At 41.0% G+C, this 62,319-nt stretch overlaps 2 protein-coding genes across 6 annotated transcripts; both read right to left on the bottom strand.

Annotated features, from left to right (window-relative positions):
* Window positions 1-11,628: 11,628 nt before the first annotated feature.
* On the bottom strand, window positions 11,629-31,837 carry LOC119650995 (ubiquitin thioesterase trabid). Of its 5 annotated transcripts, none has more exons than XM_038054275.1 (10): window positions 31,696-31,837; window positions 30,122-30,644; window positions 20,911-21,472; window positions 20,477-20,702; window positions 20,303-20,407; window positions 13,231-13,849; window positions 12,920-13,164; window positions 12,644-12,855; window positions 12,426-12,574; window positions 11,629-12,324 (listed from the first exon to the last, which is right to left on the bottom strand). In XM_038054275.1, exons 2-10 carry the CDS (start codon window positions 30,253-30,255, stop codon window positions 12,246-12,248), a joined length of 2,331 nt encoding a protein of 776 aa, XP_037910203.1. In that variant the 5' UTR covers window positions 30,256-30,644; window positions 31,696-31,837; the 3' UTR covers window positions 11,629-12,245. The 5 variants fall into 5 exon arrangements, with proteins under 5 accessions (XP_037910203.1, XP_037910205.1, XP_037910202.1 ...); XM_038054277.1 differs by having other exon boundaries at window positions 31,597-31,729; XM_038054274.1 differs by lacking the exon at window positions 31,696-31,837 and adding an exon at window positions 30,990-31,517.
* Window positions 31,838-39,099: 7,262 nt separating this feature from the next.
* On the bottom strand, window positions 39,100-48,924 carry LOC119652506. The gene is made up of 5 exons (XM_038056694.1): window positions 48,614-48,924; window positions 48,196-48,385; window positions 48,050-48,137; window positions 39,909-40,381; window positions 39,100-39,669 (listed from the first exon to the last, which is right to left on the bottom strand). Exons 2-4 carry the CDS (start codon window positions 48,322-48,324, stop codon window positions 39,924-39,926), a joined length of 675 nt encoding a protein of 224 aa, XP_037912622.1. The 5' UTR covers window positions 48,325-48,385; window positions 48,614-48,924; the 3' UTR covers window positions 39,100-39,669; window positions 39,909-39,923.
* Between the last annotated feature and the right edge of the window lie 13,395 nt (window positions 48,925-62,319).

Genomic DNA, 62,319 nt, shown 5'->3' with positions numbered 1-62,319 from the left:
GGCTTGAGCCGAAGATGGGCAACTCCCGAAATTTGTATTTGGGGTTGGACTTGAGGCTCTGAAGTGCTGCGTCATCCACTTGCGCCTTGGCAATAGCCGAGAAATCGAGTGAGGCGGGGATGTTAACTTCGGAGACACGAGACAAAGCGTCAGCAACAATGTTGTCCTTCCCGGACACGTGCTGGATGTCCGACGTAAACTGGCTTATGAAGCTCAGGTGTCGAAGCTGACGAGGGGACGCTTTGTCGGGCTTCTGTTTCAAAGCGAACGTGAGAGGCTTATGGTCCGTGAACACTGTGAACGGCCTGCCTTCTAGGGAGAAACGGAAGTATTTGATGGACAGGTATGCGGCGAGCAGTTCGCGATCGTAGGTGCTGTAGTTCCGTTGAGCGGGATTCAACTGCTTCGAGAAGAAGCTCAACGGCTGCCAAACTTGGTCCACCTTTTGGTGAAGGGCAGCACCTACTGCGATGTCAGAGGCATCAACAAAAACGGCTAGGGGTGCATCTTGCAGAGGGAATGCCAAGAGCGTAGCGTCAGCCAGTTGTTGACGAGATTTGTCAAACGCGCAGATAGCCTCTTCAGACCACACGATCTCTCGTGTGTCCTTAGTTTTGGGGCCAGACAAGTACGCGTTCAAAATGGACTGGAGATGGGCGGCCTTGGGCAGGAAACGACGGTAGAAGTTCAGCATGCCCAAGAACCTCCTCAACTCCCTCACTGTCTTTGGACGCGGGAAGCTTGATATCGCTTGCACCTTGTCTGGGTCGGGCTGTATTCCTTCAGGGGAAATGAAATGGCCGAGGAATCTCACCTGTTGTTGAAGGAATTTGCATTTCTCAACGTTTAGGACTAAACCGGCCTCAAGGAGACGTTGAAAAATGCACTCGAGATGGGCTAAGTGCTCAGACTCAGTGGAAGAAGCGACCAAAACATCATCCAAATATACGAAACAGAATTCGAGGTTTCGCAGGACTGAGTGAATGAACCTTTGAAAGGTTTGCGCCGCGTTGCACAATCCGAAAGTCATCCGGGTGAACTCGAAGAGTCCAAAGGGTGTGCATATTGCCGTCTTTGGAATGTCTTCAGGAGCTACTGGAATTTGGTGATAAGCCTTGGTTAAGTCCAAGGTCGAAAAGATGCGGCAATTCGCGAGGTGATGCGCAAAGTCATGGATGAGTGGAATTGGATATCGGTCAGGAACAGTCTGTGCATTTAGTCTTCTGTAATCCCCACATGGGCGCCATTCGCCGTTTGGCTTAGGGACCATATGCAGTGGGGAAGACCAACAGCTGTTTGAGGGCCTGCAGATACCCTGTTGAACGAGTTGTTCAAACTCTTTCCGTGCAATTGCCAGTTTCTGAGATGGTAGAGGACGCACCTTCGAGAAGATCGGGGAACCAGTAGTGATAATGTGGTGCTGCACATTGTGCTTCACTGGTTTGGAGAGACCACAGTTGGTAGTAATCTGGCTGAACTTTTGGAGAAGTGCCCGAACACGAGAGTCGGTAATGTCTTCTAAAAGAACGGAAAGATTATTGCCTGGGTGAGATACCATATGTCCCGACGTATTAAGGTTGGTCGTGGAATCTATAAGAGACTTGTTTTGCAAGTCCACCAGCAATCCATAGTGACACAGGAAGTCTGCGCCTAGTATGGGGAAGCTGACATCCGCCAGGATGAAACGCCACGAAAACGTCCTACGCAAGCCAAGACTCACGTCCACTTGCCTATACCCGTACGTGTTTATGCGGGAGGAATTTGCTGCCGCAAGTTTGAGCGGTTGAGGGAAAAGTTGATGATGCTGGGGTACGGGAAGGACCGAAACCTCCGCACCCGTGTCGACGAGGTAGTTACGCCTGCTGAGAGGGTCGAAAATAGTTAGGCGACGTGGCGCTGCGTTCTGGGTGGCCGCCGCCAAGACCCCCCGCGGACCTAGTTTTTTGCGGTAGGAGAGAATCTACACGGTAGCGTACATCTTGTCGCTTTATCCCCGAATCTGCGGTGGTACCAGCAAATCCCTGGGTCCGTGGACTGTCTTGACGACCTGCTACCTGATCGCCCTTTTCGGATGGCAGACCGCGAGCGTGCTCGCGATCTGGCGCCCGAACGCTGAGCGTCCAACGTCGCCCTCATCTCGGCCATACTGGCTGTTAATGCAGCAATCTCGCGCCTCAATTCACCCACCTCATCCGACGGTGGTTGAACGGCCGCCAAGGTTGGGCGTACGTACACCTCCTGAACCTGGTCGGCCGTCGCTGCCAGTTCCTCCAAGGAACCGGAGACGCAAGCGAGGATCGCCTGGGTGCCCTCCGGGAGCCGACGCAGCCAGAGCGACTTGATCAGGTCTTCGCCGATCTTACTCCCACCCAATTGCCTCATTTCACGAAGCAATTGGCTGGGAGTTCGATCACCTAAGGTTAAACCTGCCAGCAAGTGGTCTAATTTTGCCGACTCGCTTGCCGACAGGCGCCTGATCAACTCGCTCTTGAGCTGCACATACGATGTCGACTTCACCACGTCGGACACCAGAAGTATGGACTCTTCGTCCAGGCCGACCACCGCGTAGTTGAAGCGGGTCGCGTCCGATGTGATGCCGGACATTTGGAACTGTGCTTCCAGATGCACGAACCACAGTTCGGGGTTCCGCCGCCAAAACGGAGGAACGCGTACGGCGAGGGCGGTCACTTGCGGGTTCGATGGGCCCGCCGCGTCCCTATTGTCAAAAGACATCTTGTTTCACGAAAAGTACGAGATTGAAATGCAAACGCGGTGAGTTTATTCTGAAACGCGGTGAACTTTACACCGACACGGCAGGCCGCACCCACAAATGCACGCACGAAACGAGAAAAAACGAAGCGGACGCTATCCAGCGCAGACCAAAAACACCACCAATGAGAATGGAGGACTCGCGATGCTAAACACCTGCACGCCGTCTCTTGCAGCGATTTCAATTTTTTTATTACTATTTTTTTTTTTTTTTTTTTAACTGAATAAATAAATAAATATTATATATAAATGAACAATAATTTCACTTAAGAATAACTCCTCGTTGTTTGTCGGCTGTAGCTGCGGCGTTGGCGGTGCTGGGGACGTCCGTTTGTTGCCGTTGTTGATTGTTGCGGCAATGATGACTAGTCCGGTGCGTGAAAGGTGTTGTGCAGGAGGGCGTGCGTACGGGAAGTCGCGTAAAAATCTACTTCTGGAGAGGGTCCGACGTGTGTCGCGCAGTACACTGTGTAGAGAAGGTTTTCTCGCGTTTTTTCTTGCCTCTGCTCCGACTCGGGATGCGGAGCTCGATGGACTTGGCGTCGAAAGAGCGGAAATTCCGAGAGCTAAGGATGCACTGATTGCGCCTAGCGGTAGCAGATAGCGATGCCTCCTAAGAACTTGAGAAGCAGCGAAAAGAGGTCCTTGCGTTACATTCTTCTTCCTTTGCCCGTGGTGATTAGCTGTCGGAATTGGATTGTGTCCGGGGCTGCGGTGCTCTTCGGGGTCACCAATTAAGTAATCCTTCAATTTTTGCTACTTCACTTGATAATACAATAGACTATCTATTCCTTTACTCCGCACTGATTAAGCACACAAGATACAGTCTTCAGTAGCAGCCATTCAACTCGATCTGCTAGTTGGAAAAACTTCCAATAATAACTTATTAATAATTCGGACTAAAAAGCCAATTCATAAACAATCTGAAATCACTTTAATATTATCTAAACTTTCTAATCTTTTTCAAGTCCAACTGAATAATTAAATTTTAGTGACAGGTCTCAAAAAACAAAATTACTCATCGCACACTTTTCTGAGATCTTCCACTCCATTGGCGTGCTACGCAAAGTGGATAGATCCGCACCATCTATTCGCTCGCACTCGCAACATTCGAAATAAATTTCGAATGCTGCGAATCCTGCCGCGCCACAAGAGAACAAACGGATGTCATCAGGTTAATCGAGGTGTTTAAAGAAAGAATTTATGGTCCATGGAAGTCCTTCACGTTCTCCAGACAAGGCAGTATGAAGAGCATCATCGATAACAAGAAGAAATAATATCTGTGACAAGATGCAAACTTGACGGACTCCGCTTTTGACCTCAACTTCATCTGAAATGTTACCTTAGTGCAGCACATAACATTTTGCGCAACCAAATATCAGAATGCCCCTCCTGCGTAGAGCACGCCAGATACTCTCCCCGTTCTTGCTACCAAAAGCCTCCTCTAGATCGATGAAGAACAGGTGAAGCGAAGATCTAAATTTCACGCACTGTCCCAAAATGAGGATGTTGATGTGGTCAATGCAAGAAGATCCGGAGCGAATATCAGCCGGTTCACTGTCGATCAAGTTTTCGAGATATTCCTTGATGCGTTCCAGGATTACTTTAGTTATTATTTTTGCGACGGCAGAGAGCATACGGAAACACCCAAAATGAACGAATGTCTTTTCGAAATCTTAACGATCATCCCGTTCTTCCACTCTTTGGGAAAAACCTCAGATTCCCAGTATTACCCAGTGGAAGTAGCAAATCTAGAGAACTTGGAGTAGCAGCGATGAATAGCTTCGCTTTGGGGGGACTGTCCAGTCTAGCGACATTATTCCGTTTGGTTATTTTAATGGCCGAGATAATTTCTATTTTATTTGGAGTTGCAGTTATCCGGCATATCTCCTCATTCCCCATTTGTGCATTAAAGGCGCCAAGTATTATTTTGTTGTCATTTGAATTGAAAAGTCTTTCCAGACTATCGTTTCCTGATAGCTTCCCACTTTTAAAAATTATGTACGACTTCCAATTCATTTCGTTTCCTGAAGTGCTAGCATTGTCTGCCTGTAGCTGCTGCCGTGTTCAGGCTCCTTCAGCAGCACAAGTTCTGTTAAGTGATCTAACGTTCTAGGATCCAAGAGCATATTCAGTTGTTGTTTCCGCAGTCGTTTCTATAATATTGACTCAGTACATAGCTGTTCATTCTGTTATAGTACATCGTGTTGAGTTTTTGAGAATTTTACGGGTTGTATGTCTATAGCGTCAAAATCCCAACCCAGAGGATCAGTTCAATTAATTGTTTCCGTTTTTTTTTTTTTCGCGCGAAAAAAATGCCTTTCACTTTTGTCCATTCGTATCTCCTAAGAATTCCCAGCATATATTATGCGGAGGATGAATAAAGGGTTTAGGAGGAGAGCTATATGACTTTACTTGCAGACGGTCTTTCTCGGAATTTACATTCGACCTCAAATTGGCCACAAATTTCACCTCGAAACCCTTTTTACCGTTGACCACTACGTACAGAATGTTATATCATATTTCATATATCAATGCAAACATAAGAAAACTGGAACACCGGCCTAATTTCTGTGCCAGACAATATTGTAGGAATTACAATAACCTTTTGAAGATGCTAAATTTCTTGAACGAACATTTGATAGTTCACTTTCTTCTCCCTGCCCCCGTTCAGTGTCCCTATTATACAGGATACCCCGTTTATGATGGTACAAAGTTTAATGGTGGATAGTACCATTTGTTTGAGAAATTCTAGTGTTTTGGCTCTTTAATTTTTCATTGTTCATATTTAAAACTACCATATTAAGTAAATTTGCTTCATATCAAATGAACATGCATGTTGGGAACATATGCCGGAAAGCTAGAAGAGCCATGATGATTTGCGAGTCCATAGCTATAGTAAGGCCAATGATTATGTACCTATGGGGCAATCTGGGCAGATAGAACTGAACTCAGCGCAACAGCAGAGAGTTACACAAACTTCAAAGACTGTATGTATATAACTGGAGACCGTTCTGGGATGGACTCCTCTTCACCTTTATATACAGATGTTGGCAAGGAGAACAATCTTCAGAATATCCGCGCAGCAGATGAACTGATTAGGAACGCCGCTATAGGGACCAGAACCCCTAAGGGATGAAGATGAGATAAAAAATGGTAAACATACGAAATTGATTTGAAAAATGAGAATCGTTTCTTTTTATTTAAATAATGGCCTTTACAATAGAGTAGGACTTCAGAAATCAAATGGAAGGCAAAAAACAATAAAACGCAACATAGCGGAGTTAGATTTCCGTACACTGTTTCACCACAGTTCATGAGCTATCATTAAAGCTGAAAAAATGTTTCTGATTCTTCGGTGGGGTAGTCTAAATGAATGATAAACCGAGAATGTAAATTTTCCCACTGAGTCAATAATTAAAAAACTGTACTGTGCAGTGCTGGACCGAACGGGATGATGGAAAATAACTTAAATTTTCTAGAGTAATTTTTTTTTCATTTGTCTTTGTGTCATTTTGTTCGGAAATATGCCTTCAGTTCACTGTTTTGTGGAATATAAGGTATCCATAGTTTCTTTTCCGCATTTTTTTTCGTATTCGATTCTCAATACGGCTGTGCTTCAGTTCCATTTTCATTAGACTTAATGGTGTGGAAGTGATAAGCATACAACAACAGCGCCAATATTCACAAACATTTATGCTACATGTTCTTGTTCTTAATTCTTTTTCATTCTATTCGTCTTGATTGATTTTCTATTTGCAACCTATTTGAGTGGGCATTTGCCCCATTAGTACGTAGCACATAATATATGCATATATTATATGAGATTATCCACTTTGACCTATTATAACTTTGTTAGTAATAGTGTGATTTCCATCAAACTTGGTAAGATTATGAGTAGGTCAGAAATGTACAGGAACTCGGGATTTTAGATAGACAGTATGTATTTCAGAAATAGGCAGCAAAAAAGCTGCAAATTTAAAAAGGAAACCTGCAGTTTTTCGTTTCACATTGACAAAGTCAAAGAATTTTTTAGTATCGTTGATATTTTTTCCTCATTAAGGGGGGAACCATATAAGAAAGCTTAGTTTCATGTAGTTTTTTGGGATTTCTTTTTTAGTGGAACGAATTAACTGGAATTCAGTCAAATTTTGACGTTATGTTAGTTGTATTTCGAACAACTTTTGCTTGAATAATTTAAGTAAAAAATAACAAGGCGGCATGAGTTTTTATAGGAGATAAAATAATCAGTTTATTTTAACCCAAAACTAATAAAAAGAATTGGCGGCGTTAAGAGTAGAATTCACACGCTTGTTTCTCGTGTTGCAACTGTAACTGTTTTTCTTCTGATCCCAAAAAAAAAAGAAATAATTGTTATTCGTTAACTGACCTCTTAAGGGGAAGGATATATCTATATATTTTGGTTTCTAAAATGCCTTAGTTGACTGTCTGGCCAGGGCTCTGCAAGTGTGTTCCATTTCTCTATTCAGGACACATGAATATTGATGGCGTGGAAAATTATCTTGTAGAAGGAAGATATGGGCTCATCAAAGGTAGGTAGCTCAACCTATAATGTCTACATAATTAAAAAGTTTACGCACGCTGTACATATATGCTCACCTTATGTGGTCATACAAGTTTTAGAATGCACGAAATTCACATAATATGTAAAAGTTTCACCTTCTATAACTTTGTTAATAGTATTCGGATTTTATTCAAAGTTATGCATTATATTATTCCTTATACCAATGCCAATCCTGTACTTCTAGGATGAACTTCTAAAATGTAGGAATATGCTATTAATAACTTTATTTAATCAAATATCGGAATGAGGTGTATTTTGAAGCCTAGATTCCGTGTAGATGTACCATTGTGATTTTCAGATTTTTCTGTTGGATAGGTTCTGAGAATGAGACCTCTTTCATTTTTTGGGTGCAAATTTTGAGCCTTCACTCTTTTGTGTTCCAGCCACACAAAACCTTAAAAAGGGTTGAGGAGTATTACTAATTATTCTCGTTCATTATGACGTCAGGGCTCAAAAAGCTGTAAATTTGTGCGAAATTTATTAGTTTGAACTGCTATAACTTTGGTTCTTATAGCCAGAATTCCACAAAACTTGACAATATGATGCGTGATACTCTCCCCTATGCTAACACTCGTAGGATAACTTAGGGGAGTTTTTCAGTCAATTTCAAAAGTTAGTAAGTTTATTGGGGCAGATATCGGAATGGGACATATTCTAAGGCCAGGATTTCATATACCATAAGTACATAACCCTGATTATTTGCGGATTTTTGGGTTGTGTAGTTTCCGAAAATGAGTCCTGCCTCACTTTAAGTGTTCACATTTTGTGATTTACGTTGAAACTAATATCAGTTTTGGAAAGTATTCATCGAGACGAAATTGATATCCCGTTCAAGGAAGCAGTGACGGAAGAAATAGTGTAACATACGTCACTATAAATAGCAACATCAGAACAGCGAGGGGGGGCACATAGAAGACACCAATATACAGTAGTGATAAAATAAAGCCGAGGAAAACCTTTTTTGCAAGCAGTGGTCCCCTTTTTAATTTGTTTTGGGTTTATTAGTATTAAATATCATCAGTATTTGCAGAACAATTGATGAAATAAATTTATTTGTAATAAAAACCATAGTTTTGAGAAAAATGCAGAAAATTGATACGGTAACTTTTAAAAGGGAAACGTATGTATGCTTATAAAAAAGACAAATCGTGCTATATATCTATTAAAATTAGGTGCAGTGAGTCATCAATAAGAAAATATTGGGAGAATTACTTAAAAACAGAGAGTGGATTTTCAAGGAAGACGAGTAAGTTTAAGGATAGGAATTTGTTGAAAATTAAATTGGTGCAAAAAAGAAGAAAATTTGGTTGGCAGATGATGAGGTTGGTGTAATTTCCTCTGATGAAAGCAGAATAACCTCAATTGGTCCAGATTTACCAGTCATGGTGCAACGTATAAGCAATGGACGATACCGTGATGAGTACAGAGTATCGTAAAGCATTCTACATACATACATTCTACATGGGGGAACAATTACAAACCGTGGTATTGAAGAAATTATGTTGCTGCAGGGCACTATGAATTAGGCAGCTTATGTAGAAACTATAAGAAGAACCTCTCGCCAGCAATACAGGCTTTGAGCACGCAAGAAAGTAGACGTTCAGGTTAATTCCCTACCGTACCATTGATCGAAATTGTTTAGAACAGCGTGGACATTTCCTTGCATTTGTAACAAACAAATTACTACGAATTAACTTTCTTACTTTGTACAAGTTAAAGTGTTCTATATTAAGATATTTCATGGATTGAGTCCCTATCATAGCATGAAAATCAATTCCATCGGGATTTTGGCTGTTAAAAAGCGAAATATACACCGTTATAAATACACTAATATTTACAAATTGAAGGAAATCAATAAATTTACTTGATACAATTCACTTTCGTCAGTATTATGAAAGTTTTAAAACGAGTGCGTAGAGATATTCGTAATGAAAATCCACTGTCTGACTTGCGCAATAAACTCCGTGATAAAATAATTTGCCGAAAATTTTCTTACTAATGCTTCATTGTCAATACTAATCACATTGACAGAACTTTGGCCCTTTAATACCAATAAATACTAAACAAATTAAAAAAGGTCCGTTAGGTAACACTTCTTACACTTCAGAAGAAGCTATTCGCAAAAAAAAATTGCTCGCCCTTTTTTTGACCACTACTATAGAGATAATTGTCTAACGGAACTTTGAGAAAGCTGTGTTCAAAAACACTGAAAAGAAAAGGAGTTATGCATGACGATAAGAAAACCTCCCCTCTCCTGATTACTCCGGTGTGGTCATTGTGGCCAGTTCTATAAAGGGTTCAATAGCAATTGAGGATTTCCTCGTTTTTGAAAGAGTCATTCAACCACGTTTCAGTGATAACGAGTATGTTAAAATGGCAAGGTCTAGCGTCAAGGAAGAGCTTGTTGATTTTGCCTATCATGTCGCTGCAGTTATGGTAGATAAATTTAGGTACATTGAAGCGTGATTTCTTGTTAAGAATAAAATTTGATCTGGTGAATGTGAATGAGTTATGAAAGAACGGTAGGCTGTATTGTGACTGGATATTGGATACCAGTCAACTTAGCTGTGAATGAAGGGTATTGGTCATGGGCGGATGCAATACTGAGTACACTGCCTTCTATAGTGTACCGTTTCTAACCTGAATGAAGTGCTCTAACACGCTTCAAGGTCCAAATTCAATTGGAAGTAGTTTCTCCATCGCTATAAGTCTATGAAAATAGATGGATTTAGCACCATGTTTGCCAATAAAGCACTTGTGGATGAATGGCATGAAATATACGACGTAAAGGAACTACAAGATCATTGGCTTAAGGGGGTCATCCCGTGTGTCGAATCCGCGGAATCTAATTTTTTTTGGCATCAATTGTATCTAGATATTTTGATATTTGGAGTCGTTAGGAAATTATACTGTTAAACACGTGATAAGTCACATGCCAGATTTATGTCCGATCGCCGTAATAAAGCGCGTATTTATCGGTCCGAATGAGGTTCGAATGACTTCCCTAAAAGGACAAGAATTGAACCCAAGGCTGTACATGTTTTTCTTGAAGAAACCTAAGATTTGTCGATTAGGTATAGCAGACTAATAGTCAGTTAAGATTTTATGGCTAAAAATCGCATTTGCTGCCACCATTGCCCAAAATCTATCAAACGAAATTCTTTGAAACTTTTACGACTCATTCAGAACATATTTCTACGGTCCGTAAACTAGGATAATTGCGATCCCATTCAGAAGAAACCGTGAAAAAACACCAAAATTCACAAAAAAAAGTTTAACACGGCTTCAAAAATTTAGTTTTTAATATTTTTTAATAATCCCAATTTGCGGATTTCTAAAAACAAGGCAAAAAAAACGGCCTTCACACGGGATGACCCCCTTAGCGCTATTGAAAAGGAGATCGAGTTCATGCCTCAAATGAGAAAAAAATACTAATCAGACTGAATCTGATATTGGGAGGCTACGACATCAAAATTGTAAACAACTTTGTTTATTTGAGATTTGATAACAATGGAAGCAGAAGCAGTATTACGGCGCATCAATGCAGCTAGCAAAGCTGTTCACTCTACCGCAAAGTGCAGGAAAACAGAAAAGAATAATTTTCACATCCACAAAACTGGCATCAGGCATGATGAGACGCACTGAAATTATGAGACTAAATCGGATACCTAAATGAACACGAATAAGATGAAGCACTCTTTGTGCTTCGTCCTCCTGCAAAACCGAGGAAGCATTCGGGGAATTTCATTGCGATCCGTCAGTGAAGGACACAATCAGAGAATCGAAACCATTGGATGGGATGTTGCGCAATAGATGATGTTGATGAGTTGCAAATGTAGTTGCTGCTCAACTTTGCTATGAGGTAGAGCTGTGTTCCAGTGAGGATCAAAATTCAATTCTAAGAAGTCTTTTGAACCCTACACAACCACGTTCATTAAAAAGATATTTCCCGGTTTTCACTTGTATTCCGTACAATCGGTGATATTTACCTCTTGCTAACTTAAGGTCCTATGGGTCCTACATAATTTTTGCAAACATCGAAGGTTATCATTATGGCTGCTGTTTTTATATTTGTTTGCAAAGTCGAGTTCCGTCTAATATCTAACAAAATTTAATGCGGGTAAAACAATATTTTTTTCTCATATTTATCACGTCAATTTGATTTATTATTTCAATATTTTGTTTCATTTCATTTTAATAATTTTAATATAATCATTTTATATTTTTTTTATTAACAGCTCATTAAACCGTTAGATATATCCTACAGAAATAAATTAACACTAGATATATATTAAATATATTTTTCATCCTTTTTGTTTTGCATTTTTTTGTACAAATAAGAACAAGAGTATCACAAACCTGAATTTGCCGTTATATTTACTTATAGTTTTATATAGGTTTTCTCTTATCTGTTTTAGTACAATTTATTTATCTCATTCTTTTGCTAAAATCGTTGAATTTGGGCGACAAAGGACATTGAAATGAAAAGGAAGCTGCTTCGTGAAGTTTTCAATTATTTCTTCTCTCTATCAACTGGATTTCTCTGTTCGTTCGTTTCTTTAATAAATATACAATGCTCAAAAAGAAACAGAGAAGTAACATAAAGAAAAACCGAAAAGAACTAACTACAGTGAATATCTTCATTGCATTTGATCCTATTTACGTACTTACTACCCATTAAAATTTTATATTTTGCTTTGCAACAAGTTTTCGTTATATTTTTACCGCGAATAGCACTATTCTCTTTTTTCTCTATTTTGAATTCAAGTAATAAAAATAGAATCGTATTAATATTTCATTTAAACTATATATTTTTAGCTTTTGGAGGAAAAAGAAAGTAACGTAATTTTGTTTCTTTTCATCATGATGATTTTTTTCTCCCGAAATGCTCTTATTCTTCGTCTGTGTCACCGTCACTCGAGTAACCGGTGAGCTGGGGGCGCCGTCCAAATGGTGCTGATATAACTTGTCTGCAGAGAGGGGCAAATCAACTCAACAGGCTCTCAATACTTTATTATTTCTAAAGGAATTCGTGCAATAATATCAACCTATCCTATGAAATTCTACTTACGCAATGCGTCTGTAGTGATTAAGCCATTCTTCTAGCATTTGCGCCACCAGAAGCGGTCGCTTGCGTAGCTTTTGCTGGGCCACAAGAATTCCACCTTCCGTCATACAAACATCGAGCCATTGCCGCATGATCGCTTCCTCTCTACCCATCTGAAAAACCGAACGATTCAATTTAAAGTGTTTTCCACTTCTAGCTTACACCAGTAAATATTTCCAAACCTCTGCTTGTGTTAAAAAATGAATAGGTAGCAATTTCATCTCACAATCCATGAGTGGTAAAAACGTAACGTCTTCGGTATCGTCTCGACTCGCTTCTATCCTAGAATATGGTTCTGTCGGCACCAAAGCACTGAAATGGCCGCGGGTGTAGCCTAGGGCTATAGGAGATTTTATACAAAAACTTTGTTCCCATAGTAACGGCAAATAAAGTCCTAGATTAGAGGGAATATTCACTTAGCCCAACTTCAATGACAAGCAACAGCGAATCGAACAAACCTTCAAATCTAGCATAACCGATATCCTCTCCTCGAAAGCTCTTAACATATTTCACTCCATACACAATAATTGGCCTACGTAATATGTGCGCCAAAGCGAATATGTGTAATTGCTCTAATGAGGAACCGGGTTGACTTGCCAGTGATAGCAAAGTGCTCCAATCTTCTTCCCACTGGGTTTCTTCTAGAGTGAAATGTAAAAGGGCAGCTTGAATCATTTCGTATTCCTTCCAACGGGAATAGAATCTGGAATCAAGGTGAATAAATTTTTTTAAATATCTAATCTTCACAAGTGGGCTACACTATACATACACATGTCCACATTGATGTAGGCTATCGGACAATGCTCGCCGGAGAGTATTGTCACGATCGAATACTCCCCAGGTGGCTTGCATTGCCGAATCCAACAGGCAATCGCCTGCACTGCGATTCCATAGCACCATTAAACGTGATCCCAATCTAGCGGTAATTTCTAGTGACCAATTTAAAGCTGGTGGTGGATTTTCCAGTTGTTTTTGTGCATCGCGATCCAACAACTCATCATATAATTGCTCCTGAATTGGTATCGGTAGTTCCTCTATTTCCGCCGGTAAAGCAAATGTAGCATGTTCGTGAATATAATGACAATTGAACGGTGATTTTCGAATACGTAATGAATTGGCAAAATGACGACGTATATCCGAGGCTAGATCTGGTGCAATATATGATGGGACACGCTTTATGCCTGGTCCCGAACCGGATATTTGAGCGAGGAGCATGGGTAGCATTTCATCACGGTGAAATCTTATAGCTAAATGTATGAGAGTGTGTCCAACATCGAATGCTGAATTCCTATTTAAAATTGCAATTTCGCTACTAGTAAGCGCTCGACCCGGATTACCGCCGCACGATAAATATGCTTCAACTGCACTGAAATTGTTTTCTACTACACCTGAAAAAGATTTTTTCAAAGATGAAAAGGATGTTTTCTAGTCTTACTCATGTTTAATTCAAAAATTATTTAGTTTTTTAGATAGGCGTACGGGACCATTATCTCATGACAGCTGGACTGGACAATCGAAAGTATAAACGGAAAACTCGCTTGTCTCTCAACACGAAAAATTGACGTGGCAGGGCAAAATCCTTCGGACCCTATGTCCGGCTTAATTATTTAACTCTAACTTAATACTATGAACTTATTCGATGGGTTCCACTGCTCTATTTTCAACAAAAACCAATCGAACGAAAGTTGAACCCTGCAATTTGGTGTCGATACTCATCAATCAAACACTGTTTTTTTTGTAATTCGATTCATTTTCCTTTCTAGGGATTTCACAGCCACACATAAGAAATATATCGAGTTTCTAATGCTGGAAACCTCTAAGTTAGCCTAATAATTAAGGGTTGAAATAGGATGACATCCAAATCTGTTGTCATATATATATGGTTGATCTTCATCCCAGTTAATAGACGAGGTGTTGAGGTAATGCACTCAAGGCGCCACGATGACACTAAACTAGTCAATAATTTCCACCCAAGACTATGTCTGCAAACTGAACATTGAAACGCATTGATATCTGCGTTCTCCTAAAGCCGCTGTGAGAACAAAAGCTGGAACAGGGGAGGTAAACACGACATAACTACCACAAACTTATTTTATCGAAAATATCTACATTTCAGATTGCTTATCTGTTATGACTCAACGAGTTTTTCAATGGTGATATTGAAGATGACTGGCAAGATAGCACAACTGTTCTAATATGGAAGAACAAGTTAATAAAGAATGAACGATTTTGTGAACTGCATGAATGATTTATGTAAGAAACTCCGCCATGTTATTTACATAACATGCTGTTCCCAAGGATAGATAAAGAAAGAGGATTTGAGACAACGTACTTTGTAGTATCCTAAGTAAAACAAAAATAAAAAGCTGAGATCAGGGAAAGAGATACATAAAGAAGTTGGGAGTTTCTCTCTTGGTGGCAGGCCCTGCGACAGGTCGACCAAGAAAACGCATCTAATATCGTTAAAAACAAAAATGATTGTGTTGAATTCATAGACTCGGATAAATGCTAGGGTGTTTACTTGTCGACGCGGCAAGACAGGCCCCGATCCTGTCGAGAAATCAGTATGGGTTCTGTATGACACATGGACGGTGTCAGAACATAAGGAAATTAATCCGAGGAAAACAAATACGTGTCTGCACAATAAATGTAAATAAATGGTACCTTCATTGGAAAAATGGAGGAATTCGCAAGAACCGTTACATAAAAGACATTGATATTTGCGCTTTATAAGAAACTCGTCGGTGCTGTGTCAAAAACTGCGATATAAAACGCGAACGCGGTGAAAATGGCTTTAAACTTTTCTATTTTAGTAGTCCACATACTCAATATGGTGTTTTTATTACGATCTCTGGGGGTTTCCGTGATGTCATTAAAGAAATTAAGCGATTTGATGAGCGGCTGGTGGGGCTGACCGATTCATTTCTTCTCCGCATGAGCACCATAGACAGATCGACCTGATGCCGAGAAAGATGCCTTTTGACAACTTCTCGATGACTATATCTTCATTGCAAACGATCTTAATAATTATTTAGGTGGAAAGGCAGATGTCAACATATACCATCCGAGAAAATGGTTTGGATCACGCAATGATGGTGGCGAGCGTATACTCGATTTTACAGACACTCACGAACTTATAGTTGTGAACACATCGTTTATCAAACGATTGACTCATCTCCCTATAATTTGTAGTAGAACAGTAAAAAGCGAATCGACTAAATACTCATAAGATGCCAACATTTTATCACTGACACTAAGTGCCAACAGCGTGAGGAATGTTTCGCAAAAAAGACTGAATAAATGGTCTTACTTATGAGATTACCAACCATTGTGAATGTCGAAGAATCCTGCAAATAAGTTAAAAATACTATCCACAAAGCGGTCTATGCAGCCCTCAGGTGGTGAACTAGATAAGCGATTCATCAACTGAGATACTTAGCTTTGTGATGGCGATGTCCAATTGAAGGTCTATGAAAAGAAACGCCTTTACCATAAATTGCTCGAGAATAAAATGATGGCCAATTGCCAAATTTACAAGAACCCCTATCGCTAGCCAATCAGAGCGAGCGCTGTTACCCACGTGGCCCATGACAAAGATCTTCACGATAAACTAGACATTTGGGATGGCAAGAGAGGCCACCAACGCACACAGGATATTGAACACATCTGTTACAAGTGCTCGATATATTTCGAACAGATTTCAGTGGAAGAATCCATCTGTGCCAGAAGAACTGATGTGCTGATTTAAATTGCTCTACCACGATCCGAAAAGTAAAGCTCAAGTATCGCAGGTATATGACAATCGCTTCGGGTCTCTGTTGATGCTTATCAAAGAAGCGCCCTCTTACCACCCTTCTCTGTTCTTGTTATAGACACTGTCACACGGGACATCCAATGTCCAGCGCCCTATACACTGCTTTATGTTGAAGATGCTTCCTGTCCTGCCCTGTCCAGGAATAAGCGATTTAGTGCCGCAGTTCACTGCTCTCAGTCAATGGAATGAACTACTGTCATTTAATTACTTCACGTTTTAATGAAACCTGGATGATATGGCGCTCCACATGTGAAAAAACGCCTTAACACGTTCTATGCCACTTGTAAATAAAACACCATCGGGAAGAGCCGTTTTTTCCTCCTAATATTTGTTGCCAAATTATGTTATATACCTACTACATAAGTTCTAAAGCGCATTCGATGTGATACTGAACGCATATGTACTTGTGCATATCCCTTACTTAGCATTTCTTCACCTTTCGCGGCTGTAAGTTGATGGGATACGACAAAAGGAGACGAGCGCCGTTTTCCGCTTGTGGAGATGAAGATACTCCTCTGGACCAGTAGCATAACTCAAATGAGAACATTTGTGATCGATATGGCGTTACACCAATCATTAAAAAGTTGTGAGGGAAATGCTTGCAATGGTAGAGTTACATTTTTCACCCGCTAGCTAAGATTGACATGAATATCCAAGATGATGGGAAATGACTTGTAGGCCGTGCGAGTGGAGGTTAAACTGCTAGACAGTGTTGCCGCTGATTTACTCAGCGATCGAACAGAACAAAAGCTAAAGAAGATTAGTCTGTGCACAATATCCCTGGCGAAGATTAATTGGTTTTTCATTGAAGAATAAAGTGCAGCAGAATTATACCATTCCCAGTAAACCATTCTTAGTTAAAATTTTGAATACTCATTCAAACAGAAACTATCCGTCATATACAGTCGTTTCCGACGATATGGCGAGAATCACTCCAGACGTATTCAGAACGCAAAGTACGCGGGGAACCAGAGCAGCCTTTTATTTACTTTAGAATCGAATCTCATCACAGTGACCGCATAGTGCAACTTTCGCTGATGGAAGCAAAGCATTATTGAAATGGAAATCCTGGGTTATTTGAATTATTGCGGATGCCAGGCAATTATCACGTAAATGAATTTTACGAATGTTATCAAAGAGGAGGTTCGAAGAGCCATAAACAGTTCGAAGAACTGGAGGGGATATAAAAAGTTCACCATTATACGCGGCCGGTTGGTAAATAGTATAAATCAGGTCATCAATCGGCCGCAGGAAGTTCCACCCTTTCTAACTACAGGACGCCGCACACACAAGGCCGATAACGTGCTTGCCAATTATTTTCAACTTCATTACGCCCATTATTGTTGGAAGGGTCAATGTTTCAATGTGCGAAGGACTACCGAATTGGATCGAGGGCTTACAAAGAGCAACTAATGATCAACAGAGCAGGTAAGTAAAGGTCAAAGGAATTTCTGTACTTTCTATGTCGATTATGCCAAGGTGTCCCGTATACCTGACTAGACTAATCGATGTCCTTTGTATTCCATTGACTTAGTTTCGAATGGGTGACAGTCACTACCTTGTTAGTATGTTTATCTGTGAGTAGCAACATATATACTTAGATGACATCAAGTTTTATGCTGGGACTGATGATCATCTTTGAAGTTGCGCATCGTTTATAGATTCAACTATGATGTTCGGACGGAATTTGGTTTAAGTTTTGTTTTGTTCATCATGGGCCTCATGCTGCTACCGCATTCAAGCAGACTTCTACAAGTACCCCGGAACCCATGTTCGAGTTAGTAATTTGAAAAATGCTGTACTGTCCGAATTCCTGCAAGAAACCAGGTGCTGAAATCGCACCTCTTGGGGAAGAAAAATAAGCACATTTAATGTGTTCGCTATTTCGTTACTTGCATATGCATTTGGAATATTTCCATGGGCCAAAACCGATCTGGAACGGATAAACCTGCCTCATGACTTTGCAGAATAGATGGGTGTGTGCTGGAAAGCTCTTAGCTGAGATGGAAGGATTAATGTGCGGTTCCAGTATATGGTGGTCGCGATCCATGCTTATAGAAAACTTATAAAGAAAGAGCGCATGGAGAACGATGAGTGTAGAATGTGTGGTTCGACGATAGAAACGCTACATCATCTCATTTCTGACTGTACTGTGATAGTGCAATACATGGATAGGCATAATGCTGTAAGATCTCATTGGGACCTTACATGAAAGAATGTACTGATCACGGAAACATGTCCGACTTACCAACTTGAACGATTCGTTATTTTTCCTTACTGCAGATATTGCGACCGGGAAATTTCAACTAATCGCCATATTCCGCACAAGCCTGACGTGCTTTTAGTTGACAAGACGAGTCGCTCTGCGATGTTGCTAACCCTTATGATAACAATATTGAGCAGAATTACACGAAGAAGAAAACGAATTTTGAGCCACTAGCTTGGGAAATCTTAGAAATTTGGCGACTCCAGAGGGCCGTTCGGGTTTCCATAATATTGTCAGTTGCAGGTATTGTACCTAAATTCCTCATGGTTTCCCTAAATTCAAGTCGTGCAAAAGTACAATATTCTGCAAACATATTTGGTATTGCGGGGCGTTCTTGGCGGATTCTCCCGAAATCTACCATCGGTCACCACTATCAGCATTAGCAACTGACAACTCGGAAATAAGATAAATCAAGGATGCATATAAAAAATGTGGATAAATAAATAGGAAAGACCATTAATAAAAAATGTATGAAAAAAAGGACAGACCGAGAGGGACCGATCTAGAGATTTCACGCTAAGACTTGCGAACTGTGCTGATAATCAATTGTTAACATTCAAAACCATGACGCAAGACTGAGCATATGAAAGCTGCCTTTGTGTACTTCTCAGGAATTGCTAAGATAGAATAAAAAATCGAAACTAAGTGATAGTATTCGGCTAAGAAAAAATACTTTTCTTGTGTAGGGAAATGATATCAATGACCCTTCACTTATCTGGAAAGGAGATTCTAACTGAAAATTATGCTAACGGAAGCAAAATGAAATATAATTGACAAGCCATCTGAACGACAACATGTTTGTCTAAACATTGACGATAAAAAATTCGACATTCGTATGAGGTTTAGAGAAAGAGTTGAACTGCATCGAAATACGAAGAAGCTCAAAGATTGATTAAATCGGAAATAAGATCGATAATTTTCATACTAATAAAAGAAGGGAGTGCCTAAACCTGCAATACTCTTAATGGTCGTATCATATCTAGGCGGCGGTAGGTGAGTTCTTTAGAACCTGGGGGTGCGAGCCAATTGTATTATGATTTGTGTGTTAAGAAATCGGTGGTTGTTGTTATCACTGCCCATAATAAATCACTAGGGCTGGAAGATCGATAAACTAGTATGCAAAAATTAATCAGATATAGGCATGAACATGGATCAGTTGTGGTTAATATGCTATATGTGAGAGCCAAGTATAATTTGCGGTTAAATTCTTTAATAATTTTATTTTTTCCTTCCAGCATTTCGATATGTCACTTCGGTCCCAGCAGGAGGTCGATTTATTTTTTAGAAGATAATCAATTGTACGCGATCTACGAAACGTAGTGATAAGTTCTTTCAGAAAGTTTCGACATTCAAATTTCATCATCTTTGTTAGGACTAATACATGGTAAAAGTCATCATTTTAGTAACTGCTTGTCAACATTTGAATATCTTGCCCCAAATATCTTTGTTAGGACTAATACATGGTAAAAGTCATCATTTTAGTAACTGCTTGTCAACATTTGAATATCTTGCCCCAAATAGTTTTACGTTGTCAACATCAATACAACACCTTAGGACCATTTCTGTGTATCTCGGCTGTAACAGTCAAGTTGATAATAAACACATGGACCATTTCTTTCAATGCTTCTCTCGTTGTATTTGAACTTCCACCCCAATAAAGTCTTTTAACAGAAAAGTACGTCTATATTAAATACAAGGTTCATTCTCTTCATCTTTTACCCATATTGACGATTCAATGAATAAAATATTTGTAGTTCTTACCTACGCATGCATTCAACCACTGCCAATCAACTTGCCTTCGTACTTGACGAATGCGTCGTTCCTGTCTTTCTTGAATGGAATCACAATTTGTAGTATCTGAAGAGCCTGAAAAGAAAACCAAATCATCGGTTCAATATACTTCTGAACTGACAAAGTTCGCAAACTTCCTCTTACCTAATTGATATCGATTAGTGCTGCTTCGTTTGTTATTAATATTATTATTATTGGACAGCGTATTGTTTGAAGTTACAGTAGTAGAGTTCTCCTCATTTAGATCTTTCTCTGGAAACAACTTTGTGTTGTTTGCACTACATCGATCTACTATATCGTTATTATGTTCTTTTAAATTACCGCACATCGAGCATTTGAGGCTCTTTGGCCAATTTTCATAAGTACATCTCTGCAAATAAAGACACATTAGCTTTCACGTAGAAATTGATACAACTTGAAGCACAAGAAATTTCAGATTGGAGTTGTTAACAATGCGTTCATTTACATTTCGTCGACACATCAATTAACATCTCCAACCTCGTGCGTTATCATGTGAAAGTACATTGCAAACACACCGTAAAATTTCAAATATCTCTTCATTTTCATGGTTAACTTACATTGCAAGCCCATTTATTAACAAAAGGCCGACTTTCGATGGGACTAATACGGTTACTAACAGCTCCCGTCAGGCATTTTGAGCTAGCTAAATTATTTACAGATCCAACCGGACTCAAACGACACGATTGTCCCTTTCCGGTTACCAATGCATTACCCGCTAAATCTGAATCTGATCCAGTCGTCACAATTGGACCGCCACCACCACCACCGCCACCATCACTTCCTAATTCGCCAATCGTTAAATTTTTCATTTGATCGCGAATAGTATTGCTCATTGTTGTATTATTAATTTGCGTAGTCGTTGCTGTGGTTGTAGCTCCAGTTGTTGATATTACCGTTTCCATATCACAATCGTCTTCAAATCGTTTCGTATAGCATTGCACACAACGTTTAGTGCGTGGCCAATTTAAATAAGTACATCGCGGGCATGGCCATTTTGCTTTCGATGCATCTTGATTTGATGGACCACCAGATGCATTTAAATTTGACTGCGAAAAAGTTAAGCTGGAGGCTTCTATGAGTGGATGACAATTATTCGATTTCGGTTGTGGTGGGCTTAATCTGAATAGAAGAAAAAAGTACACCTAAATTTAGTGAATGAATGATGTAATTTTCATTTATGTATTTCTAGTCACAATTGTTGCATTATCTAATAGCTCCTGATTAGAATGATTTGATTGATGATTATTGTTCTGCTAAATTTTACGCATATTGTTATTGTTTGCATATTGGCCGTCCACAATTTCGGGCAGAATTATTTCACGCAGACAATTTCTGCAGTATTTACTAAAATCATATCAATGTGAATCGTTCCCCAGGAGTGAAAGAAACGAAATTTCTCTAAGAATGGGAAGGAAAAAAGCATTGAAGGGAATACTTAGAAGGTACTACTTGCTGTTGTTGCAATCGTAATCATTTAACCAACCTTTAAATAGATAAAGGAACATCTCGGCAGTTTGATGGGCAAGAAGTAGTTTTCGCATTTGGACCCCCAATGCAAATGGCATCGCGCATATATGAAGCGCAGTAGAGTCTATAAGAGGGAAGTGGATGAGGCATTGACCGCAGCTAATAGAGGTCCTGGAGATGAAGCATCGACAAATGGTATTCACAACCACCTGAAGCGCGTTATTATTGGTAAGGACACAAACTAAGTTAGCACCAATCGCAAAAAAAATCGGAACAATTGGTTCGACGATAAATATGGGCTAGCAACGGAGCGGAATCTCTGCAATCTCAAAGAACGTGGGCACGTGCAGAAATCTATCACGAACTCCGTCGTATGGAGACTTTATAGGTCCGTGAACTCAAACGATGTGCAACTGCACCAGGTGCGGAAATTTTATCAACAGGCCATCAAGATGAATTCTTATACATCGTTCTCATTTGATTTCTGACCGTATGGGCATATTGGACGATGGGTTACGTACTTTGATGAACTGCTCAGAAAACCAAAATATTTGCGAGTTGGAGGTGATGGTCGCGGAAAATTATTGCATATTCGTTAAGTACATTATCTCAAGAATATTCTCGTCAAATCTCATAAGGTCCGAAATTATAGCTATTTGTAACGATACACCTCACTGGTCCAGCGTAGTTGCGCATAGACTTTTGAGCCTTCATCGCCGTATATACGGCTTCATTTGTAGCCGGAAGAGAATCTATAACGGCTTGCAGGCAGCATCAAATTGATGTTTTGGAGTACTTGAAACTTTAAACGCGATTATCTCAGAATTGTGTTTTTGTAAAAACGCCTTTGCGGTTAACATTTATATTTAAAATTTACGAAATACGAATTTTTAAAATTTAGATTTCGGATGAACCGGAAAGCAAAAAAAAAAAAGTGAAAATTAAATTGAATTGAACATCACCCACTGCGACTGTATATTACCCCTGAAGCCTGATTGGTTAAATATGGAGGCGACCAACTATAATAAGCGGTTCATCAAATCATGCTCAAGGTCAGGGGCAGCAAAACAATGCCTAACAACTGGCAACGAAACCATTCATCGACTTCAAGAGCGCTTATGATAGCATAGCCAGGGTGCACCTGTATACGACAATGTGAGAATTAGTTATCCCAACCAAATTGATAGAAGCAGCAGAATCACTATCAAGACCATTCGTCATCAATAACGGTCTAAGACAAGGGTATACCCTATCATGCATCTTTTGTAACCTGATCTTAGCAAAAAAAAAATCCACGATGCTGATGTAAATGCAAGAGGCAACCTCCTTTTCAAGTTCACCCAAACTACTGGCCCATGCAGAAGATATTCACATTATGGGAAGAATAACGCGAGATATACAATCTATCTTCATCCAGATCGACCAAGTTACTATCGGCGCGAGACCATGGACAGTACATTAATGAAGGCAAAACGAAATATATAGCACTGGTCAAATGAGAACAATAAAGATAGGAGACTAGAACTTTGAAGACGTTAATAATTTCTCATCTGGGGTCGAAACACCCCAAACAACCGATAACAGCTGCGACGACGAAATCCTCACGCGGAACAAAGCATTTATTGTACAAGACAATGATCTTGTCAGTTTTCATATATTTCTTTCAGGCTTGGAATTGGACAACAAAAATTGCAAATTCTTAGCCGCGTTCAGGAAAAGAACCTTTCAAGGAGTTTTTGCCCTCCTACAAAAGGATGGGCGATTTTGTAACGTATATAACTATAAAATTGGTGAGTAATATCACGAAAGTCTGATTGTAGATGAAATCTGGTGGGTGTTGCGGTAGGCGGGTTATTTAAACTGTATGGGTGAGGGTGATCCAAACTGGCAAGTTGATAAAGGGAATATGTATGGTAGAAAACGTAGACGTGGAAAATTCTGCCTCAGATGGAACGACAGCTTTTAGTGATATCGAATGGGTGCCCCTTGTCGCAAAAGCGGGATGTCTGGGGTTTCTTCTTAAGACAGGCCTAAGGCTGATAACGATGAAATCACAAATCCAACTCTGGAAATATCGCCAAACATCTGTCTTAGGGGACTAGAATTCCTGAAGATGCAGCTATCCGAAAAACCAGATATTATGATGCGGAGAGATCAAACACAGAAGGTACACCCTATCCATTGCCACTTTCGCCTTCCAATGAACATACCCCCCGGCACCTGGTCCATACACTGACGTAATCCTTCGTTCGAGATTGTCTCAGGTCAAAGTAACCGATGAACGGCGAAGAAGGGTGCTAACGAAAATGAGAAACCTTGCAGTAACAGTGGCAATCACCTTCAATGTGCTACCCCCACATAATAGCACATAGAGAACATTGGCGCGGAACAGCCTCACCTTAACCTTAATACGTCAATTGGCATCGAGTTCATTACTATCATCGACAAAAACAACGCTACCAATATAAGCATATTGATCGACGCCTTTTTGCAGCCGTGAATAATTTTTTTTTAGCAATTCACCTTTTCAGAGTTGCGAAATTTGTCATGTGGTTTTTACGTTTTTTCTCGTCTTAATCTAAGCGAAAATACCTTGTTTGATTCCGCCATTCCGGAGCCTGGGTCAACTTTACAGCTTGAAGCTCGTTCATTAAAAGTAATGTAAACAAGTCGGGAAACCGGAAGCTAGACGCTTCAGGTATGAAAGGTTTTGTGTATTTCTTTTGTAAAGAGATTTGGGTGTGCATTTGTCCCATTAGCATGTAGCACGTAAAATATGCATATATTATGTGAAAATAACCACTTTCAAGTGATATTGACATTCATAGTCTTGAATTTGCAGAGGAGCGCAGATTTGACCTATGATAGTATAACTTTGTTAGTAATAGTGCGATTATCACCAAATTTGGCAGGATCATGATTTATACTGGCCTATATTGCTGCAAAATTTTGTGATTCTAGGGTGAACTTAAGGTGGGTTTTCCTGTCAATTACTAAAAATTATAGTAATATACTATTATTAACTTTATTTGAACAGGTATCGATATGGAAGGTATTTCGGAGCCTAGGCACCATATAGTGGCAGCCCCCTGATTTTTTCCAGATTTTTCGGTTATGTAGTTCCTGAGAATGGGTTCGTTAAAAAAATGACCACTTTCAACCCCCCGCACTCCAAACCTTTTTAGCAAAAGTCAAAACTAATACCGGCTTCGAAAAGTACTAACCGAGACCTTTAATTTGATACCCCACATGACTATATTTGATGAAAAAAAATTTACACCCCTCTTTTGCATGTATGGGGACCCCCCCTTAAATTCGTCGTAAGAGGATGTAACTCACTATATGCATGAGCATTCACAGTTCCCACCTTTCTACCAAATTTGGTGTCAATCGCTATAACCATCTCCTAGAAAAATGCGTGTGACGGACAGACAGACAGACAGACAGACGGACAGACAGACAGTAAACCGATTTTAATAAGGTTTTGTTTTACAAACAAAACCTTAAAAAAGTGTCCGAATAGCTGAGTAGTCAGACTACAAGGCCGTCGTACGGAAGGTCGCGGTTCAAAATTCACTGGTGGCAGTGGAATTTGTATCGTGATTTCACGTCAGATACCAGTCCACACAGCTGTGAACGAGGACCTGAGTCAAATCAGGGTAATAATCTCGGGCAAGCGCAATGCTGACTATATTGCGTCCTATCGGGTACTGTAATCCGGTAGTGTACCCTTACGGTCTTGAATGAACACACACTTCAAGAACCTGATCCAAGTGGATTGTTACGCCAACGATTATTATTATTATTAAAGAAAGTGCCGTGTCAGCTCAGTGGCTAGAGCACTAGGCCGTCATACGGAAGGTCGCGGTTCAAATCTCACTGGTGGCAGTGGAATTTGAATCGTGATTTGACGTCGGATACCAGTCGACTCAGCTGTGAATGAGTACCTGAGTCAAATCAGGGTAATAATCTCGGGCGAGCGCAATGCTGACCACATTGCCTCCTAGTGTACCGTTACGGTCTTGAATGAAGTGCTCTAACACACTTCAAGGCCCTGATCCAATATGGATTGTTGCGCCAACGATTATTATTAAAGAAAGTGCACTCGCAATATTTAGCGAGGATTGAAGTTTGACTTGGATGTTGGAAATTCAGACCACTCTGATGCATGCTCGCACTTCTCGTTCCCCGTGTACTCTTCCCGTTGCTACTTTAAATCAGCCGATTTTACTGTCAATTGTCCTGAATCTGCATATGAGCTTCTCCAGGGTCATTTTTCGTTAATCTTTCTTTTTTTCTTGTTCTACACCTTCGTCCCACTCCTTTTCCAATGAAAATAATCCATAGCCAGTAAGTCTTCCTTATCTCTTCTAAATTTTTCCATTGTCGAATTTCTTATTGACATCCGATGTTAATGGCGGTCACCAATTTCAATAAGAGTTTCTTCGAGGGTATTTTTGCAGGGAAGCGGAATCATCCCTTTAAGCAAAAGGTTGATATCACACTGGCCAAAAACTACCGCCCAGTATCTATCCTTTCCTCAATCTCCAAGATTCTCGAAAAGTAAGCAAAACACTCCCTCACGATTCGTTTTGGACTCTTTATTGTGAAGGAACAGCATGGTTTTCAATCGAAGCATTCACTGTCACTAATTTGCTGAAGTTTTGTAACTTTGAACGATAGAAAATATAGAGCCTATAATGTCTTCTCTAAAGCCTTTGATTCCGTTGACCCTTCCCTATGTCCCTATGGTGAATGAAATAACAAAATTAACAATATAACGGTATTACAATTCCAATATGTGCATTCTATGCCGCGCAGTGCCATTTTAAGCGTCCTGTGGCGGAGCCAGCAACTTGTCGGACGCACACAAGCATCGAAAATTAAATAACACCTAATGGTTCATCGTTTTGCGTTTCACAGGAAACAGAAGAGTTGAATTTGTAAACTTGTTATATTCTCGTAGACATTGAATTTCAAAATTAGAACGTGAAAATGCGGGTTAACTAAAATGGTGACCCCGCCAAAAAAGCAAAACAATAAAATTCGTGAACGTTCGTCCATTCGAATTTCCACTACATAACTGGTGGACTACGTTTCCAAAATCAGTTGCGGCTCTCTCAATTCGAGACATTCATATTCGCCACTTACTAGCAAATAGAACTTCCAAAGAACCACACATCTCATGCGAGTACATCCTGAAAATTCAATGATTCACGAATTGAATCGATACATCCTAACAGAAGCAGCCTTTGGTGGTTTATGTATCAGTGGATAGCGCATTAGCTGATTTCTTAAGAGCTATTAACTCAGGAACTGGTATCCTGTTGGCCGTCACCATCATCTGTCGATACTTTGAAATTTTTGTGAAAAGAATCAAAAATCGGTGGTATGAGCACGTTATTGTTTTAAGAGCTCAGTACATATAGTGTCAGGAGAGAATCGAGTAGGAACTGGGCAGTCCAGTCTGCCGTCGGTCGTGATAATACGCCTTCAGTACAAAGTAAATGTACAAATAATTAAACAAATCACCAATCAGCGAATAAATTTCAATTTAAGTTCTATATAGAATGCTAGAATAAAGGCTGTGATTTTTGTGCGACAAACTTATAATTTAAATTAAGTAAAAAAGAAGAATAATAGAATTAATTTAATTACGTAACAGTCATATCGGTGGATTCTATTCAATTTTCGATGTTTTGTAAATAAGTAATTTCTTAGCACTATTTCAGGCTAATAATTTCAATTGAAAAAAGCTGGATATTAAAATGGCAAGGGAAAACCTCCTAGATGAAGTGGAAAAAGCCAAATCGTGGTTTTAAAAGAAACTGGACTCTCAAATTGTGAAATTTGTCAGCGTTATTCGTTGATCAGAATTCCTTTAAATTAGGTGACAACTCCGGCATTTCCACTTCAAATTTATAGGAAACATGAAGGTACCCCCGACAAATCAACATTTCCAAGTTAAGCACGTCAGAAATTGTGTCAAAATTATAACTTTTAACTCTTTATAAATGATCTCCCTTCCTTACTTACGTACGCTGTCTTCTATATACTGACGATCTAGAGCTATTTTCTGTCGATGATTCGTCTACCAAACAGAGGTGCTTCAATCAACAAGGATTGAGTCTCATAAGGCCCTCGGAGTACCGTTTTAAAGCAAGCTTTATTTTAACCTTTATTCTGTCGACATACCAAAGATGCTTCACTCCATGCAAGTCAGCAATAGATCACATTTTCTCTCTGCGGGAAGCGATGGACAAACTGCTGGAATATGGGCATCAGTTGCACCATCTTTTCATCGATAAAGTCGCCTATGACAGCATAGCCAGGGTAAAACTGTATACGGCCATGAGAGAATTCCGACGAAATCGATAAGACTGACTAGGGTGACTCTGACCAATGTGCGCGCCCCGATAAAAGCAGCAGGATCACTCTCGAGACCATTCAACATCTAAGACAAGGGGATGCTTTTCATGCGTCCTCTTTAACCTAGCCCTGAAGAAAGTGATTCGCAATTCAGATATCAATGCAAGAAGCACCATCCTCTTCAAGTTCACCCAACTACTGGCCTACGCTGACTATATTGATATTATGGGAAGCACAACCCCAGATGTATAGTCTACTACAGTTTACCTTCATCCAGATCGTGCAAGCGGCTCGAGATCTCGGGCTGCACATTAATGAAGGCAAAACGAAGTACATGGTGGCAACGTCAGCGACAAAAACCAAACAACGAACAACATCGAATCGCACTGGTCAAACGAAAACAATAAAGATAGGAGACTACAACTTTCAGACGGTTGAAAATGTCTCCTATCTAAAGTCGACAATCACAAACCATAACAATTATGAGAATAAAATCCGTGCAGGGTTTTTGGCTGCCAACAGAGCCGGCTGTTGTGAACTGTTCCGCTCGAAACGTCTCACCATAGGGTCAAAGCTCTTACTGTACAAGACAATGATCTTGCCAGTCCTTATGTATTCGTCGTGTGAACTCTAGGCCGCGTTCTAGAGAAGAATCCCCCGAAAGAATTTTTGGCCCCCTACATGTGGATGTCCGATTCCGTAACCCACATAACGACGAAATCCACGAGCGATACAACGACGGGTCACCTAATCCGTATGGATGAGGATGATCCAGCTCGGAAAGTCGATAAGGGCAATATCTATGGTAGAAAAAGAAGACGAGGCAGAACCTGCCTGAGATGGAGCGATGGCGTAGGTCAAGACCCCAGACAGCTTTTAGGAATAGCGAATCGGTGGACCTCGGCGCAAAAACGGGGTGTGGAGTTCCTACTAAGGCAGGTCAAGATATCCACTATCCCGTCACCATTTTTAATTCTTTTGTCCGCAATATTTGCGAATATGCCACAATGGTGATTGTCTTGCAATAGAGTCAATTCAAAAGAACTATCTTTTTATTCTGATGCTTGCATCCTGGTCAAGCTTTATAGCGGCCTGGTAGACGGTTCGGACGGATATCCACTGAGATATCTGACTGTCATCATATTATAACGTTCGCTCCCTTTATTTTTTTAAGGTGCCTTTCGCGATGTTACTTTTACTCTCCTGTATATAATCAGTTGCAACTGGGTCCTTTGTCTTCATCTTCTGCCTCATTTAAAAATAAGGTTATTGTTGCAATGTAAATTTTGTTTGTGGAGGAAGTTTCTCCGTTTATTGTATCATTTATTTGAAATAAAAAAACATGTACTTAGTATCAATCCCTTTCAATGCTCTGGGTGTGAACACTAGACAAGGTTAACCAAGTCCTGTGAGCGATTCAATCTCGTAAATAAACCTGTAATCTCTAAGTCGGAAATACAATGACCAGGAATCACAGTTTTTTCTTCCTTTTTCAATGTTATAAAGGTGTAAAGTCTGTTCTTTTTTAAGTGCCATATTATGCAGTTATACCGTCCGGGAGTTGCAATTTTACCGAGAATTAATTTCTATCAGTTTATTGTGGTTTGTCAATTTTTTATATCTGAAATTCCCCAAGCAATTATTTTGTTTTAAGTCAAAACCCATCCATTCTGATTAAAACGCTTCGTATTCCCTCGAAAATTACAGAATTCCGAGCGAAACGAAGATATGAAGAGCAAATCAGTAGAATCGTTGATTGTTCAAAGGAAGAAATGCAAAGTCAGTAAGTGCAATCTAAGCAAAACCTCAGTTAGAACTGACTTTTCTAGTTACCTTAAGGTACATTTTAACAAATCATCTCCCTCTTTGTTGATTTCATTCAAAGTGCCGTTAGCGTGACTTTTCATAGGTTAAGAAAGCATTCGAACTTACCGAAATATATCCTCATTTAAGAGCGGCTTCAATCCCTTGCACATCGTGCATTTTAACGAAGATTGAAAATTCTCGTAGGTGCAGTATTCACAAATCCATTTCTGACCTTCAAGTGATGACGGTTGCTCGCACATTGTTGTCCTTTGTGTCTTCGGCGCGAAATTCTGTTTGCACTAACCGCGAAGGAATGGCCCACACCTGGATTCGCCCACAGCAAGATCTTTGTGAGGATTTTTGAACTGATGCCGTTGCCAAATACTCTAGAGTCTGTTGTAACGGATTCGAGAATTCTTTTCACAGTTCCGCTCGCTGCTTGAAATACTCTTGTGCCTGTGTTGCTGCCCAGTCGGCTGAGTGAAGGAAAATGAAAATCTGGTTGGCTTGGTATGAACTGGCTGGTTGGCTGGATGTAAATATAAGTGGGTTATCCCTTCAGCTTGTCCGCAAACATCACAAAATATATGAAATTCACTTCCGGGCCGCTTCCCCCAGCTATAATTTATGCTTAATTCTTGACATTAACCTGTAAGAGATGAAGACAATTGAATTTTCGCTCACAGCCAGGATCACCCGGGCAACAGGATTCTGGGGGAAAGGGGTAGGAATGCATTCGAACCGTTCACAATGCTTCAGTCTCGCGGCCATGAGCGATTGCGAGGCATTTAGTGAAGGGAAATGAGCGAATTTTCAAAGAATTCATAAAGACACTAATAGCGACCGAACGGGTGGGAATTCCCTGGCTTTGTTGCTACTTCACTGACAAAACCGTGCAGGGCCTGCATGAAGGTCCATCTAGCACGGTCTGGGCAGGCAAGCGCCACACGCTCCGTCGTAAATTCGTAAGATTAGCAATCATATGCAACTCAACTTGATCCCGTTAAAATTAGGTCAACACAATTGAAACTCATTGGGGCCAATCCTTGGCGCAATCGGAACGAACGGGAACTGAAAAACAGCCTGGCAAAGCGTTTGTATCGAAATTCTCTAGGATATTTACATATAATCGTGGATTTATTTACTGTTTTTTGTTTAGAAAATAAAAATCGTGGTCGCGACTCGTTTCTAATGTCATTTTTTTCACTTGACTTGATTTCGACTTGCGACGACTGACATTTTCCCCGTGCAGCCACTGAATCCGACGATGGACGAGTGCGATCAACAAGCTTTCAGCAAACTGCGAACTATCTGGCCGAGACGCGACGTATTTCACAACGCGAATTGCACATAGATCCTTCGCGCGACGTATTGGCGGATCCCAGCAAATTGTCAATCAACTTCTGGCCAGGGTGAAAAAAGAAAACTTCTTTGGGAAATTTCTTCACTTTATTTTCTCTGTACATAACACGCACGCACACATGCCCACTCGCCCACCGTGACTGTACGCTACGCTGGCGCGCTGCGGCTGTGTGTGTGAATGCAAGTAGCAAAATTTCACAGTGACAACATAAACAAAAAATTCTCTCGTTCGCACTAACTTGGGACTCGGTCAAATCACTGCTGCCGTTCTGCTCTCGAATGGGGACAGGGAATTCAGTTATCACATGATGAAGAGGGAATTAGCAAAGTTCAATTACCGAAATTTACGTAGAAAATGAAAAACATTACGTCAATTTTTTGACAAGCGCGTAACCAGCGCAAAATTTCATCGCACGCACGAACAACACACTGAACACACACACGAATGTTCTGGCACTAAATGGACTAGATGTGCTGCATTCAATACGAATTTTTGTACTGGCTTCGTAAGCACAGCGCCTTGGTTGCCAATCTTATCGGAAGCTGTTGGATTCCAATGACTTCGGCAGTTTCAATTAGGCGGGATGTGACTTTCCCGCTTAATACCAGGATATGGGAGTCCTTTGTGCCGTTACGGCTCTTTTAAATTTGTGGAAATCTCGATGCTTCTTTTAAATTTCTATTTTCAGGCTGATAAAATGTTAATGTCAACAACGGCATATCTATGTATTGTCCGATTTATAATGCGCATTTTCTATTTCTCACGTGGCAAATATGTAGACATGGAATTCAATTCTGTCGACTTTATCCAGGCTTTTTATTTTTTAAATAAAAAATACTCTAGTTGATTTCATTGCCTAAAACGAGATATATTTTTTACTCGTAGAAAATACAAACAAGCAAAGTGGGAAATGTTGATACGAAATTGAATTATTAAAACGAAAAGTTTAAAACAAAAGATATGGAAGGGATGCGTTTCATGTTGGTCAACAGGTATGTGGGTAGGTCAGGAAAAGTGGTAGCTCTCTCTGAATCAGAATGGGTTCACGAGAGAGCAAATATTTTACCTTACAGTCAATGACTTCCTTGAGGCCGCCAATTAACGGGTTAGCTAGTGTCTGTTGCCTGCTTCTGAGTAGAGCTGGGGCATCGCAATGAATATGCAAAAGGGTCTCGGTTTTCTCACTGCAACTTTGATAGTTCGTATCATAGGGTATACCAAGTCCAGCGACATTATTCTATCAGTGACACTGTAACTTAGTTCTTCTAGAAAGCGGAAAAGAGAGGATCGGTAAAAGGAAACTGCAGCCGCAAAAGAGGGGACTACAGCTAAATCTTAGTTGTCAAAATCGTCTTTCTTGCATGTTGCAGGGAAAGCCGATGAAAGGCAAGGTGGTGATCTGAATGCAACTGGTCTAACTGGCATATAGGAGCGCGTCCATGTAGATCGGGGACGGTCAATCTGAAAAGGGGTTGCATCAACAAGTGTGGCAATATGCAGAAAAAGTGGATGCAAGGAAGTGGAACTTTTGGCAGAAAGTGGTAACAGCCTCGTAACCGTGATTAGACTTCTAACTCCCTTAAGGGGTTATTCTATTCTATTCTGTTTTAATATTCGAGTACGAGTAATTGTGTAAAATTTTTTGTTGATATTCACTTTAAATCTATAAGAAAATTTGGGAGTATGCGTTGAATCATGCCTTCACAGTAATATAATAAAAGCTTTTTCTAAAAACATGGTTTTTAAGTGCACGGGGAAGCACAGAAAAATATCTAATGAACCGATTGAACTCACTACACCAAAAATTAGATAAAAATATGAAATTTTGGACGCCCTTTTCCCAACAAAAATATTCATCCAAATTAGAAAATATTTTTATTGAATTGGTTATAGACCGTTGGAAAACCTGGTTACTACTCTACTTCTCACGCTACAATATCTGGTTACTGCGGCCGCCATTTTTTAATTTTTTTTATAGCCATAGAGTCAATAAAGAAGCATGTACAAATTTTTGTTTGCTTTCTTAGTTTCATTTTTATAATAGTTTTGAAATTACACCCTTTTTCATACTAAAGTAACCCTTTAAATGAACATTTTCTCCGCCAGCTGGTCTCACTGTAAAGAACTATATGTCCGGATGAGCATGACATCTGGGGCAGCTTTAAATGCATTACTCAATTTGCTGGATATATAAATTCAGAGCACTGCAAGGGGATCGGAAGGGTTGTTGGAAAAAGTGAATCCAATGCCATCTGATTCTCGGATCCCTGTACATCTATTTGGTAGAAGATATCAGGTTGTCCGTAAACGTAGAGAAAACTGGAAATGACCAGAAGAACGCGTTCAGAGATGTAGAAGCCGATTGAACTCTATTTCTAGATTTAACACGATGCAACTCCTCTGGACAACTGGCCACTCAGTGTAAAGGAAAATAAAGTCTCGGGTAATAATAATCATTGGCTCAAAAATCCAATTGGATCAAGGCCTTGTTGTGTGTTAGAGAACTTCATTCAAGACCGTAACGGTACACTACAGGATGACAGTTCCCTGTAGGAGGCAATGTGGTCAGCACTGCGCTCGCCTGAAATTATTACCCAAATTTGACTCAGGTACTTACTCACAGCTGAGTCGACTGGTATCCGACGTCAAATCACGATTCAAATTCTACTACCACCAGTGAGATTTGAACCGCGACCTTCCGTACGACAGCCTTATGATCTAACCACTCAGTTCAGTCTTGGATGCTTTAGCAACAGAGGGTCCAATTTCCCAGATGCCAGCGATTTGAGTGTCAGTAGTATTGATTAATGTTGTTCACAAACTGAGATCTAACTTCCTGCAATGATAAGTGGTAGAGTCTTAATTTTGTTGGACACACCAAACTTTTCCTGTTGTAACCAAAAAACATACTGTAAAATCTAGACTGTCGAAAAGCAGAAATACTTGGAGGAGTATTGTTGGCATTTTGACTTTGTCATAATCCTGTGATGGGGAACCTGTATTTTGTATGTCAGCGTGCCGCGTATGACGCATCAGACTTTAGATTTTTAGTGCTGATGTGCTAAAGCTGCAGTGGATGGAATCGCATTCACTAGTGGAAATCCTGCAATATAACAAATAACAAATTTTGCCGACCGCCCACAATGAAGCAGGCACTGTCGAAAACTAAGACATATAAATATTCCAGAATAATGCCACTAGCCACTTCCGCCATATTATTTCCACATGTTAGAGGAGGGCATGAGTCGCTTAGTGAAATTAAAATAAAATGTTGAGATCAAGCAGGGCACAATAGTTCTTTAAGGACGCGATGCTACTTAACAGAATAATGAGATCAGGCAAAAAGATAAATAAAGTAAAATCCACCATGTTAAATCGTACCTGATCTCTCTTAGTGAAAAGTCCCGCCACTGCAGACCTTATTTGATAGTCTTAGTTTTTCTCTGCATATTCCGCTTCTCTTAGGTGCTCCGTAGGTCGGTCATTGATTATTTTTTGGGTTATCCTACGTATATCATTCCACGTTTTGAACAAGTTATTTTGTAGATTATACTTTCTCCATGGAGTCAATTGTGGATTTTGTGTACTGTGCCGTCGTCGTACCCTCTAACCCACGCTGCTCTTGATGGGTGATTGGACTGCTCTAGTTCTCAGAATAGATACTATCAATTGTGTATTTTACTGGGTACGAAACTCTAAAGGTTCTCTAAAATCTCCCTCGGTTCATACGGCCTCCTGCGACGTCTGCAACCTCTTCCGAATGTCTAAGAGACTCTCAAAGGCAGTGATTACGTAGATTATTCGATTCATTTTCTCACCTTTGCCATTAGTCGAGATTTCCTTTATGACGTAGTTTAGGGAGCAGTGTTCTATCAAAAGCCCTATTAAGATTTTTTCATGCCACCTCATGCCACATAGGGTCCCTGTTGAGAGCAATTCATATTCCGCTATACGGCCGCACGAACCCTTTAAAGCTCACTTAAAGAGAGATGACTCAATGTCAAAAGCCAGCTCTGGTCCTACTATAAGCCAGAACCTCTGTGAACCAATTAGTTACTCTCTTTATTATCTGCAATGTTCGAGGGGCGGACGCCTATATCAAGACCATTTCGTTCTATGATACAATTTCACCAACTAGGCAACTCCACACCAATTGGTTCTCTATTTATTGCTGAAAACTTTTAGAGCAGTGTAGCGAAAAAATGCGATTGCGATGGTCATTACAAACAGCGCCCAAAGTGAGGCCAAATATTTCTAAGGTTTGTGACACAAAATTCGTTTGGTTCCAACAAACAAACCAGTGGAAGATAGCCCATTCCGGCTCACAATCTCATTTTGATGTGTCGCATAAAAATAAAATAGTTTCTCAACATTGTTGCCGACCAGGCTCCTCGTGCACTTTGCTTTATTTTCCAACTCTTAAGCCGGAACTATAACAAGCTTATGGGGCGTCCATATGAATTGAATACGACTGTCTATATGTGACGTAGATCGTGAAATGTTCCCCTACGATAGTTTCGTTAAAGTTCCCTTAAGCACAGAAAATTCGGTAACAACCGAATGCAACACAATAATAGGAAGTAAATACTTGACAAACGTTCGCCTGATTACAGACCCAGATCGCACATTTGTAACAAAACATTTTCCCCATAGCTCCCACATTAATAGCAATTATTCACAAGATAAATTGATTTTTTTATGTTTTTATGATTAAAACTATATGTTGAGAGATATAACAGGCTTTTACTGAAAACTTAAATGTTTAAGACATTGACATTGTTAACAAATTATTTTTATTCGTTTCTTGTTGTAGTCGCTTGCCCGCTATATTAATGTTGGTTTACCGAAATTCCTCCAAATCCCAGTGTGTATGATATTGCTAGCATCTTCCCAGTCTGCAAATGTTTTAGGGCAATAGACACTTGCATACAATGAATTTATCTTCACAAAGTTATGTAATGTGACGTATGCAAGCACGATTGATTCGAAATTCTCTGGCATTATATTAATAGTTGTTAACAATATCCCCCATCGAGCAACTAGAATACCGAATACATTTTCTATCACATATCTGGATACACGCTAGATAGACGCCTATTGAAGATTTCGGAGTTCTTCAGCACATTTCCTCCAGGATACGGCCGCATTAAATTTTTAGTCAACGAAAATGCTGCATCTACGACGAAATAGTGCGGTATCACTGTATTTGTTTGCGGCAATATCCTCGGTGCTGGAATATCTAGTGTGTTGTCCAGGATCCGTTTGCCAAAGCTACTGTTCTGGAAAATGGATTGGAAATTAACTTTTTTCCGTCCTTAAATAATATGAAATAACTACCTCCATCGCTATTGCTTCCATAAGCACCCCCAATTTTTTTAACTGTAATATTGGCTTCCAGACCTCGCCGGCCATTGAGTGGTAATATGATTCCCATCTATTGCGCCGATATAATTTGGCAAATTCCGCTCGTTCCAGAAGGTAGCTTCTATTTCTTCGAATTCTGTGCCTTGAACAATTTAACCAAACAATCAAACACTTCTTTCGTCATTCTGATGTGAATAAAAAATTGGTCAGGGTCGTGTGCTTTTATTTGTTTGAAAGTTACAACAAAGTATCCGAGCCTGCCTCTATCCCTATTTAGTTTCCTAACACTGCAGGATCCGTTCCTCCTTTTCCTAGTTTTTAATTCATCACGCAGTCTTTCAACTGTTTAATACACTTAACTGTCTCAAACACACGAACTAAATCATTAATTTCACTGATTTTAAATTAACTGTTAAAACATAATCGCCTTTTAAGTGTCCGTACGTTCGAAGCGTCAACGAAATAATGACCAGAATTGGAGCTACTCTATGTCGTTATGGGCGAGAATGTACATCGACAGATATTCAATTTACGTTCCTTAAGATTTTGAGTTTCCAGAAACCGAATATAGTTCCCGCTTTAGGTTTTATCCCTTTTTTTCTCAGAAGCAAGTGTTTCTAAGTCTCATTTTCTCATCCTCATCATGAGTTTCCTACTCTGGTAGTATACCTCAGGAGCTGGTCGTATCTTGTGTTTTGCTTTGGGACTTACGTGTCTAGTAGGTGAATGTCTTCCAGAAGCCTTTGGATTTACGGGCCTTTGCTAAATATTGAAAGGTATTGTCGTCCAAGCTTCTAAGGAGTGGCTTTCCCTACCTTTGCATGAAACAGCAATTTCATCGTTCAGTAATTGTAATATTTATTATTCTTTTTTCTTGAGGATGAAGGCAGGCAGGCGAGATGAATTTTTCATTAAATACGGAGGCAATCGGCTAAACGCTGTGCTGTTCTGTCCTCAATGGTTCATCCTCACCTTGTTCTCAGATTTCAAAAAACGAACATCGAATTCTCGTGATTCCAGTTTGTCATTACCAATGGCGCCCAACATTTCCTAGGTTCTGAGTATAATAATTGGTAGTCATGTCGTGTTCTGTGAATTATATAAAGGAGCACTCAACATCTGCGAGTCGCTTCGGTCACGCTGCTCCCAGGGCAGAGGTGAGGCAGCGTCTGACGATTTGCCTCTGCCTTGGTAAGGAGCCGTAAAGCCGTCATCGCCTGACAGTTTTGCATCCTCACCTTGTTCTCAGATTTCAAAAAACGAACATCGAATTCTCGTGATTCCAGTTTGTCATTACCAATGGCGCACAACATTTCCTAGGTTCTGAGTAATTGGATCAGTGCAACATAACCAATTCTGACTAACGTCATTTTGATGCGTCGGATAGAGATACAATAGTTTTTCAACATTGTTCCCGGTGCTCTTGATTTTAACTTTTAAGTTTTAGGATTCACTCCTTTCTCGCCAGTAGCAAATGTTCCTAAGTCCCATTCCCCCTTCCCACCATTTGCCATTTGGAATGTCTATGCGATTTGGCGATTGTCCAACCGCAGCTTCAATTAGTGGTGTCAATAAAATGATTTATATCTTCAATAAAATTATTTATATTAAGGCCAAAGCGCAATGAATGTGTACGTGCATACGAGCGAAGCCAGTTCCGACTTGTAGGCAATTCCAATGTACAATGAACATTTACATCGGCGAAGTTCGTTCCACATCGATAAAGTTCGTTCTCATGGCATAGCAGGCCATTTGCATTTGACCAGGCTTTTGGTGTTCGGCAATTGCTTTTTGAATTTAATTAATTTATGTGGATTTATTTTGAAGACTGAATTAGGTACTATTTTAGTGGCAGGTGCTAATTATTGATGCCACTTACATTAACTTCGTCAATATAATAATAATTGAATACAATAATTGAATTCAAGCCTGAGGTTCGTGCGCTTTCATCAGTTGCATTTATTTTTATTATTTTCGTAACGTAAAATATGCTCGCAGATCGACGGTGTGCGGTGTGCACACCTACGAAATTATATTCGATATCGAAACGATTCAACTCAACACAGATGTTAAATTTAGGCTATTCTGCGATATATGGGAGGAGTATATAGAAAGTGACTCCCAGTGTTAATCAAACGTTCCAAGCTTTCATTAATATATGTCTGAGTCTAATTATGGGGATATTTTGGACCCAGACAATAGCTTGTGAAGAACTTAGTGGACGTATGTGCTGATCAGAAGGCGGAAGTGGCAGTGGATTGGTCATAGATTAAGGAGTGCACATTTTTCGGAAATGCGTGGATGCAGTTGAAGTCCATTGCCACGAACCGAACCGAAGCTTTAAACAAGGCAAATGAAGACCTTTGATTTTACCCAATTTAATTCAATATGTTCTTGTATATTTATTCATCCTTGGTATAAATAACAAAATATGCAAATGTAAATGATAATCTTAATAGCAAGTTTGTTGACTTCAGTTATATTAATCCGTCTATGTTACTAATTATTTCAGGTTTGTTATTTCGTTGAACAATTTATGACTACGTTACTATAAAAAGGCGAAACATAGATTCAATTGAAGCTGTTCGTTCCTTTCACAGTTCCTAAATATATTTATTGTGCGAAGAACTCTTCTTGAATGAATGTCGTGGAACGTATTTCCATATGAATCGTGTCTTACACTCGGTGATAATGTTCTTTGGTCCAAGTGAGATTCATGAATCTCAACAATTATTTGTAATGGATCATGAAATTAATACTAACCTCTATATGATTTTATCTTTTAATGTAGGTTCAACGAATTTATATATGTAATAATGCAAGTCAACTTTAATCTTAAATGAGTGAATAACAGTTAAATGACGCAAGTTGTTTCAGCCACATCTTAAACAGACACCATCTCGATTTCGTCTTCTCATAATAACGTAGTCTAAGTTAAATGCTTTGTAATTTCAGAAAGCGGTAATAAGTACAAATGACCAATTAACACATGAAATAAAAATTAGATGCATGGAAGAATAGAAACAAAAGCGATTGAAGTTGTCTTTTGAATTTCAATTGATCTGACATATTTCATGTATCACAGACGGTTCAATTCAGAAAAATGTGGTGAGTATATAAGAATATGGCTAAGAAATGGTTCCTTCGAGTGTTATAAGTTAAGAAATATACTGCTAGAGTCCTTACCCTACTAATACGAAATTAATACAACATTATCGCGTTTGTTTTATCCTCATCCGGTTGATCGATAAATCTTTGTTCACGTTTCTCACTTAAATGCACGTAAGTCAAAATGCAAATATTAATCATTACGAAAAACATCGAAATGATGACAAAGTAAAAGCTTAAACCTAAACTCGCTAAGCCGCGTGTGTGCCAATTGATTTTCAAATCGTCGGATGGCAAAACGTTGTGATTTAGGTAAATTATGAATTGTACGAGCCAACAGACGAAGGCAATAATATGAGATATGATTGATAACCAGTTGGCAACGAATAACAGTACCATCGTTGCACGTTTTTTTGCAGCAGATGCTGCTTTTAATACTGATGTGATAGCACCCACTGCGCTTGTGATTAGTCCAGAGGCAGTGCCGGCGGCTGCTCCAAGCCAAAGCCAAAAGTCCATCAAATTTGGTTCGTTGTTGACTAATTCGAAAACTGAAAATAAAAATGTTTAGAATTTCTTAGATATTTCATTCATGTTCTATAACGCTTATTTTTTGCATCCATCAAACTCATGTTTGTTATCTGTGCTGTAGATACTACTGTGACCTCCACGTTACAAAATAAATCATAAGATGAGTGCTATATTACGAGTTATCTATTCTTGGCTATAAGCTCTTTTGATACCTGCGAATGAATTTAAAACTTTATGTTATGGAGCAGGACGTATTTAATTAACACCAGAACTGCATAGCCGTTCTGTGCATATTCTCGTTATTTGTTTCAAGACGTTGGTTATCTCGGAAAGAAAACAATCGCCTGAAATTTTATTGTGGCAATAGTTATGTTATTATTATTATTCTGTTAAGGGAAAGTCGCACCGCGTCCTTGAAAACATATTGTGCCCCTTTTATTGGTTATAGTGTACCTATTGATCATAGTATCTCAAGCAGGCCTATAACCGTCAGGAACTTAAGTATGTTCCCTACTTTCAGATCTTTCAACTTTGCATCTGGTATTAAGTGTTCTCCCAGATGCCTCGACCTACTTTGCACAAGTGCCGGACACTGTCCCAGGACGTGCATAGGGGTTTCGTCCACCTCCTCACAAAACCTGCAGGCAGTGTCCGTAGATATCCCTAGGTGATAGTTCAGCCGTCAATGACCAGTGAGAATTCCCACTATGATTCGGAGGTTCTTTTTGGTGAGGTTTAAGCAATCCTTTGTGCGCATGGGTTCGTATCCCCCAATAAGGACCCTGGACTGCTCCATCCCTGGTAGGCCCGCCCAGTATAGTTCCCTCAACCGTTCCTCTTCATTTCTTAGATTCATAGCCATGAAACCGTTTCCGATTCCACAGAAGGGTTCTGGCCCGTGTAAAGGCGTCCCTGCTCCCTTCTTGGTTAGTTCGTCCGCTGCCTCTTTGCCTTCCAACCCAGCATGACCTGGAACCCAAAGTATCCAGACCTTGTTGGACGAGCAGAGTGTATTCAGTTTCTCAAGGGATTCCCATACCAGTTTATAGTTCACCTGGTTAGACCTAAGTGCCTTGATCGCCCTCAAGTTCGAAAAAGTTGTTAATGAATTGAACCTAGAAATCCAGACATACGTGGCGGACATATCTGAGTCACCCCATGCGGAAAGGATATACAACACATTTGCCGCACGCACGGGTTGGAAGATGCTGAGAATAGAGAGTTACTAGTTGGCCAACTTTTTGAAAATTTTGTGACCCCAGCGATTACCTGAAACTTCCGGCGGTAACAAGACTTTCAGAAATGGCAGATCGGATCTTGCAGTGGTATCAGTATCACCATCGTCTTCACAAGGCGATACAGAGGAATTGGCGGACATTCGGAAGTCGCTCGATAAGCATCGTCTTAGGTGTTACTATTGTGGCGGAGCGATGTTCCAGTTGACATTTATTAATTATAATTGATTATCAACGTTATGAATTTTTCAATTGAATAGCCAAGTCCAAGCCCTAATTTTTATTACGAAATGTCCAATTTAATAATCATAATTAATATAATAGAATTTAGATATCTAACAAGTCGAAAAACGGAAGCCCGGCGCTTCAAGTATAAAAGACTTTGTGCATTTCTTGGGTAATTTTTGTATTTGGGTGCAGAATTATTCCATTTGTATGTAGCAAATGTAGCAAGTGTTTTGGGTTGCAGTAAATTTGAAGACACAGTTTTATAGCTTTTCCCTTAATTGCACCAAAATTGGGGATATCGTGTTTCTTACTATTGTCTATATTCCTACAAACTGACACTAGGATAAACTTACGGGCGATTTCTAGTCAATTTCCTGAATCATAGTAATATGCTACTTTTAATTTGAATAGATATTGGTATAGAGTGACTCTTTTCAGATTTTTCGGTTGAGCAGCTTCTGAGAATGGATCCATGATAGAAATGTGCTTCCCCATACATGCAGAAGAGAGGTGTAAATTTTATATTATGAGATGTAAAATGAAATGTCTCGATTAATGCTTTCTAAAGTTGACTTGATTTTTGACATTTGATGCAAGAGGATGGAAGCCGGGGACTGTAAAAAGGTAATTTTTTTCACGAATCCTTCCTCAACCGAAAAATCTAAGAAAATATACAAACTTATCATTGTATGGTGTCTGGGTCTGAAAGTCCTCTCCATACCGATATAATAATATTTCGTTACTATATTTAAGCTCACGTTAGAAACACCAAGGTCAAGGAGTAATATGGACTATAAACTAGAGCACCATATGGTACTACTAAGTTTGGTTGAAATCGCACAATAACTAACAAAATTATAATAGATCAAAGTTGTCTTTTTTGTGGAAATTTACTGCAATCTGAGACTGAACAATCTGGCATACTAAACATATAAGCATTACATTAGGTACAGATGGGCAAATATACACTCAAATATTCTTACATAGGAAGTACACGAAACCCTCCATACCTGAATCGCGGAACTTCTGGCTTTCGACTGTTTAATTTATAACTTTGTGATTAAATGTATTCTTTAAATTACTGAATATGCAATATTTAATGACGAAATAGGAAAATTTCATTTTGAACTTGTTGAGTTTTATTGATTTGTTGAAAGGTAATTTGTTAGCCAAGAGTTAAGGGGACTTTTCAGTCAGCATTTTTTTTATTTACTAATCCAATAGAATATAGTCAAGAACCATCCCCCAAAATTTTAAGATGAAACGCTCAATTTTTTTTTGTGAAAGGAAGTCAAGAAATTTCATACAAATCACTTACAACAAGAAGACAAAACAGAAAATTTTTCGAATGAATTGTTGTTGCGACTACGTTTTTCCGGATATTTTTTTTAGATTACTGGGAGATTTAATGTGGGATTTGTTTGATTCTCTAGGGTCGTCTGCATTTAAACTAACCAAATGATCACAAAAATCTTCTGAAACTTTTTCAGTATATGTTATATACCGTGTCACTTCATGACTCGTTTTGAATATTGAGTATGTCGTGATTCTCTACCAGACATAGACCTAATGGAAAACCTTTGGGCAATCAGCGTTCGCCGGTTTTACAGGAATAATGGGCAGTCCTACATTAGTAAACTTAACTATGTACCACCACATATGCGATGAATTGCGGTCCCTGACCAAAAAATTATAAACACTTTTAAATTTTATCATTTCCCGCATTTGGCTTTGTATTTTTTCTTGGCTACGTCGCTAGCCAAATAATATTTATTGGTTGGAATTACCTAATTAGTTTACGATAATAAAACGAAAGGCTGTTTTTTTCCTGGTTAGAAAGTATAAAAAGACAGGTCAGGGGTGTGAGATATGCCAGTTGTTAGTTAACAGTGTACTTCGAGTGTCTTCAATGAAACATGTGTATTCGTTTTATTTCGATTCTAAAGTTTTGTGGAAGTAATTAATAAAATGCTGCGTAAATATTGAGATTGGTGTATTTGCAACCATTATTACGGTAAAAACAAACCAAAAACTAATCAAAATTCATTTTTTGGGTGAATTAAAAAAGCGTGCAATTTCTGCACTGCTGAGAACAGGGAAACACCCAATAAGCGAATTGAAAATTCGATATAGAATATTGGGAAAATATAAACATTGATATTCCTTCAGAATTCTTAAATTTAAAAGCGTTAATTTGAATATTTTTCCCAATGTTCAATATTATTTAATATTTTCAGGTATGATTTCTGACGAATCGTTGTTATGATGCCTTACGAGAGCCAGTAGATCCGTCAGAAGGCATACGGGAGAGAAGTTCGATGAGACCTGCATTAAGAAAACCGTTAAGCTTCCACCATCTGTAATTAATGGGCCAGGACCTCTTTATTTCGTCGAAAAGACCAATATAAAAAAAATCGGAAGACCGTTGCGCTGCCACATTTTTATGAAATCAGATTCGAGACATTTTCGTTCACTTTTATGCAAGGTAACACCCTATGCCACACCGCGAAGTCCATAAAAAAATTACTTTAGAGGAAAATATCCCTTCAATTCCAGTGCCAGGAAATTTGAACCCATTAAAAACGCTAATGGACAAATTTCAATGGGTAACAATACCCACCAATGAACCAATGATAACGGATTGCGCTTTATTCAGTTAGCGGTATCACACGAAATGGTTTTCAGTAGTGATTTGCGCGGTAAGTGATCCACAATCGCACATGGGGCTCTCCAGACCGGGCCGCTTTCAACCAAATTCAGCATGATTGATTGAACGCCCTCACTTCAGCCTTGAATGTCAGAACATATAGGGGGCCAATATAGGATATATTCGGATCACTATCTCGTTGGCATAATGCTCCAACAAATAATCTTCACAATCATCTGAAGAGCGTTAGCATTCATACGGCCACAAGTATGCTTGGCCCCAGCCGCATGAAAACTGGGAACGGTCGATTTGAATTCTGCATACAGGACAATGCTGCACTTTCATAGAACGCGAGCACGTGCATAGGCTTATCACGAACTCTGTAGAGTGGAGAAGCGACTTCATAGACAGAAAAGAGACGCACAAATGCTGCCAGCACCACGTATGGAAGAAACAGTACGTGCATCGGCTTAAAAATCATAAGCCGCCAAGAGCCAATGCAATTACAGCCGAACTGGTTAAATATGGAGGCGATCAAACACCAAGCCGTTCATCAACTGATGCTCAAGGTGTGAGACAGCGAATCAATACCTGACGACTGGTAACGAGGTATTATCTGTCTCATACATAAAAAGGGAGATATGAAAAGTCGACAAAAAAAAATCCTTCTAGGGTTACCTCGAGAAACATCTCTTTTAATGAATGCATTTTGATTTTTTGTGTCTGGATGGCTCAAGTGGTTAGAGCGCTGGGCTGCCGTAGCGGAAGGTTGCGGCTCAAATGTCACTGGTGCCAGTAGGCTTTGTTATCGTGACTGGATGTCGGACACCAGTCGACTCAGCTGTGAATGAGTACCTGAGTCAAATCAGGGTAATTTTGGGCGAGTGCAATGCTGACCACATTGCCTCCTCCAGTGTACTGTTCCGGTCTTGAATGAAGTGTTCTAACACACTTCATGACCCTGATCTAATATGGATTGTTGTGCCAACAATTGTTATTATTTTGATTTTTGTGTTTCAAATGATTCTATCGTCGTGTACATTGCAAAACAACTATTTCCCGAAGTGCCTCCAGAGATTGACTGTCACCCGTTCAATTTTAAGTTTTTTGTAATAGAAATTTCGGGAAATATTTTTCGATTGTTTCATTAATATATATTAAATTTGATTATATAATTTGGCACTATCTGCATGCGCAAAGAAAAAATCTTAAAAACATGAAACTTTTGTTTGGGATGAGCTTGTCCTGAGCCCACCATCTACTTGATGGCGGGCTGCACATCATCCCCCCCGTGAAAGACTGTACACGTGCGATCGTGCACCCAGCGAAACACTTCCTTACGGACAGCGACCGTAGGTGGATAGGTGCCTTTTCGAAGATCTCGCAGTAGATAAAGGTGAGCCGAAGATGGGGAAAACTCAACTTCGGCTGGGATGTTGATCCCAGAGAGACGAGACAAAATATCTGCGACTGTCTTTACCGGACACATGTTGAATGTGTGATGAGATCCAAGGTCGAGAAAACATGACAGTTTGCTAAATAGTGAAATAATGTGCAAAGTCTTGGATTAGTGGCATAGGGCGTCTGTTCGGAATTCTTTGAGCATTCAGGCGTCTATAATTTCCACATGACATGCCGTTGGGTTTTGGGACTATATAGAGTGGAAAAGTCCAACTGCTGTTTTAAGGTCTGCATAAAACCTGTTTAAGTAGCTTTTCAAACTCTTCCCGCGCAACAGCGAGCTTCTGGGATGTAAGGGACGCAACTTCGGTAGCCGGTAGTGTTGATGAGATGCTGAACATTATGCTTAACTGGCTTATAGAGACTATGCTCGTTAGTGATGTTGCGGTATTTCTGAAGAAGTGCATGAATACGTGAATCGGCAACGTCTTCAAAAATGATAGAAAGAGTGCTGGGTCCGCAGATTTCCTTGATAACCTAAGTGACCGTCGTAATCTCTATCAGGGATCTATGCTGCATATCCACCAGCCCATAGTGACACAGGAACTCCGCGCCTAATGACTTACGACTACCTGCCTGTATCTGAAAGCTGTGATGGGTGAGGAATTTACTGCCGCTAATTTCAATTACTGAGGGAAAAGCCTAGACCTGGACCTTCGTACGGTGTCCACTAGAAAATGGCGCCTACTAAAGAGGCGTAAACTATAAGGTGACGTTTTGCTGCGCTTTGGGTAAACGTTACTTAGTTTTTTGAAGTCGCGAGAAAACACATGGGCTGGTACCCGCTCCGCAAACCTACCAGCACACGCCTGAGTTTGATGCGAACCGCGGCCATCGGCTACCCAGACACCCATATTTTGAGGCGAACGACGAACGTGTGCCGCAGGCACACGGTAGTATGGTCTGCGTGGCCTCCGGCAGTCGCCGAACCCACAAGGACTGCAGAATCTCAGATCCAACCTTGTCCGCAGCTGCCTCAGTTTCCGAGGTGGCTGCCTGAGGGTGCGGCCGCCAAGCGTCAGATTCGTTAGCAAGTGATTCAGCTTAGCTGTCTCACTTATTGACAGGAACCCTCGTTCAGGATGTCGGCGATTAACTCTTCGTCCATGCTGACTAATGCATGATTAAATTTAATGGCGTTCGTCGTGACGCCCGCCAGTGGGAATTGCGACTACAACTGAAGGAACCACGCCTCCGAATTCAATCGAATTCAAAAAGAACACACAAACTCAACGGAATGGATGTTATTTACAAAAACAAAATGAGGATTATATAAAACAACAACTTATCGTCTGAACTAACACCTTAACAAAAATATTTAAAATATACAACATCATCTGTGGAATGTTGACTTGGTCACGAATATCGAAGCCCTTCGCCAGCTGTTCTTCTGTTAGTAGCTCCTTCTTTATCGGTTGCTCATTCTTTGAACTTAGTGGCTCTTGTGTAGGTAACTTGTGAATGATGTTCGATTGTTTGATTAAAAACTTCTCCCGAAGTTCTTAAAGTGCTTTCCTCAAACATCGACAAAATATCATGTTCAATAATATAGCCTGTATTACAGGATAAACTTAAGGGGAATTTCCAGACAATTACTGAAAAGTGTAATAATAACAAGTATAGAAATACCGGTGTGACCGGTATTTTAAGGCCTAGATACCTTGCGCATGGACCACTGAAATTTTGTTTAGATTTTTCAATTGAGTAATTTCTGAGAACGGATCCTTGAAGTACTTGCGCCCTTTGAAACCCCCGTACTCCTCCCCGCTGCAACAAATGTCTGTTTCGAAAAGTATTAATCGAGACCTATATTCGGTGAGAAAGAATTTTGCACCTCTTTCGCATGTATGGGGACATCAACCTAACACGATGTTACTCATTGCACACGAGGGGATACACAGTTCTCACCATTCCACCAAATTCCATATCAATAAGATTAACCGTTTCTGAGGAAATGGTGTAACAGGCAGACAGACACAAGACCCAATTAAAATCGTTTAAAAAGGAAACATAACTTTCAACGCATGACCCCAAATAAGTTGGCAAATGCTACTTTTATTTTTAGAGTTATAACGCGCAAACAAACTATACATTCTCCAAAAGGGTAGTATACATACCATTAATTGGCGTACTTCGCATCCCATATCCAACATCCAAACTCTTGATCCCACTGAAGAGTCCATAGTTTATTTCCCCCGTCGCTTTCTAGAACAAACAATTCTTTCAGGTCCATTTCAACAAGGACTAAGATCGCTACACTTACAGTGGAATTCGTCCTCACAGCTTTCGAGTACACCCATTGGTTGGTCGTTAGACTCGCCAGCAGAAATGCAATGGCAATGCAACTCCCAAAAAACGTAGCAAACACTAAACCGCGCTGTTTCAGGCCCATTTCGCCGCTCCACTGTGCCTTTTGTTTTCAAACAAACTCTGCTGATTCGTATTTATTTTCACTGGAAATAGAGACAGCATCAGCGCGAAATTGTCCCACGCATGACTCAATGGCAAAACAGCGTAGGCAAGTTCCGGCCCTGGTGAAATTTTTCCTAACGCCTTTGGCGCATAAAGATTTAATCAAGAAACTTGCTATCGAGACATGAGATGCACGCAGCTTCCAGCTGAATTTACACTTTCTCCGGCCACTGGTAGTTGCAAGTCGCCAGTACCAAACTGTTGCTTACCGTAAAATTCAACTGCATCTATTCATGCATTAGGCGGTGACAGACGACCAACTTCTCATAGAACATGTTCTTGCCTCGGGCAGCAATCCGGCATGAAATCGATCTTCTCCTGTTCCATTGGTTTTTCTACACCCGATCTCGGTTTGGCTGGATCGGAAATTGCCAGTTGCAACGAAAAGTGTGTTAATTGGAAGAAACACTTGAAATATTCTAGTCAGTTGCTAAGACACGATCTTGTCTCTTGATCAACCACTGAGTATTCTTTTGTGTTAATATCAACAGAACTACATCGACTGACACTGTCCTTACGTTGGCAGAACTGTTGCTGACCATGGTTGGGTGGAGACTTTTATTAGGGCTTGTAGGCATGAACTTGTTAGCGAAGACACAATCCGACGGCCAGTTGCGCAGGTATAGACAAATTATCTATGTGTATGAACAAATTATAGGGAACCAAATAAGAAATATGGATTTGTTTTGACTTTGATTTCTGAAAGTAATAGGACTGCTATGTAAGTAGGATATAGCGAGTTAACCGTACAAAGCCAACTGTACTGTGGCATGTACAGCGCCGGTAAAAATGATAAAGCACTCCCTGTTTTTCAAGAAATTATAAAAAAATAACTGTGTATGTATCTGAGATGGTGGTATCGCATTACACTTTCCTGAATAATTAGCTGAGGTTTTCCGGCGTAATACGTCGAGCAATTAAAAAAATTAAATTTCAATGGGTAAAAAATAGGACACTGTACTTTTCCAAATGTAGAATGAACGTTGAGTAATCAAATCCAGCTGCATATGATATTTTAGTATTTTATTGAGTATCCTTTCTTTTTTATCATCTCCATCCTTCTTTTTGCAAACTTTTATACAATTTACCAGTTGTTTCTAATTCCTTTACATCTTGAAATTGTGTGGATTTCTTACTACGAAATCAAGAACTTCAATTTATTTCTTTTGAAATTATTGAACTTTGCAACATAAATTCTAGCATTATTTTGCTGAAAAAAACGCCGGTTCTACAATTTCCGCGAAATGATTGTACTCAAGTTTAAAACAGAATTTTTTACTCTTTTGTTACTTTTCTTATATTCTGTAGCAGCTCAAACATTATTCTTCCGTTACCGTGCTTCCTTGCTGGAAATTTTTATTTCTTTCTTAAAACCATGGAAATAATGAGTGAAAATTTAGAAAAAATACACGACACCACTTTTTCTTTCAACAAACGCCATTTTGTGCTCTTTTGTAAAAGACGCCTTTCTCTGTAATAATACTGCGGGCATTCCTAATCTTAGTATCAATGCAACTTTGGCAGCGATTTATGGTGCGGTTTCCATACAGTTAAATGTTAATCGAATAATTTTCGGTACGGACCAAAGACATACAATTCTTGAAAGACCTTTTGGCCTTCTCTTGCAATATTCACCAGGCTCCTGAATGAAATTACAGACCATACATCTGTTTCGCAAAACAACCAGAGCAATATCTGGGCTTTCCTCGTCATGTGATGTTTTTTTAAGGTTTTGTGTAAAACAAACCTCATTAAAATCGATTCATTGTCTGTCTGTCTGTCACACGTACTTTTCTCCAAAACGGCTAAACCGATCCGAACGAAATTTGGTGGATAGATGGGAACTATGAAATCCCACGCATACAGCGGGTGGCATAAATTTAAGTGGAGTCTAAAGGGGGGCTCCCCATACATGCAAAGGGGGATTCAAAAATTTTTTTCACCGGATATAGTCGTGTAGGGTATCAAATGAAAGGTCTCCATTTGTATTTTCCGAAATTGGCATTAATTTTGGCGTGAATTGCAAATTGCGCGAGTAAGGAGTAAAAATGTACGCGCTTAAAGTGAGACAGGACTCATTTTGGGAAACTACCCAACCCAAAAATCTGAAAAAAACCAGGATGATGCGCTTAGATGAAATCTAGGCCTCAAAATATGTCCCATTCCGATATCTGCTCAAATAAACTTACTAATAGTATATTACTAACTTCTGGAAATTTACTGAAAAACCCCCTTAAATTCATTCAAATATAATCATGTGGGGTATCAAATGAAAGGTCTCGATTAGTACTTTTCGAAGCCAGTTTTGAGATTTATTACAAAGGCGGGGAGTGCGAGGGGTCGAAAGTGATGATTTCTTTAACGGACCCATTCTCAGAAACTCCCCAACCGAAAAATCTGAAAAAAATCATGAAGCTGCCTCTATATGATACCCAGGCCTCAAAATACTCTACATATTGATATCCGTTCAAATTAAGTTAATAATAGTACATTACCATATTTTTGGGGAAATTGAGTAAAACCCCCTTAACAACAGTTATATGGTAGTAGTATTTTTTTTTTTTTTTTTTTTTTGTGCGTACACGGAGGTGGAAAATCTTAGAAAGACACGTCCGCCGCAGCTCCGCCGCCCGAACGGCGGAACAACAGCGGGCGCGTGTGGGATTCACACCCACTAAAAACCACCCCCTGTCTCTCCAGCCCCAGCCCCGCGGGACCACCATTGAGGTATTACTTCGCGGGGTAGGTTTGCTCTTAGGCACTCATCCTTCTCCTATTTGCAGCTTTCCTCCTTCTTTGTTCTTTCAGCAACTCCTCCTGCATTTGGATGATTGCGGAGCTAACCGCAAGCCACTTCTCCTCGGACTCCAGCATCTCAGTAACTAAGCTCTCCGGGGTCCCGCTCCTGCCCAGCACTTGGTTTAAGCTCCTTCTCTCCATCGCAAATCGTGGGCAGTGAAACATCACATGCTCTGGATCCTCCGGTATACCATCGCATCTGGGACAGTTCGGAGAATCATCCAACCCAAAGCGGTGCAGATACTGCCTGTAGCAACCACCGTGTCCCGTGAGGAACTGGGTAATGTGGTAGTTGGTATCCCCATGTTTTCGCTCAAGCCACACCCTAATGTTGGGAATGAGCCTGTGCGTCCACCGACCTTTCGCAGACTCGTCCCATCTGCGTTGCCAGAGATCAAGCGACTCTGACCTTGCCGCATTTCTACGCTGTGCATGCCCCTCCATATGTTTTGCATTGTACAGGACACTCATTTCTTTGGCCAGAATGTCAACCGGGATCATGCCTGCCACCACCAATACTGCTTCATCTGATGTGGTTCTAAAAGCACTGCAAACCCTCAAAGCCATCCGCCGGTAAACCGAGTTCACCTGCTTCCGTCTCTGAGAGTTTGCAAGCGCCTCCGCCCACACAGGCGACGAGTAGAGCAGGATGGAGCGCACCACTCCGGCTAGCACCAACCTCCGGCAATGTTTCGGCCCACCAATATTTGGCAACATTTTTGCAAGTGCGGTGGTGGCACTGGCTGCCTTTTGGCATGCATACTCTAGGTGGTCCCTAAAACTCAATTTGGTGTCAATTATTACCCCCAGGTATTTGATAGCCGGCTTTGATACGACCGTATGTCCACCGACCTCCACTTTTACAGTATTATTTTTCCTGCGTTTCGTTATCAAGACCGCTTCCGTTTTCGCGTCCGCCAAAGTCAGCCCAGCCTTTTCTAGCCAGGACTTTACCGCTCTCACTGTTTCCGTTGCGTAAACCTCCATATCTTCTGGGTGTTTTGCTGCAACAACCACAGCTAGGTCATCAGCAAAGCCGACAATCGTAGTCCCCTCTGGGATGGGAAGAGCAAGCACCCCATTATACATGATATTCCACAACAGGGGACCAAGTACCGATCCCTGTGGTACCCCGGCTGTGACAATGTACTCTTTGGGGCCCTCATCCGTCCCGTACCAGAGAGTCCTCTCTGAGAGGTAGTTTTCCACCAAATTCACTAAGTATCCGGGGACACCTATGTCAGCCAACGCCCCTTTAATTCTATTCCAGTTGGCCGAGTTGAATGCGTTTTTGACATCCAACGCCACCACGGCACAGCAGCCGCCAGAAATCAGTGCACCTTTTGCCAGGTTTACCACCATGCCAATTGCGTCCACCGTAGAGTGGGCGCGTCGGAAACCAAACTGGCGTTCCGACAAACCATTGTTGGCTTCGACGATGGGCAGGAGTCTGTTGTAGATGACTCTCTCCTGGGGAAGATCCCCATTGTATCCAACAGGCAGATAGGACGATACGACGCTGGGTTTCCAGGTGGCTTGCCAGGCTTCGGAAGCAACACCAACTTTTGCTTTTTCCACTGGGCAGGGAATATTCCTTCTTTTAGGCACGCCTCGAAGGTGTTGGCGAAAAGGTCGGGCCTAGTCTTCACTGCCAGTTTCAAAGCTCGGTTGGGGATGCCATCCAAACCTGGGGCCTTGTTGTCACCGAACCTACCACATATTTCTCGCAGCTCCTCCACAGTTACAGGCGGTATTATGCCGCCATTTGGCTGGACAAAAACTTGCCTTCCCCTATTTTCGTGGTGAGGGAACAAAGTGGTAACAATCTGTTTCAGGAGGCGCGGACAGGTCACCTGGGGTGATTTCCGCAGCCTTTTCATCACCACTCTGTAAGCCTCGCCCCAAGGGTTTATGTCGGCATGGTCGCACAGCTGTTTGAAGCAGTTCTTTTTGCTCCTCCGAATGGCTTCCTTTAGGCGGCCACGCAATTGCTTGTGTGCGTCCTCTCGACCGTCGCCACCGGGTTTTCCCCTGAGCCTCTGGCAAAGCCTCCTTGCCCGAAAACATGCGGCTCGCAAACTTGCGATTTCATTGTTCCACCAGTAGTTGGGTTGCCTACTGGGGAGCAATCGCCTTCTGGGCATAGTAGCATCGCATGCTTCCGTCACCCATCGAGTGATCTGGGTGGCTTTCTCTCCAGCCGTACCATTCAGGGATATGTCGGATTTGAGCACCGCGGAAAACGTGTCCCCCTCGAACGCTTTCACTGTCCAGCCAAGCATACCACCCGGCATTTTGCGAAAACTCTTTTTCGAGCTCGATCCGCCCTTGATCTCTATGCAGATTGCCTGGTGGTCGCTGTGAGTATAGTCCTCACTGACATGCCAAGCGATTCTACTGGCTAAAGTGGCACTCACGTATGTCAGGTCCACTATAGACCCCAGGCCCCTTCCCCGGAAAGTGTACGAAGACCCAACATTCGCCAGTACCACGTCCAGCTCCGCGAATGCTTCGAGGAGAACACGTCCCCTCACATTAGTTATCCGACTGCCCCATTCAAGAGCCCACGCATTGAAATCGCCTCCTATTATGATCGGCCAACGTCCTCTTGCATCCAAAACAAGAGCAGCAAGCATCCGCTCATACTCGACGAGTGTAGCGCTGGGTGGAGCATAGCAGCTGTAGATGTGGATGCCCTTCACCTTCGCTCTGATGAAGCCCTCCTCCGGGTGCTCCATTATTTCCTGGAAGGCTTGTTCTCCACAAGTCCACAGCGCTGCTTGGCCCGTTTGGTCCCTGACCCAAACGCTACCACCGCGGTTTCGGTATGGTTCACTTAGTATGGCCACGTCGATGTTTTTCTCGCGGATGGTTTGCGCGAGTAGATCCTGCGCCGCCTCGCAGTGGTTGAGGTTGATTTGTATCAACCTCATCTGCGATTTTTGCTAAGGGCTCTCCTGTATTCCGGGCACCTGCTGCTGCCTGCAATGTGCCGATGGTCCACACCCTCCTTTCCTTTGCACAGTAGACAATTTGGGTCAGCTCCGCAGTCCTTGCTGATGTGGCCCTCCACTCCGCATCTCCTGCATTGCTTTGACCTGTCATTTGGGTTAGTGCATGACTTCGTAATGTGACCAAAGCCAAGGCATCTAAAGCACCGTTTTAACGCCACCTGTTCCCTAAGGCGATACATAACCCAGCCTATTCTCACTCTCCCTGCTGCTAACAGTTTGAGTGCGTTCTCCACTGGTGGGCTGATGATGGCGGTTTGTGTTCCCCCATAGGCTTTCCTTAGAGTTTTTACCGCTGACTCTTGTAGTCCGGCAAGATCGAACTGTTTCTCCAACGCTTCGCGAACCTCCTCCTTCGTCGTGATTTCATCTATATCTTTGCAGATTATAGTGATCTCCGGCCTCCTAGCTCTTATGTCGGCTTCCTGCCCTAAAGTCTTCCCGATTTGGCTTAAGAATTTGTCCGCGGTTACATCCTTGGATTTCTTAAGTTCCAACATAAGATCTCCCTTCTGCGACCGTCTAATACGGCTGACGTTGTCTCCCAAATTGGTGAGTTCGGGGTCTGCCTTCACTTTCCTGAGTATGTCGGCGTATGACCCTTCGCCTCGTTTGGAAATGAAAATCACCTCCGTTCTAATCTTCCTCCGATAGTTTCTTTTCCGCGGTTCTACCTTCCTCCAAGCTTCCGCATCCGCCTTTGAGGGTTCGATCCCTTTTCTCGAGGTAGCCACTGCAGTATTTTCCCTGGTAGCTTCAGACATAATTTTCATGAACTCCGCCTTTTTGGGAGTTGAGTCCTTTCTTCTTTTCGGGGTTTGCTGGCCTGTTGAGTCATTCAGCTTCTCGCGCAGCCTCTTCCCCGGTTTCTCCCCTTTTGTGTTTTGAACCGGCGTTACTTGAGTTGCCTGGTTCACTTTTCCAATCGGCGACTTCCCTACTCGTTCATCCTGGGCCTTGCCGTACGTCAAACGGATGCCTCTTATCATGGCCCTTATATTTTGGTGAATGTTCCTGCGTTCCTTTATGAACTCACACAGCTCCATGATCTTTTTACCGAGGGCAGTAAAGGCAGCTCCAGACTGATCATTGCCCAAAACATCGCTCGGGTGAATCGGCGTCAGCGATTCTTCCTCATCGAAGACTCCCGCTATACGCTTCCCACTGGGGGTAGCGATCGTGGGGGCTTGTGCCCGTGTGGGAGGGGATCTGCGAAAAATCGAGCTCCTTCTGAACGGATCCATCACTGGAGCCAGTTCAAGTTCCTCCCGTACGCTTGTAACATTAGATGCCACAATAGCCAAGGTTCCCACTACTGAGGCACTGCGGTTGTTGGATATCGACGGCCGGGAGCCCGCTTGCTCACTCCCAAAAACCGCCGGCACTGGGTTTCCGAAGCCCTGCACCGTAACTTCATTCTTCTTCTGCTCCTCCATGTTTGGTTTTATTTCTGGGTATCCTTCCCATAGCCAATTTTTATCCACGGGTGGGCGTTTACTTCCCACCTACCCGGCCTGCGCATAAACATGCCCATACACGCACATCTCCGGATGCGTGCATGTGCATGGCCATGACACATTCGCCGAGCATTCCCTTATCCGCACGAAGGGACGCGCCTGATGGGAGATTTGGCAACTCCACACAGGATGGTAGTAGTATAAAATATAATATGAAGCATATTATCTCCAAGTTTGATCGAAATCATACTATTAGTAACAAAGCTACAGTAGCTCAAAGTTGACTTTACCGTGTAACTTTACTGCAACTGAATATCAATATCACACTAAAGTAGGTAGTCAGACATGCTCAATGCATATACATAACGGGCTACGTAGAAATGGGATAGTTCTACACTTAAATATACTCGCAGAAGAAGCAAACAAAACCTTTCATACCTGAAGCACCCAGCTTCCGGTTTCCCGACTTGTTTTGTATCTGTTGTAGGTTAAATTCTTCGCATTTGCTAATAATATAATATTAAACTCAGAGTCTGAAGCGTATGAAGTTGAATATTATCAATACAGGGTTTTCCATCAAATGATTTATTTAAATGGCTTTCTAAAAACTAAAGGGCAATGGAATTCTTAACTATGTGACACGGAGCTGTCATGCGCTCGTCGCTCCTCACATCTTCTTGTTTTTCTTCAGCCTTTGCCCCGTTCACAAGCCGGGTCGGCCCGTCGTGATCGGTTTCCCCATTTTATTTTATCAAATGCCTGATCTGGATTCAATTTCGAGGCTTTTAAATGCCCATCCAGCGTATCAAGAAACTGTTGTTTCGGCCGGCCTTTCGGTCGCTTACCATTGACTTGGAAGTTCAGAGCAATCTTGATAAGTGAATTCTCGTTAACGCGAATTACGTGACCATACCATCGAAGACCCCTTCCTCGGAGTTGCTCCACGATCGGTGCAACCCCACATCGATCGCGGATATCTTCATTTCGGATATAGTCCAATGCAACATCTTTGTTCACATTACCGCAAGACGCCGTTCATTGGCTTTTATAGTCAGCCAACACTCAGAACTATAGAGTGTTGCAGACGGACGATATTGCGGTAAATTTTAGATTTGAGACGTTCGCTGATACGTCGATCAAGAACAAAGAACACCAGTTGTGGAATGCTACTTCATCCAGGCCGCATTAATGTGTGAAACAATTTCATTACGTAGTTCTCCATTGGCTGATAGCATTGACCCGAGATATTTAATTCGCTCAGTTCTAGGTAGGTTACTGCATCTGATCGCGCTTTAAATATCTCGAGTCAATGGTATCAGCCAATGGAGAATTGGGGTATGCTCCTCACAAAGGGAAACACAAAACCTTTTATAGCTGAAGCGTCAAGTTTCCGGTTTCCCGACTTGTTCACTGGCAGTCAACTGCTTTATTTTAACCATTATCATGAATTCACTACACAAAATTATTTAGAAATTACCTTCAAATATTGAAAAACAATTGTGTAAATATTCTTCATCTTTTTTACAGGACATTGTATCGGCAAATTGAAGTAGATCGTAGAGATGGGTAAGTTTTCTTCGAATCGTTGGAGGCCCGTGTACGATCTGCTTAGAGGAAGGCACGGCAGCAAACAATTCATAGAGTTACTTGTTGGTGGTGGTTTTCATATCAGGAAGTGGGTCTTAAACGTCCTAGTGGTCCTGCAGGCAACACCTTAAGAAGATCGTGCCTTATCCGATAGCATTAAAATTAGCCTTGATGACACCATTAAGGTAAGGCAACCAAGAGATGGTACTAGCATCCCCAGATTGTTTAATCTAATTGGTGTGTTGGAGCCATTAGTTCGCATCAAGGTAATGTTGTAAAGAGTAGTGCTACAAAAAGCAGATTGGAACGAGGAACTTCTCGACGATATAAGCAAGGACGCTTCATCAGAACAGCGCGAATTTTTTTCTAAGCTTAGGGTGTGGGCATTACGACTGGTGCGCTTCCGCCTATCTTATTAGATCGCGTGAATATTCCAGGTGTTCTAAGTGCAGATGTACTATAGATGGTGCACCTCTCTTATTGGTCACGGTTGTATTTTCGGAAACTGTCAACCTTCCCTTGGATTCTTCTGAACTTGATTTTTCTCCATTTTGTCTAGTTTCCATACTGTATGTTTTAGGTATAGGCACTGGTGTGTATGTGTAGTTTCGATGATTTTGTTCCCGGCTTGAACCCAACAATTGCTCCTCTGATGACTCCATTGGCGTAATCTTAGTTTAGTGCTTTGGTCGCATGACTAAGCTTGAAACGGAGCATCCACCGTAATTAAGTCAGCATATCAGGGCAAAAGCCCTAATTGAATCCGAAGATGTCTCAAATATTTTTAGTTCGCATGCTAGCAACCAAGCATCTCCTTACCACTTTTAAGAGAGCAAAGCGAGACAGTGTCGGAGCTGCTGTTTTAACTGTTCTGTCAATCAGTACTTATATGTCCTTAAAAAGGACGAGCGCACATATATTTTATTTTTAGTCAGAAAATTCCACCTTGTTATTTATATAGCATACTGGTACCAAGCGCAGGTAAAACAGTAGGGTTTGAGGCAACGTGCTTGGTAATATCCTGAGTAAAAAAATGCTGAGATCAGGGAAAGAGATAAATAAAGTATAGATGGAGTTGCACTAGCTAAATACAACCTGATGAAATCTCCCGCGGCAGACCAAACAAAGAGATACATTCAATGTTGTTAAAAACGAAAATGATTGTGTTGAGATATTCAAAGCCTCCGAGAAATGATAACGGGTTCACCTCAGTCGACGTGGCAGGACGGGCCATGGTCCTGTCGAGAAATGTACGTTAAATATTGGAAAGATGGAGGAACTCGGAAAAGGTGCTCTATAAGGATGGTGGTGTGGTGTCAAAAGCGACGTTGAATGCAAACGCATTAAAAATAGCTATAAACTCATCTATTTTGGTAGCACAACACTCAATACAGTTTTGGCATTGCCATCTTTGAGGGTTTCCGCGATGACATTTAAGAAATAGAATGATATTATAACCGACTGATAAAATTCGTCATTATATCAGTTGATTGCACTATTCACTTCTTCGCCACAGGCTGATGCCTTCTGGAAACTTCTTGATACAAAACTTGTAACGTATTTGCTGGTGACTATATCGTCATTGCGGGTGACCTTAATCGCCATATGGGTGAAAAGGCAGACGGCAACAGGTGCGATAAAGGAAAAGGGTTTGGAGCACGCAATGAGGGTGGTGAGCGTATGGTTCATCAAACAATTATCTTATTTTGCTACATTTTAAAGTGGGCACAGTAAAAAGCAAATAGATTATATTACTATCGATCGATGAACACTATTCGACTGGTAAGAAACACGATCAAATATAGAAAAAGAAAGTAGTCCATCAGAATATTCAAATTACCGTCCGATCCGGTTACTATCCCAGGAAGATAAACGTATTCTTCCGAACTGTTCAAATAACCGTGAATCAAGCCGGGTTTGCCAAGAACTGCGGAACTACTGACGCATTACATGCTACGTGGTTACTCATGGAGAAACACTGCGAGAAGGCGTTTAACCGTGTGTCACACGAACTTATCACGTAAGCTCTGTGGCAACCCCTGGTGTCAAAAGAACTCGTGAGCTGGGTTAAATTGTTTTATCATTAGTCGAAAAATAAAAATCGGAGTGTGGCGGGCATATCAAAACCGCTTCGAGTCTCTGCCGGTGTTCAACAAGGAATCGTTCTCTCACCACCTCTCTTTGTTTTTTTTTGTGGATACTGTCACATAGGATACTCAACCTTCAGCGCCCTAGATTTCTGCTTGCCCAGAACTGAGTGACTTAAATATTTCGGATCCCCAGCCAGCTAAGTGGCGTTCCGCGAATACCGTTTCTTATAATCGACGTACCAACAAGCGTCTCAAATCCACAATGCACCGTAATGTTGACCGATTATAAAACGCAATGAAAGGTGCCTCGCGGTAATGGAGACGCATATGTCACGTTGGACCAGCGCCGACACATTGATCACGTCCGAAATATCCGTGATTGATGTGGGGTTGCACCAACTATGAAAAAATTGTGAGAAAGATGTTTTGGCATGGTACCGTAATCCACGCTTATGAAAATTCAGTTGCTCAGTTGCCTAGATTGGTTTGAACATCGAAGTTGATAGGAAAAGAACAAAAAGCCGGCCGAAACGCGGGCTTTGACTGTGGTGTCACCACGGGGAGAATTTGCTACGTGTGCAAGTTGTGTAATTATCAAGTCTGCTGCCTCGACCACGGTATAACCGACCTCCGATATCCCACCCCCTCCATGGCCTTTATTCAAAAGACCTTTTCCAATTTATTCCATCATATCGTGATTTGTCGAGATGGATAGATTGATTGGGGGAACTCATTTCAAATTTATTCCCATCAACTATCATTATTCACGTTCTAGACTCTGAGTGAATGGTTAAATAGGATGAAATTTGATACAATATGTGGCTACTATGATGCCAAGTCAAGCTCCATTCGAAAGAAAGAAATCAAATCTAGGAAAGTAATCCAAACAAATAATTCTGAGAATGCAGTACGAGAAGTTTTGGCCCACTTTTTTGTTGTCCATAATGAAAAGATTCGCTTCTAATAATATTTTCGATTATAAGGACATGCACATGCAGTAAAGATACGATGCTCAATTTCCCGTACATTGCCACAATCATGCTATTATCTCGTTTAAATTATGGCGTTACGTACAAATATAACCATCAACGATTCGGGCAAAATTCTCTGCAATCTTCACCGCAGGGGGTAGTGCCCACAGAGAAAGAGTCCACATCGTCCGAGGGCAATTCGCCATGGTCAAACAGTTTTGCTAAGGCGACATTCTGTCTACCCATCACCTTATTCATCTCACAATGAAGATATTCCTTTGCATTCAATTTTTGCGTACCTGAAGAAGGTGTCGTGAGATGATAGCTTTGTAACTTTGTGATCACATATTGCACATATCGTCCCGGGTCACAGCTCAATCACACTCGGGTAGGGAATGCCACTTTGTTGCGAAAAATGTCACTCGGGCATTATTGATTAGAAATTTATCGCATGGCAAAATAAAAGAGGAGTTTTTTGGATAATTACTGTGGTTTCAGTATTATATGAATTAAATATGGATTACCCATGTCACGAACGACTCAATTCGATCAATAGTATGGACTCGATTGGCAATCATGCTGGGTGGTATCGGGGGTGCATTTTTTAGAGCAAGGAATGTGGAAAGTGCACTTTAGACATGAATGGACTGAAGAAGAAATGAATGGATATCTTTTTTACGTGGACAATAGAATACAAATACAATTTCCAGGGAAAAGAATGAATCAATCCCAATGCGATGAGTGAGTAATATTCGTATTCAAGGATGCCTATAAAATTCAAACCCACGGAGGACTTGGTAGAAAAAAACGTGTCCCCCTATATGGTAACTAGTTCAATTTCGAATCTTACTGCTCCGGCGTGAATTGGAAACATCTTGTAGCCTCACAAGACGACTCAAATAAAAAGGCTTGGAATTCCCCAATTGACTAATAATTGTTTATTCGCAGATTTTTATTCATTAATTTTCCGTACTAGGCTAAATACATTTTTTATTAATTGCAATGAAAAATGCAAATTCTGTAATTTTGCTGAATTTGCTTATACTTTTCATGGAATGATCAGGTCGGTATACATACACACTGCACGGACAACAGATACTCTAGGCAATAAGTTTATTTTTTTTTTTGAGAATTGCGGGGTCCTAAATCCGCATCAACTTGATGCCGGACCGGACCAAATGAGGAGCAACTTACTCCCTCTTTTTTTGGTCTACGGACCCCTCGTTTAGGGTTTAGTACCCAAACTTTCATCATCATCATCAACGGCGCAACAACCGGTATCCGGTCTAGGCCTGCGTTAATAAGGAACTTCAGACATCCTGGTTTTGCGCCGAGGTCCACCAATTCGATACCCCTTAAAGGTGTCTGGCGCCCTGCCCTACACCATCGCTCCATCTTAGGCAGGGTCTGCTTTGCCTTCATTTTCTACCATAGATATTGCCCTTATAGGCTTTCCGGGTGGGATCATCCTCATCCATACGGATTAAGTGACCCGCCCACCGTAACGTATTGAGCCGGATTTTATCCACAACCGGACGGTCGTGGTATCGCTCATAGATTCGTCGTTGTGTAGGCTACGGAATCGTCCATCCTCATGTAGGGGGCCAAAAATTCTTCGGAGGATTCTTCTCTCGAACGCGGCCAAGAGTTTGCAATTTTTCTTGCTAAGAACCCAAGTTTCCGAGGAATACATGAGGACTGGCAAGATGATTGTCTTGTTCAGTAAGAGCTTTGACCCTATGGTGAGACGTTTCGAGCGGAAAAGTTTTTGTAAGCTGAAATAGGCTCTGTTGGCTGACAACAACCGTGCGCGGATTTCATCATCGTAGCTGTTATCGGTTGTGATTTTCGACCCTAGATAGGAGAAATTGTCAACGGTCTCAAAGTTGTATTCTCGTATCTTTATTCTTCCCGTTTGACTAGTTTGATGTTGTTGGTTGGTTGGTTTTCGGTGCCAACGTTGCCACCATATATTTTGTCTTGCCTTCATTGACGTACAG

This window comes from Hermetia illucens, chromosome 3 (genome assembly GCF_905115235.1).
Source record: "Hermetia illucens chromosome 3, iHerIll2.2.curated.20191125, whole genome shotgun sequence".
Taxonomy (NCBI): Eukaryota; Metazoa; Arthropoda; class Insecta; order Diptera; family Stratiomyidae; genus Hermetia; species Hermetia illucens.
This window is presented reverse-complemented; position numbering and strand designations above follow the sequence as displayed.

Coding starts and splice junctions, on each gene's coding strand:
- LOC119652506 (XM_038056694.1), bottom strand. CDS start 48,324: ATGGGCCTGAAACAGCGCGGTTTAGTGTTTGCTACGTTTTTTGGGAGT. Junction 48,138..48,195: donor CTGTGAGGACGAATTCCACT/GTAAGTGTAGCG, acceptor TGTTTGTTCTAG/AAAGCGACGGGGGAAATAAA. Junction 40,382..48,049: donor GCGAAGTACGCCAATTAATG/GTATGTATACTA, acceptor TTTTATTTTCAG/TTTTCGAATTAGTCAACAAC.
- LOC119650995 (XM_038054275.1), bottom strand. CDS start 30,255: ATGTGCGAGCAACCGTCATCACTTGAAGGTCAGAAATGGATTTGTGAA. Junction 12,575..12,643: donor ATTTTTTAACACAAGCAGAG/GTTTGGAAATAT, acceptor TCGGTTTTTCAG/ATGGGTAGAGAGGAAGCGAT. Junction 12,325..12,425: donor AATCACTACAGACGCATTGC/GTAAGTAGAATT, acceptor CCCTCTCTGCAG/ACAAGTTATATCAGCACCAT.